Source organism: Ciconia boyciana, chromosome 24 (genome assembly GCF_034638445.1).
Source record: "Ciconia boyciana chromosome 24, ASM3463844v1, whole genome shotgun sequence".
NCBI classification, from domain to species: Eukaryota; Metazoa; Chordata; class Aves; order Ciconiiformes; family Ciconiidae; genus Ciconia; species Ciconia boyciana.
Genome location: NC_132957.1, coordinates 6,265,435 through 6,330,283, shown reverse-complemented (window position 1 = coordinate 6,330,283; position 64,849 = coordinate 6,265,435). Strand labels below are relative to the sequence as shown.

General features: G+C 63.1%; 6 protein-coding genes across 42 annotated transcripts in view; 2 read left to right on the top strand and 4 right to left on the bottom strand.

Annotated features, from left to right (window-relative positions):
- The window catches only part of TLE5 (TLE family member 5, transcriptional modulator), an 8,969-nt gene extending 8,209 nt beyond the window's left edge, over positions 1–760 (top strand). The window contains exon 7 of one of the 2 annotated variants that reach the window (XM_072845208.1): positions 527–760. In XM_072845208.1, coding sequence (XP_072701309.1) covers positions 527–745 — 219 coding nt within the window. In that variant the 3' untranslated portion in view covers positions 746–760. Of the gene's footprint in view, positions 1–523 lie in introns of both variants that reach the window. The other variant, XM_072845209.1, reaches the window with a different exon arrangement.
- Positions 761–10,417: 9,657 nt separating this feature from the next.
- Positions 10,418–29,670, top strand: LOC140643445 (transducin-like enhancer protein 2). 20 transcript variants are annotated; one of them, XR_012039580.1, is made up of 22 exons: positions 10,445–10,858; positions 10,952–11,049; positions 11,775–11,838; positions 13,252–13,296; positions 15,320–15,382; positions 15,615–15,689; positions 16,166–16,358; positions 18,632–18,648; positions 22,167–22,268; positions 22,584–22,628; positions 23,956–24,096; positions 24,197–24,328; positions 25,211–25,352; positions 26,542–26,759; positions 27,162–27,238; positions 27,584–27,833; positions 28,014–28,261; positions 28,391–28,538; positions 28,619–28,818; positions 28,955–29,031; positions 29,112–29,207; positions 29,331–29,349. XR_012039580.1 is itself a non-coding variant. In XM_072845193.1 (22 exons), exons 1-22 carry the CDS (start codon positions 10,835–10,837, stop codon positions 29,550–29,552), a joined length of 2,628 nt encoding a protein of 875 aa, XP_072701294.1. In that variant the 5' UTR covers positions 10,447–10,834; the 3' UTR covers positions 29,553–29,666. The 20 variants fall into 20 exon arrangements, 17 of the variants coding, with proteins under 17 accessions (XP_072701291.1, XP_072701292.1, XP_072701307.1 ...); XM_072845193.1 differs by having other exon boundaries at positions 10,447–10,858; positions 28,619–28,769; positions 29,331–29,666; XM_072845199.1 differs by having other exon boundaries at positions 10,447–10,858; positions 28,619–28,769; positions 29,112–29,200; positions 29,331–29,543.
- A 1,211-nt stretch (positions 29,671–30,881) lies between these two features.
- On the bottom strand, positions 30,882–44,534 carry LOC140643589 (transducin-like enhancer protein 1). Of its 8 annotated transcripts, none has more exons than XM_072845588.1 (22): positions 44,423–44,528; positions 43,787–43,910; positions 42,966–43,114; positions 42,594–42,673; positions 42,203–42,266; positions 41,665–41,709; positions 38,268–38,330; positions 37,981–38,055; positions 37,118–37,313; positions 36,629–36,645; positions 36,129–36,233; positions 35,934–35,978; positions 35,500–35,655; positions 35,058–35,187; positions 34,768–34,952; positions 34,617–34,693; positions 34,076–34,325; positions 32,630–32,877; positions 32,234–32,381; positions 32,003–32,153; positions 31,532–31,608; positions 30,882–31,283 (listed from the first exon to the last, which is right to left on the bottom strand). In XM_072845588.1, exons 5-22 carry the CDS (start codon positions 42,203–42,205, stop codon positions 31,176–31,178), a joined length of 2,079 nt encoding a protein of 692 aa, XP_072701689.1. In that variant the 5' UTR covers positions 42,206–42,266; positions 42,594–42,673; positions 42,966–43,114; positions 43,787–43,910; positions 44,423–44,528; the 3' UTR covers positions 30,882–31,175. The 8 variants fall into 8 exon arrangements, with proteins under 8 accessions (XP_072701689.1, XP_072701691.1, XP_072701686.1 ...); XM_072845590.1 differs by having other exon boundaries at positions 42,594–42,670; XM_072845585.1 differs by lacking the exon at positions 42,594–42,673 and having other exon boundaries at positions 44,423–44,534.
- A 1,926-nt stretch (positions 44,535–46,460) lies between these two features.
- On the bottom strand, positions 46,461–49,646 carry LOC140643725 (uncharacterized). Its single transcript, XM_072845889.1, has 2 exons — positions 48,252–49,646; positions 46,461–46,686 (listed from the first exon to the last, which is right to left on the bottom strand). Exons 1-2 carry the CDS (start codon positions 49,644–49,646, stop codon positions 46,606–46,608), a joined length of 1,476 nt encoding a protein of 491 aa, XP_072701990.1. The 3' UTR covers positions 46,461–46,605.
- A 3,041-nt stretch (positions 49,647–52,687) lies between these two features.
- Positions 52,688–57,744, bottom strand: PLPP2 (phospholipid phosphatase 2). Of its 3 annotated transcripts, none has more exons than XM_072845667.1 (6): positions 57,564–57,744; positions 55,135–55,286; positions 54,508–54,785; positions 54,249–54,306; positions 53,935–54,111; positions 52,688–53,830 (listed from the first exon to the last, which is right to left on the bottom strand). In XM_072845667.1, the coding sequence occupies exons 1-6, from the start codon at positions 57,613–57,615 to the stop codon at positions 53,693–53,695; spliced, it is 855 nt and encodes a 284-aa protein (XP_072701768.1). In that variant the 5' UTR covers positions 57,616–57,744; the 3' UTR covers positions 52,688–53,692. The 3 variants fall into 3 exon arrangements, with proteins under 3 accessions (XP_072701768.1, XP_072701769.1, XP_072701767.1); XM_072845668.1 differs by having other exon boundaries at positions 57,568–57,701; XM_072845666.1 differs by lacking the exon at positions 57,564–57,744 and adding an exon at positions 55,564–55,688.
- Positions 57,745–61,754: 4,010 nt separating this feature from the next.
- Positions 61,755–64,849, bottom strand: part of MIER2 (MIER family member 2) — a 17,425-nt gene continuing 14,330 nt past the window's right edge. For all 8 annotated transcript variants that reach the window (XM_072845480.1, XM_072845482.1, XM_072845481.1 and 5 more), the window contains one exon: positions 61,755–64,645. In XM_072845480.1, coding sequence (XP_072701581.1) covers positions 64,170–64,645 — 476 coding nt within the window. In that variant the 3' untranslated portion in view covers positions 61,755–64,169. The remainder of the gene's footprint in view (positions 64,646–64,849) is intronic.

The following is a 64,849-nucleotide window of genomic DNA, read 5'->3' as shown; positions in this document are numbered from 1 at the left end:
CCGCACGCTGGGAGCAGGCTGTTCCATGTGCAGTGCTGCAGCCCTGCTGGGATGAGGCTGGTTTTGTCCAGACTTCTTATGACACGGGCATGGGCTTGCAGGGGAGCATGGATTCCTGCTCTGTCCCAGCAGGGTGCAAGGAGAGGAGCTTTGGTTTTGAGCGGGAACCACGGCAGGTCCTTGACATGAAAACACCATCTGTTCTTGGTCAAGGTCGGGAAGGCTTTAACTGCATCCGTGGAGCATGCCAGAGTCTGAGGCCAGATGTCCTGTGGGCTAGGGGCTGTGTGTCATGCTGAGGACACGCTGTTGAGTCTTCTCTTGAGGCTTTCACAGCCCGAGGACTCTAGAATCCCTCCCACCCTGAGGCTGCGGTGCTCTCCAGGACCCTGAGGTCCCTGGTTTAAGCTTGGCTGCTGGCACAGTCTGTCTGGGCAGCCCAGGCTCTTGGGTTGGGGTCCAAGTGCACTCAAAATGACAATATCCCTTTCTTGTCTTCCTGTCTGTCCATCATTCTCTACAGCAGCAGCTTCAAGCTCACCAGCTGTCACAGCTTCAAGCCCTCGCTCTGCCTCTGACTCCACTCCCTGTGGGCCTCCAGCCCCCGTCCCTCCCTGCTGTCAGTGCCGGCACCGGGCTCCTCTCACTCTCGGCCTTGGGCTCCCAGGCTCACCTCTCCAAGGAGGACAAGAACGGCCATGATGGGGATGCCCACCAAGATGATGATGGGGAGAAATCGGATTAGAGTGAATGGGGGGCGGGGGGGAGGGGGCTGTCTGGGGGGTGGGGGGGCGGGTTAATGCAAGATGCAGTATCTCTCTCTAGTTGCTGCGCAGCAGAATTGCGGGGGCTTGTGTTTGGTGGCAGCTTGCCAGGCCTGTTCCCATGGGCAGCAGTGCCTGGGGGATGTCCCCACTGCCATCCCAGTGGATGGGCTGCTCCGCAGCAATGCAAGCGCCATAGCAGTAACCGTGTGGCCGATTGTGCTCTCCCTGTGCCCAGCCTGGTGTCCCAGTCCCCACTTCCTCTCTGTTGCAGAGCTGAGCCAGAGCCTGGCTTGGGCTGCTCTGGGGCTACTTGCCCCCCAGCTGTCCCAGCTCCTTGGTGCCATGTGGCTCCCCTCCGCCCGCCGCTCCACCCTTGGTATTTAAAGATGTCCCTTGATCCTAACGGTTTCTGCACAACTCCCTGCTGGGATCCCTGCCCTGAAACCATCTCCTCCCTCCCCAAGCGCTCTTGACCTCGTCGCATCGCCCTGGCCCCGTGGCCCGCTCCTCCCCATGCCCCTCCTGCACTAATACCAGGCCGCACCTTGCTGTTCTGCATGTATCTGTTCTTAACCAGTCCCACGGCACCGTGGCAGTACGACGATGTGCTCCAGCCACTGGGCTTTCTCCTCGGCTGCTCCTTGGCCTTGGGCTGGAGGGGGAGCCTCCACCACCCGCTCCCCTTCGGCATAGCACCCGGCTTTGGGGGGCTCGGGCAGCTGGGCAGAGGGGCAGGCAGACCGAGAGCCTTTCCTGGTCCTCCCCCTCCCTGTGCCCCCGCCCCCATGTAGAGGATACAGCAGCTTTCTCTGTTCTTATCTCCGTGCGCTAGCGTGTCTTCTAAAAAAAAAAAAAAAACAAAAAACAAAAATGGAACAAAAAAAGAATAAAATTAAATAATAATCTGGTGTTTGTATATAGTCCTTTAGAAAGATCTTGTTTTGCTTTTTGTGTTTAATCACTTGACCTATAATAAGAGGAACTGAAAATGCTGTATCAAGGACGTACAAGCTGTGCCTTTCAAATAAAGAAATAAGAAGGTTGGTTAAAACTGTGACTTGCTGCCTGCTTTCTTGCCACCTTTGGGATGACTTTAAAATACTTCTCTCTTTCTCCTGTGCCCCCAGACAGGGGAATCAGTAGGGGAGAACAGGTAGCTTTGCTGGCTAACCTTGGACTCTGCCTCAGTTTCCCCACATGCTGTCACAGCTCCCAGGGGGCTGTGGGAGGTGTCTGGAAGAGCTGCCCGCCCTCCTCCAGGTGAGCGTGTCCCAGACCAGTCCCTGCCTTACCTGGTGCAATGTGCTGCCCTTCCTGGGGGGACCCCCTCTCTCTGGAGGTTCCTCTGTGAGCCGGGAGGAGGGGGGTTATTGTTGATGCTCCTGGTCCTGGCTTCTCTCCTGCTCTTGTCTCCACAGCTGCCGGTGGAATGAGGACTGTCTCTGCTGCCTGCATCCCACTCCGGGACACTATCCCTCCCACAGGCAGCCTTGTGGGCTGTGTACCCCTGCCAGAGTGGTGGCTGGAGTCTGCTGGAGCCAGGGCAAGGAGGATACCCAGGCAAAGCCAAAACAAACGGCAGAGCAAGGTGAAAGCAGGTGGTGGTGAAAGGGACCTGGGAGCTCTCTGGCTGAAAAGGAAGGAGGGCTGGAGCGAAGTGCTACTGAGGGCTCTCGGCTCTGCTGGAGCAGGAGCGGCGTGGTTTGGTAACGTGTGGGAATGGCCCTGTGGGCTGCCGCAGGTCTGCTCTGCGCATGCATAATTCATTTTTCCTGTGGGTGCAGAGGATAAGTTGCTTCTGTGGCACTTGGCCCCTCTGGAAAATCTGGCCTGTGTTGCCCTGGGGCTGAGATTGCTGTAATGGAATTGGCTTTCAATAATTAGAGCTGTCCTCTGGCTTCAGAGCCTGCTCTGCCCTGATAACTTCTTCCCCTCTGTGTCTCCCAGGCCAGCTGGAGTATGAAAATTTCCTTCCCTTGGGAAAGAAGCTGGGCAGGGGTGTCTCGGTGCCCCCGGCTGCCCACCGAGGCCGGAGGCCTGTGGCGGTGCAGATAGGGACCCTGGCAAAAGCTGGAAGGGGAGCAGTGGCCACTGTGCCACTGTCCTGCTGGCGCTGGGCAAAGATCAGGCCAAATGCCCGAGGGTGGGATTTGATGGGATTTGCTGAACCAGGTCTGCCTCCAGAGTGGTGGTGCTTCAGGCTGGGGCCGTGTCTGCTGTGGGGGGTCCAGGGTGGGAGAGGCTGGAGGAAAAGTGCTGCATGAACGCCTGCTGGGGCTGCAGCTCTGCCTGGCCCCTTCCCTGGTGCTGCTTCTGGCGGGTTTCTTCTGATGCAGACCAACCTGCTGCAAGGAGGGGATGGAGGGACTGGCGTGCAGCTCGGTCCCATGTCCCACTGTCCTGGGAGCGCTGGCCAGGCCTGGCTCAGCCATGCCGTGTCCTCAGATGGGTTACAGAGCCTGTGGGCAGCATGAGGGCTTGACAATGCTCCCGTTACCTGCCTGTGATGCCTCACCAGCGTGGACCAGGGGATGGCTGGTTCCCAGCACAGGCATGCGAGGGACTGGGCAGGTCTGCGGAGGAGCACAGCTCCGGTGGTGGTGCCTGAATGCTGGCTGCTGGCTGGGACTCTGCAGGGCTGCCTGGGGGTCACAGCCCTGTCCCCTGCCAAACCAGGCGCCCTGTGCAGGGCCCGATGCCCCTGACGCAGCCGTCACCACTGGCTGCTCAGCTGCTGCAAGGCAGATCTAGAGCGCAGAGCCCATGGCGAGAGCAGAGCTGCTGCTGCGTGGCAGGGGCTGGCCTGACCTCAGCGCCCTTGGGGGGCCAGAGCACCGGGGGGACCGGTCCAATACCTGCCCCCCCACACACCACACAGTCAGGAGCCGGCTGAAACGCTACCGATAGCTGCAGTTTGACCCCGTGGTCTTGCAGCTGCTCCGAGGCCCTCGCTGACGCTGAGCGAGCAGGTTTCTGATGTGAAAGGCCAACACAGCTTCGGGCCAGGGGCTGCTGCGATGTGACAGTTGCTAAAACCATCTCTGCTCTGTAAGTGCTGCTGAAAACCCCCCTGGGAGCATGCTGGCTGTGGGGAGGGCTGGAGCTTTTAGAGCGCTTTCACCTCGAGGTCACTGGTTCAAACTCAGCCTGGGGGTAGGGAGCACCGTAAGTGAATGTTATTCCTGATGGATGTGCAAGGGAGGAGGATTTAGGAGAAATGGGTCTGGGGTGTTTTCAGGCTGGCGATTTCAGAGGAACAGACGTCCCTGTTGTTAGAGCTAATTAGCAGCCTCAGTTCAGTGGGCAAGGGGTCGAACAAACCATGAGGCTGCTGGCTGAGCATCCTCAGCTGCCAGCAGGCTGGGGCCGGGGAGCCGCTCCTGCCTGGGCTGTGGATATCTCCTTGCTCCCTGCAGGAGACTAATGCACTGTAAAGTATAAAGACAGAGCTTTTGGGCTCTCCAAATCCCCTGCACCTCCCAGCAGCTGCTGAGCTGCTCCACTCCTGCTTCCCCCGGTGACCCATTCCTGAAGCATCGCACCCAAAGCATTTCTCTGGGTGGTGGCAGGCACCCTGCTATCCCATCCCACGGACAAGCAGTGCTGCAGTTCCCCATGCTTCCAGCCTGGCTCTGTTTGGAACCGCCAGATTTGCTTCTGGATCTCCAAAGGGAGTAATTTCATAGAGCGCCTTACCAGATTTGGGCTGAAATCTAACCGCATATCAAAATCTGCAAATCTAACCCATACCAGCAGCAAAAAAAGGGTTAAAAACACATCCCTCATGACTCTCCCAGTAGCTGCAGTCTTGAGGAAACAGCTTCTCTCCTTCCAAACAGGCTGCTCTGCCTTGTCACCTCTCTCATGGCTGGAGCCATGAGCCCCTCTCCTGCCCTGGCAGAAGAGGCTCAATGCTTGTCGGAAGCTGGTGATGAGGGGCTCCAAAGCTCTGCTGATCAGGGATGGTTTAAGACTGGCTCCTGGCAGAGAAACCCCTTCTTCCTGTGTGCAAGAGGTGGTGATACAAGAGTGGAAGAGGGACACAGGCAGACAGGCTGAGAACCAGCTCTCCTGGCACCGGGATCCTTGGAAAAGCTCAGCAAAGCCCTGGCTCATTAAGAGGGGATAGAGAGCAACCTAGTGAACACCCCCCGTCCCACTGTCCAAAGAGCTTTCAGCTGCAGCAGATGGAGAGCTGGCCAAGTCCGGAGGGCGGGGGCAGGACCCCCTCTGTCAGCACCCCATGCCCTGACCACAGAGCAGCACAGCGTTTAGCCTCGGTTTGACAGCAATTTCTGCTTGCAGCTGCCAGGATCTTGGCAAAACTCTGCTGTCTCACAGCTCTTCCCCTTCCACCTGCCTGTTACTGGAGGGGTCATAAACCAGCATCTTTCCTCCTCAATGAGGTAAGCAGGTGCCAGTTTTTCAGTGGCGAAGGAGGTTTCCACACCTGTTTGACTCTCGGTCCATCCCCTTCAGCTTTTTCCCATCGGACAGATCCCTGTTGTCTCTGTGGCAGCAGCGGGAATCGCCTCCACCACATCCCCCTCCTGCTCCCACCCTCCTCATTTTTCAGCGCAGCTTTGCTTGAAACAATGGCACAGCCTGCAAGCCAGGAATGCTTTGCAGCGTGGTGGAGCAGGGCCTCCTTCCCAATTCATCACTAATGCAGGAACGCCAAGCCCTTCCTGGCTGCAGTGAGCACAAGATAAAAGCTAAAAGAGGCATCAATAATTAAAAACCACTCAAAGCCAGTAAGTGCAAACAGGAGCCAACATACAGATCGAAGGCAGCGCCAGAGACGAGAGTCTGTCAGCTGCTGGGTTGGTCTAAGGGCTCCCACATCTCTCTTGCGGGCGTCCCCCCCAGTCCGCAGCCCTGTGGTGACAAGGTGTCCCTGGCACAGTGGGAGCACAGCAGTGCAGGGGCTGCGGGTGGGAGCGCATTGGCTCTGCAACGTGCTGGGGGGGGCCCTGCCCAGGCATGGCAGGAGAGACGCCCCCCAGCTCCCGCATGTGATTTGCCTTGCAGATGCTCTGGGGACACATGGCTTTAAAGAGCCGGTGACAGCACTGGGGTCCTGGGGATGGGGACCTGTGGTTTGGTCCCAGGAGCATGGCTGGAGAACCTCGATTTCTAGTGCAGCTTTGGCTCAGCTCTTGTGGACTTGCTGCCAGTCCCTTCCCTCAGTTTCCCTTCTCATCTCATGTTCGTTCCAGGACAGACTCCAGCCAGGATAAGGCCCCTGTTTCTGCCAGCTGCTGGTATAAATGCCCAGGGAAATTCACGTTGTCTGAGGGTGCCAGGAACTCAGCTCTGCTGAGTTCAAGGCTCCTCATTCAAGTACACAAGTGAGAAGCTGAAAAACAGGATGGTTTAGAAACGTCATGGTCATCCTTGCTCCCTGCTTCCATAGGCCAGGCAAACTGGTTGATTGAGTTCTGGCAGGGAAAATCCGAGTCTTCGAAATCTGGTGACCCCGGTTCTGCCCCCCCTGCCCCATAACAGCCCTATTGACCCAAAAACCCTGTGTGCAAACCCACCACCACCTGGCTGCCAAAAAGCCGACCCAGGGCTGAGCTTGCCCGTGCACTTAAATGCAACAGGCCCTGAACCCACATGGACCCGAAGAGGCAGGTGCAGGGAAGCAGTCTGCAAAGAATGGGGCATCCCCAGCTGCCATGAGGAGACTGAGGCAGTGCTGGGTCCCAGCTGTGCCCTCCTCTCTCTTCCCATCCCCAGCAGCCTCCTGCCAGGCCAGCAAATAAACCTGCAAAACTGGACACACAGCGGCTTTGCGCTATGAGAGCAGCCCCCTCGGATGCAAGATGGTTGTATGTGGCTCTTCACCACCGACCTGCCCGGTGCTCGTGTCAGGAAGGCATGGAGCAAAGCAGAGCTGAGCAGAGCAGGCGGGAGAAGGGGCACCCAGGAGCGTTTCAGACCAGAAGCTGGAGGAGAGCCTGTGCATGCAGGCTTCAGCTGCCCCAAGAGCAGCAAGCCCTGGTCGCCCATAGGCACCTCTGAGAAACGCAATGGTCTCTGCCCTTGACAGTCCGCTCTGGAGATGTGATGGGTATGGGAGGCTGCGCAACGGGGGCGCGTGGGGAGAGAAATTACTCGACCCACGGCACAGAGCTGGGACAGAGCTGGGGCTGCCCTTCCTGGAGAGGGCAGGAGGCTGCGTGTTCCCATGCCCCAGGCTGGCGTTTGGGGAGGGAGCTGAAAGGTAAAAAAAAAAATCATCGGGGTAATTCCAGACGCAGCAACCTGTTTTGCTTGGATCTGGGTTCAAATGGCAAACGCAGCTCCCAAGTGTCCCGAAGCCTGGGCTTGTTTGGTTTCTCTGCTGGTTATAAACAGAACTGCTGTTTACAGCCCTCGCCTCTCAATCCTGGCATGGATTTCAAACGCCCTCGTCCTTTGGGGCCCTTCCAAGCACTGCTGCTACCAGGCACAAGTGCGTGGCTGCTGCGGGAAGCGGCTGGGCCCCCGGCTGAGCGTCCTGCAGTGGGCGGCAGCAGCCAGGACTCAGCCCGGCTTTGCTGGCTGGTCTCAGCCACGTCCTCTGCCCTGCGCCTCATGTCCCTACACCCGGAGGGAGGAGTGGGACCAGCTCCCTCTGCTGCTGCATCCAGAGGCCTGTGGGTGCAAAGGGTTAACCGCGGTTGTTTTCTTCCCAGTCCAAGCACATGCTGAAGCAAATTAATCTCTGGGTTACAGGCAGTCCTGCTCCAGGGCCCATGTCAATCATTAATGGAGGGTGATGAAGACGCGCGTGACATCCATCATTCCGGAGCTGCCTGTTTCAGGTTTACCTGTGTCACTCTCCAAGACAGGAGAGCAGAGAAACTGCCTAAGGAAAACCGGTAATTTTTGGTAAGGAGTTTTGAAAAATGCTGCAAAACATCTCAGTCTCTCCTTCCCTTGAAACAGCATCTGAAATGTTTCCAGCTTTTGAAAAAACACTTTCCTTAAACAAACCAAAAAAACCCCTCCCCCAAATGAGGCAAACCAAAAATAAATTCTCTAAAGCTTTACATTTGGATTAAAATATGTATATTCATATGTGTAGATATGATATACACACACATATACATGCATATAGGAAAGGAAGGCATTTTTTCACAGGCTGTGCGGCCAAGGTGGTGGGCTAGCGGCTGTCCCTGCCTGCGGCGCTGGGTCTGCCCCGTGAACGCCTGTGGCCAGGGAAGGCAAGGAGGAAGGCGCAGAGGCTGGACAGGGGCTGGCTGCTCGCTCGGGACCGTTTGGGGCTGGAGGGGCCCGAGCCCAGCCAGCCTGTCCACTGCCATGGGAAGGCCCCCAGTCCCTGCCGGGGCACTGTGGGGAGGGGGCAGTGGCAGCAGGCAGCCCTGGGATGGCACGGGGCAGGGACAGGAGGGAGAGCCTCTGGTGCCCACCACCTTGCCCCTGCCCTGGCTGCTGCCATCATGCAGCGAGTAAATAACACAATTAATAAAAGATTAGGATGAAATGTGAGGCATTAAATATTTAACTTGTGCCTGCCTGTGCAGTGCCCAGGTACAGCTGGTCCCTGCAATATTTAATGGTTGCTCCCCACTCTCCCTTTACCACTCGCAAACGTGGCGACTTCACGGCAGGCTGCGGCAGGAGGGTCCTGGGGGCCGGGGAAGGGCCCTCGGTGGGGCGGGAGGGGCTCTTGGGACACGGCGCTTGGCCGCAGATCGCGGGGCTGGGGCAGGCCGGCAGAGCTGCCCGGCTGGGCTGGGGGCCTGCGCCCCGGCCGGGGCTCGGGCCGGCGGGGGAAGGGACAGGGGCCCGCGGCTTGGAGCGGGGTCCGGATCGCGGCCTCGGCCCCGCGGCAGGAGGTGCCTCGGACCCGGGGGTCGCGATGCTGGCGAGGGGCTGGGGCGGCCCCCGCTCCCCCGGGGCCGGGGCCGGGGCCGGGACCGCCTCCCTGCTCCGGGCAGAGCCTGCGGGCAGGCCTCCCCTCCGCGGCGGGGGCGGCGGCCCTCCCGCCCCGGGGGCACCGAGCCCAGCGCTCTGCTTCCAGCGGAGGGGCCGCTCCCCCCGGGCGGGGGCTGCTGCGCAGGGCGGGATCGTCCCCGGCTCGGCCGATCCCGGCTTAATGGCACAGCGACGCTCGAGAATCGCGCGGCGGGGCTCGCACCGGCGGCGGGTGCGGAGCTGCTGCTGCCGGCCCGGCCCGGCCCGGCCCGGCCGCCGCAGCCGCTTTCCGGGAGCCACCAGGAACCTCCCGCGGCAGAGCCGAGGTCGGGGGTTCCCTTTCTCCCCGCGGCGCCGGGGTTTCCCCCGCTCTCCCTCCCGGAGTCCGCAGGGAGGCTGAGCCCGGCGGCTGTGGCGGCTCCGGGCCCGTTCGGGCCGCGGCCGCCCCGCCCCACCGCCCCACGTTACTTTGAGTGGCAGCCGGCGGCCGCCGCAAGGTCTTGTGGGCCGCGCAGTCCGCCCGCCCGGGCCGCCCGCTGCGGAAGCCCTAGCCGCCCGGCGGCTCTGGGCCGAGCCCGCCGAGAGGGACCGGCCCCGCCTCCGTGGGCCCCCGGCTCGCAGCGGGCGGGGCGGGCCCGCCCCGGGCGACCGGTGCCGCGCAGGGCGCAGCGAACGGCGAACTACGACTCCCAGCGTGCCCTGCGGCGCCTCAGCTGGGGTTCCTGCGGCTCGCTCGCTTCTCATTGGCCTTCCTGGCAGGTGGCGTCACGAACCCATGTGGGAACGGGGCAGGGCGATTGGCTGACGCTTCCGCAGCGGCAGCCAATGGCAGGCGCGGCCACCGCCGCTGCGGGCCGTGGGGCTGCTTAAGGTGGAGCGGGGTCACCGCGGCTGCTGCGCGCGGGGGGAGCGCGTGCCTGGCGGGACCCGATCCCGCCTGGCCTCTCCCCACACCGGCGGGGCAGCGTGGTCCGCCTGGCCGTCCGGTGCTCCCGGCCGCCCCGGACAGCCGGGGGGCCGGTCCCGGGGGGCCCCCCCAGCGTTGCGCTCTCTGCAGTCCCGCGCCCAGTCCCCGCTGGGCGAGCACGGCCACAGCCTTGGTGGCCCGGCCCGGTGGTGAGCCGGCGCACCGGGCGTCCGCAGCCCCTGGGGTTCCCGGCTCGGTCGGGCTCTGTCAGGCTGCTTTCGTTTGTGCTTTCGGTGCCTCCGCGCTGCCCCGCCGGCGGGCCGGTGCTGTGTCTGCCTGGAGGGGGGGGCGGAAACGGCGGCTGCGGCCGGCTGCGCGCCCGGGGATGGGGATGCTCCGGGGAATGAGGGAGCTCCCGGCCTCGGGGGCTGTCGGCGCAGCTACGCTCCCGACTCTGTCCGGCTCCGCGGCACGGCCCCGCGGGGACGTGCGGGAGGGAGGGGGGTCCCAGGGCGAGGGAGGAGCCCGGGGAGGCGAGCGGGGCTCCGGCGGGTCCGGAGGGCTGGGGCAGCGGTGTGGGCGGACGCCTCCCGGGTGGTTCCACTCGGGCCCGGAGCAGTGGCTCCAGGGCTGGCCCCTCCCCGGGACCCCCTCGGTCTCCGGCATCGTCATGGGAGCGTGGGGTCGGAGCGGCCGGCCTGGGCCGCCGCGGGCACGGGGCCGGCAGGGCGGGAGACTCCGGTGCTGCCCGGGCGGGCGGCGGAGCCGCTCCCTCCCGCCGTCCGGAGCCCCGTGGGCCCCCGCGTCCTGCGGAGACGCGCCACCTTAAGCGGGCGCCGGCGGACGGGGCGCTCGGGGCCGGCGGGGCCGGGCGGCAGCTCCGCCAGCCGGAGAGCGCCGGGTCCCGCCGGCGCCTCCCGCTCCCGCCTCCTCCGTGCCCCCGCCCCCGGCCCCCATGGGGGGCGAGCGGAGACCCCGCGGCCGGCGGGCCGCCCCCCCTGCCCGCCCGCCCGACGGCAGCCGGCTTCGCCCCGCCTGAGCCGCTCCGCGCCCCCGCCGACCCCCCCGCCTCCGCGCGGACCTCGCGGCCCGGCCGCCCTCCTGCTGCCGGCGTCGAGGCGAGGGACCCCCGGAGCCCGGCGGGGGGAGCTCCCCCGCCAGGGGCGGAGAGACGGGCGGGGAGCAGGGGCTGGGGAGCCGGGGGGCCGGGGCGGGGGCCCGGGCCCTCAGGATGTTCCCGCAGGGACGGCACCCGGTAAGTACCAGGGCGGGCGGGGGCCCGGCGGGCCGGCCTGGGCGAGGGCCGTGCGGCGGAGCCACAGCCACCAGCCGGGCCGTCACTCCCCAGACCCCCCTCCAGCCCGGGCAGCCCTTCAAGTTCTCGGTCCTGGAAATCTGCGACCGCATCAAGGAGGAATTTCAGTTCCTGCAGGCGCAGTACCACAGGTGAGGGGCGGGCGGAGCGGGGCTGCAGGGTCGGGAAAGGAGGCGCGGGCGGGGGACCCCTGTTTTAGATGGGGGCATAGGGTGGGAGGTGGGGAGACGAGGTGGCTTAGGGGACAGGAGGTGGCCGGGGGTCGGGCAGGGCTGCAGGCAGAGGCGGGCGACCAGAGAAGGGGCATACCGGAGACTTGGGGGCATGGGGAGAGGGGAGTCCAGACACGGGGGAGGATGGAGCACAGACCAGGGGGTGAATTGGGGCAGGAGGAGATGGAGACAGGAGTCCTGGTGAAAGGAGTGCTTGGGGAAGAACGGCAGAGGGGTCTAGGCTGAGGGGTAGCATGAAGCCGTGAATTGGGGTTCCAGGTCTTGAGTGGGGGTCCCAAGGGGGGAACCACCCATGGTTTGTTTCCTCTGGTTGAGCTGGGTGTGGGGTGATGTGGAGGGGATGCAGCGGTGCTGCGGGAGCAGAGCACCCGGTGGATGCGATAGACCATCCGGGGGGGGGGAGTGGGGACTGCATAGGCAGCACAGCCACAGGGGTTCAGGTCCCCCAGGGATGGCAACACCGGTTAGGGGTGGGCGTGTGACACCCCCATGGCCCCATGAGGCTGTCGGGGGAGGCAGGAGATGTGCCGAGCTTGCCGAGGTCACGGGGTGGAAAGTGGGAACTGGGGGGACAGGGCAGGAGATGTGGGTCCGTGAATGAAAACCGTAGATCCTCTTTGCAGCCTCAAGCTGGAATGTGAGAAGCTGGTGAGCGAGAAGACTGAGATGCAGAGACATTATGTCATGGTGAGCTACCCTGCCCTGTCCCCTGTGTCTCCCCCAAAGCATCCCTGGCTGCCACCCTCTGGTGAGGTCCCGGGCTCTGGGGCTCCACTCGGCTGCTCAGCCAAATGGGCCAGCGGCCTCCCCGAGCCACCCCTGCCAGGGGGTTGCCCGGCCTGGGCCTGGCCTGGGTGGTGGGGCTGGAGGATGTGTGAGTTAGGAAGGAGTTAATCGTTATTCCTAGCAACGGCTGGCTCTTCTGCTGATGTCTGCTGCCACTCCGTGCTGCTTGAGCCCAGGAATCGTGCCATAGGTTTTGTCTCTTTTATTTTCTTCTTTTTCCTTTTTCTGTTTGGCCTTTTAAGAGCTCTCTCCCCCTCCTTCCTGTCTCTCTCCCAAGGGGGGGGTGTCTTGGAAGTGGTTCCCCAAGGCTAGTGTTCTGGGTGGAAGGGGAAGCTGCCTTTAGAAGGAGCAGGGCAGGACCCCTCCGCGGTTGCCAGTGTGTGGTTAATAGCCCCTGACACTGACCCACGCCAGGCACCAGACAGAGACAGGCCTTCTGCCAGTAGCCCTGGCAGGAGGGGGGGCAGCTGCTGGAAGGAAGGGGAGGCGATGGGAACTGCAGAGCTGGAGCAGCATTCCCTCTCCTTCAGCCTCTGACATTACCGGCCCCTCTAGGGAAAGGGGGAACTCAAATTATGCCATCCAAAGGGCAAACAGACCTAAACTTGGGCAACCCCCATCCCCTGGGTGATGCCAGTCCCCTCCATGAGGCCAGGGGTGTACTAGGCTTTATTGGCATCGCAGGGCATGTTCCTGTCACCCACTAGCTGGGATCTCTTCCCACATCCCGGAGGCTTGGGATTCCCAGAGGTGGGCTGCCACCTTTGAAATGGGCTTTGCTGGAGGAAGGCAGGTCTTCTGGTTCCCCCCCTTCTTGCCGTCCTCAGGGGCGAGGGGAGGGGGTCTGCTGCTGTCACCACTGCCAGAGTCACTAGTGAAAGGTGTAACCTGATGTTATCTTTGCCTTTGCGCAGATATGCCCACCTGTGTGACTACATGGGCAGCTGCATCAGGGAGCGGATCTGTGTTAGGAGTGGGAAGGGATGGGCCAGGACAGGAGGGGATGTGGGGGGCAACAGGGCTGCCTTACACCAGCTTAAACTCATGCAGAAACTGCAGTGTAATCATCACAGGTGTTAAACAGTCTGCACTGTGGCTGCTCCCTACCTTGTCCCAGGCTCGTGGCAGGGGTCTGGGCCCATGGCGTGCTGGCCAGCTGTTTCTCGTGGGCTGGGGGGAGCAGGGACTCCCAGCAGCAGCAGTGGAGTTTGGCTGGGGGGAGCAGGGGTGGGCTGGCTGCCGAGTCCCTGGCTGGTGACAGGCCGGTTGCTCTGGGCAGCTCCTAACCAGGCTGTGTTGTGATTTTGCTCTCAGTACTATGAGATGTCCTACGGGCTGAACATTGAAATGCACAAGCAGGTAAGTGAGGTGGGGTCCGGGCCAGCAGCAGGGGATGGTGGGGAAGAGGCCAAGGATGGAGACTTTGTTGGAAAATTATCTCGCTCGTCCCCGTGTAGCTGTAACGGAGAGGGAGACGTAGCAACGGCACTGTGCGAGGGGCTGGTCTGCAAAGGGGTTCAGCAGTTGTCAGGATGTATACTACTGAGTTCTGGTAGGTGCCTTGGGACAGGGCCTCCTCCCTGCCATCCCAAAGCACCTCTCAGAGCCTGGCTGTGAGCCCTGCGCATGTACCTCCCCGCAGCGGTTCCCTGGGGCCCGGGACGCAGGAGGGAGGAGGGAACGTGGAGGAAACAGCAGGAGCTGGAGCCCAGAGGCAAATGGATTGTCTTTCTTTTCTTTTCTCTTTTTTTAAATCCCCTTTTCCTCTCCTGAAGCCAGAGGAGTGTTTTCACCCTTCCCTGGTTCCCCTTTTGTTCCAGCGTTAATTTGCTTTCCCTCTTCAGATTTATCAATCTAGTCATCGCGGGCTCTCTGCCAGGGAAATTAGTTTGGACCAATGCCTGACAAAGTGGCAAGTCAACTGCCATATTCCTCCAGCTGGCTCAGCCCCTCCGAGTTTGCTCCTTTTGTTAGCAGGGAGAGTCGTAGAGCCTGCGAGCACGTTCCTGCCATCCCCACGTGCTCCGAGCTCCGGTGGGACTGGGACCCAGGGGTGGGACTGAGACCCAGGGGTGGCCCAAGCCACGCAGGCTGACAGAGGTGATGGCCGAGTGGTTGGGGAGCAGGAGCCCTGGCCCACCGGGGTCCAGCTCCTGGCTCTGCACGGGCAGGAGAGGTCCAGAGGAGCGGGGTGGTCTCCGGCTCCTGGGGTCCTGCGTGGGTGTCAGGGCAGTGGCTGACGCAGCAGCCGGGACCTGCAGGTGACCAGGGGCTGGTGGGCGCGGGGCGTGCTCCCCGGGGTGCAGGCAGCCTTTGAGCGCAGCAGGTAAACGTTCCCTTTGTTCTTTGCCGGTTTTGCTCGTGGTTTGACCTCTCTGCAATGCTGTCAGGGATTGTCAGAAACCTGAGACGAGAAAACACTTCAGAGCAGCCAATTCCTCAGCCAGTGCCAGAGTGGATTTGCAGCGGGGGGGGGGGTGGGGGGGAATCAAGTTTTCCCCCAGAGGCACTGGTTTTGTTTTGGAGAGACTGGGCAGGAAGCCACAGCCCCTTCCCTTGGGAAATGCCGCTTACCCCAGTGGGGACATGGCCAGGCTGTGGGTCTGTCTGTAACCGCAGGCTGGGGAGAGGACGTGCCAGGTCCTTTGCATTTCCTCGTTGCCCCTTGCTGGCTAGGGGAGAGGTACGGGGGTTCTCTGTGCCTCCGCTCGCCTCTGGAAGGAGCGGGAGAGCTGCCGGTGCAGGGCTGGGAGCGGGAGCCCCTTCTCTGGCCGGGGTGGGGAGGGCAGAGCAGATGCCTTGCAGGGCTTTGCTGGCGCGATGCAGAGAGGGCTGAATTTGTTTGTGTGAATTTTGCATCCCCCTTGCTCTCCCCCTGGGTTCAAGTCCGATGTTCAGGGAGAGAGAAAGCAGCATGCCGATGGCCCGCTGCCAGCGCTTGTGGCTCGGCTCTCCTCCTTCCCTGCCAGCCTGCCCGCTGGCTGCGAGAGTGGCAGCCCACAAAGCCAAGATGGGTTTGGGCTGAGGAAAGCCAGCTGGGCTGTGAAAGGACTGACAGTTCGGAGCTCGGCTTGGCCTGGATCCACAGAGGGGTTTAGGAGTTGGGTTCCCTCCCGTGTGCCTGAGGGAACCTGACAGCCTGGGAGGGTCCCACAGCCCTGGGCAGAGTCCTCCCTTGGCAGCAGCTTGGGAAATCCCAGCAGGGACGCAGAGGCAGCAGGAGGATTTACGCTGGGCGGGTGTGGGTGGGGAGAGTTTCTCTCCTCCGCAGGGGCTGTGTGCGTCTGCAGGATGCTTGGCTGCTCCCCTCTCTGCTGGAGGGGACAGGACGGGGCTCAGAGGCCTCCCGTCCGTCCGTGGTGATACCTGCTTTCTCTTTCAGGCAGAGATTGTCAAGAGACTGAGTGCCATCTGTGCCCAGATTATACCCTTTCTGACGCAGGAGGTAAGGGGGGAGGCAGGGGATGTGCACCGGACTGCTCGGGCTTCTCTCGAGGCCCTTGGGAAGGGACGAACCTGAGTCCAGCCTGAACAATGGGAGGTCTGCAGGGGGGAAACCTGGGCTGGAGGGACAGGAGAGGGGGCTGCACAGCCCCAGGGCAGCTGGGATGATGCTGGGCCGTGTGGTCCCTCTGGCCAGGAGCACGGCGTGACCTCCCTGTGCTCTTCCTTCCCAGCACCAGCAGCAGGTCCTGCAGGCTGTGGAGCGGGCCAAGCAGGTGACCATGGGGGAACTGAACAGCATCGTCGGGGTGAGTCCCGCTGCCCGGCCGTGGGCAAAAGGCTCTTTCTTGGTCGGGGGTTCAGACCGCGCTGTGATGGGGGAAGCCACGGTCTTTACTACTTTGATAAGCCCAGGACTGGTCCCCTGCGGTGAGAGGGTTTGCCACTGTGTCCTGAAGGCGGTGGATGGCCTCTGGGATCCTCCCTGGCCCCCGCCGCCCTGAGCAGGGCAGGGCAGGGCAGAGCCGTGGCTTGGGCTCGTCTGCCATGTGTCAGGATCACATCTGCAGCGGGGAGGTACTCGAGGTGCCCTGGGTGGAAGGGGCAGGCTATGTGACCTGGACTGTGCAGCCTCGACAGCTCTGCTCCCCTCCTTGTCCTCGCGTTGTGTCTCATCCCATTGCGCTTTGCATCGCAGTTCATGCAGGAAGCTGAAGGGTGCCGGGCACGGCTGGCTGCGGCTGTCTCCTCCCGGATCGAGGATCATTTGCTCTTTCTCTTTCAGCAGCAGCAGCTTCAGCACCTCTCCCACCACACATCCCCCATCCCGCTGACACCCCACCCCTCCAGCATGCAGCCTTCTAGCCTGAGCGGGGTCAGCAGCACCTCGGGGCTCCTGGCCCTCTCGGGGGCATTGATGGCACAGTCTCAGCTGGCTGCCAAGGAGGACAGAGTGGCCCAGGATGGGGAGAACAGAGGTAAGGGGAAGAAGCACAGCTGGATAATCCTTCAAAGGCTGGCTGAGTCAGTGCTGGGCAGACATCCCAGAGGTGCATGGGCAGTGCTGGGATGGATCCTGCTGCCTGCTCTGCCTGTTTCCCAGGCCTCCTCAATGCCTGGCAGCTGCTCCCTGGGGCCAGGGGGAGCGGCAAGCACTGCAAATGACAGATCCAGCTAATTAAATATCTGCAGCCCCAGGGAGGTTGGCTCTATTTCTGACCAGGGGAACGGCTGCCGTGCAGTGTTGGTGTGCGGCAGTGGCCAGGGGTGGCTGCGTGTGCACCCCAGACGCTGGGCAGCAGGGCTCTGGGCACGCGTGTGTGCACACATGGGTCTTCCTGCTCCCCTGGGTATTTCCACTGCATGAGGGTCCCCCCTCCACGAGGCAGCTGGGAGGGCGTGAGATCCCTGCCACAGAGAAACCCTCTATTTACACCAAGGTTTACACCAGGTAAAGATCTGATGCCCAAAGCCGAGACTCTAAGGGAAAATACTATTGCAAGCCCCTGGTAGAAATTGTGGGAGCCACAGGTCTGTGGCAAGGACTTTAGAAAGCAGAGCCTTATCGCATGTGTGGTGCCTTGTAAATAGCAGTAATTCCTCATCCTTATGGGTGCCTCCTCCTATCAGGATCACAAAGTGCTTTACAAACATCATCAATATTTAATCATCGTTAAATCAGTGCTGTGAATGCTACTGGCAGGCCTGGGCCAAATTAATAACACCACCCAGCTTTGCTGGTGGCTTGTTGCTATTGAAGTGCTGGCCGAAGGAGAAGCTGCTCTGAGCTCAAGTTGCCTTCTGCAGAGAGCAGGCATCAGGTGTTTTTGCTGACAGGAAGACTGAGGCACGGGCAGAGGGCTCTGGGCAGCAGGGCAGCTCTACGGGCTAGAGACAGGCAGTAAAATTCAGCACCCGTAGTGATGCTTCTCTGTAAACTCCTCTGGGGAAGGTTCTGGCTGCTCCCGATGTCCCCGATTCAGGGCCTGGAAATGCTCCTGGGACAGGACCCAACGGTCACAGCAAAACTGGGCAGTGGAGGGGTTTGTTGCATTTTCCTAATGATCCGGTTTTGCTTGTAAGATTTCAAGGTGGTGAAAATAGCAGCAGGAAACTGTCTGTGTCTGCTTTGTGCCCCTGTACGCAGGTGTCTGTGGTTTTAATTCTGTCAGTGTTTCTTTAAGGATGGCCTTCCCCGAAGGAGAAAAGCAAACTCCAGAGAGAGGATAAAAGCAGGCTGTGCTGTGCCTGCCTTAACCCTTAGAGACCCAGGCAGCCTGTGCTTCCAGCAGCAGCTCCTGCCATGCACAGCCCAGAGCTGCTCCTTGGCAGGGGCATCCAGCCATGGCAGAGGGTGCAAAGACACCCAGAATAATTCCTTTTAAAAAAAAAAAAAGTGAAATGCTACATATGGCTTGCCTTAATCCCTGGTGCTCTGCCACAGTTAGCCAGAGCTGGTGTGGATCAAGCTGAGCCAGGGCCGAAGTGCTGGTGGCAGGCACCCAGTTCCTCTGCCTCCCCTTTCCCTGGCTTCTTGCTGACCATAGCCTTGGAGCAGCCACCCACATGGAGAGTCCCTCATCTCCTGATACCCGCCTGCCTCCTTTTGCCAGCAGAGACTGGGATGAGCTTGTTCTCTCCAAATGCTGATGCAATAATTAGGAGTGAAAATCAACCAGGAAGGGTTGCTAGACCCCAGCCTATAACCCCATGCTTAGGTTTGTAGCAAATGCCTGGCACTTCTTCCCTGAGCCCAGGGAGGTGGCCCTGTTTTGCTGTGCATGTAAAAAAGCCTTGGAGGGCTTCCAAGCAGGGCTTTTTTTTTAGCATGGCTTCTTAAGGAAATAGGATGGGTGTAATTCAGGAGGTCTCAGCTGGCCAGCCCCTCCTGGCAGCCTTGGACCCATCACCACGTCCAGGGAAGAGATTCCAAAGCTGGAGTGAATTTCTTGAAAGTAGGTGGGTGGATAGAGCGATTCCCCCTGCTTCCCTGAGGAAGACTGATGTGCTCACCTCCTATTAGATATCAGAGAATCCACACTGTAGATGGGCAAAGTGGGAAATGGGGTGTGATTTTTTTTCAGCCCATGTCCCACTGTCTCCTCCTGCATTGCCCTGCAGTGCCCCCCTCTCCTCCCTGCCCGGGCACCTGGGGCACGGCCTTCGCGTTAACAGCCTCTTCCTCTCTTCCCCTCTGCCTCGCCGACACGGACCTGCCCGGTCGCTCTCCTTGCTGCTGCCTGGGCTCCAGAGCGCACCCCGAGCCGGGTAAGTCGTACTGGCACGCCTGGCTCTGGCTGGGCCGGTGGCCTCAGCTGGCCTCAGTGTGTGGGCCAGTAGACAGGCTTTCCCTTCACAGGGCTCTGCTCAGCAGCCTGCCAGCCCCCAGCGTCCCTTCGAGCATCTCCAGCATGTTCCAGGCGGGAGTCAGAGCTGGCTGCCGGCTCCTGGGAAGGGCTGTGGGTGCTGGGGGAGCCCGGCTGCGGGGAGGGCACCCCGGGGCAGTGGTGGGCTTGACTTTGGGGCAGCCTGGTGCTCGGAGCTGGGGCTGGCAGTGCGGGCAGGCGCAGGGGCTGTGTCTTCTGCAGGCGCTGCAGCCGGCTCCCTTGGCAAGCACTCACAGTAGGATTTGCAGGAATGTTTTGTTTCCTGACCTTTTCAAAGAAAACAGCCTAGAGGTAGCCGAGTTGTCCTCTGTCCGTGGCTCCAGCACAAGAGGAGGCAGCGGCGGGGACTGGGGTTTCGTTTGCACGTGTGGCCTGGTTGGGGTTGCAGGGCTCCTTGGGGAGGGGAGGCAAGGCAAGGCAGCTCTGTGGGCAGAGCAGGTCCATGCTGTTCCCTTGTACGCCACGGCCCAGGCCCCCTGCTCTCCTCCTGCTGTAGGCACCGGGTCTCCCATTCATTCTTCCTGATGTGTGGGCTCCTTTCCTCCCCCTCCCTCCCCAGCTTGGTGAATAAGGGCAGGGGACATCTCCCCCTGCCACTGTGAGTCACCTTTCAAGGCTGTCTGTGTTTGTATGCAAGGTGACTAGGGTGACAGGCTCCCAGGGCTGGCCTTCCCCTGGGTACTGAGTTTGCAAGGGCTCAGCATGGCAAGAAGGTAAAGGCAAGCAATGAAGCTGGGGGTAGGTGAGGAGACGGACTTGGGGCAGCGCTGCCCTCTCCTGCAGGCAGTGCAGGGGTCCTCATGAGGCTGGGCCAGGTCTTTGTATTTGAGGAATTTTGGGGTCATCCCTATTTCTCAGTGGAGCTGATTTCCCCAAGGCGTAGAAAGAGCTTCCTTCTAGGCCAGCCTAATGAAGGGGGCCCTGACCCACATCCAGCTGTGCATTCCCACCCTTGTTTATCCAGGGAAAAGCGTCCAGCCCTTCTTGCTGTTGCCCCTGAGCTGGGCCCAGCACTTCTGTCCTGGCTCCTGGGGCAGCCCAGTCCCTCTGGGGAACAGCACTGCACATGTAAACCCAGCTTGATCCCCAGGGGTGTGAATGCACAGGCTCCAGACCTGCTCTTGCACCTGAGCTGGCATCTGCTCCACTGACACATGCATGGCGGAGGCAGCACTGAAATGCAGTCGTGTCTAGGGTTGAATGGAGCCACGTCTGAACTCCACGGTGCTGCAGGCTGGCGAGTAAATCCAGCTGCAGTGTGGAGGGTGGGAGCAGACGAGTGGTGAATATGTGTGTGTAGGGGAGTCCAGGAGAACATCTGAGTGGAGGATGTAAGACAAAGGGGCTCTGCTTACTGTAGCCCCTCTTCCCTTTGCTTTGCTTGCTTGGATGGGCTGTGTTTGCATCAGGGTTTTGTAGCTGAAGGTTCTGGGCCACCTCAATTCAGAGTCTTTGCTGATGCAAGGATCTAAACGTCAAGGGCTGCTCCTGAAATAACCAGCTCTGTCCTTTTCAAGGGGTTTCCAGTTTAGGAAACAGGCTAATCAGGTCTCCTTACCTAACTAAGCCCAGTGCTGCCAGCCCCTCTGCAACCCTTGGCTGCCCCCTCCCTTTTAAGATACCCCCCAGCCTGTCATGAGTCCCAGGTCTGTGACTCCCTTCCCAGGCTCCATGGCTGCAGTAAGCCAGAGCTCCAGCTCCTGGTACAGGCAGGGGAAGGAAGGGTTAACGAGCCCCTCCATTGGGGAGCAATTGGCATTGATCTTCATAGGCTTGCAGTCAGGTGGGAGAGGAGGAGGGAGAGACAGTCGGTCGCTGTGTTGTGCAGGATGGATCACCCCTGTGATCCCATATATACCCGGGTGCCTCCTCCAGAGATCACCCAGGGGACAGAGAGCATTCTTTCTGCTCCGTGGTTGTATGTGTGGAGGCTCTTAATCCTACTGTGCTGGAAACAATCAACCGTGTGGGAGCCCTGGGACAGGGCATTTTCTCCCTGACCCCCAGCATGAACAGCTCTGCAGAGCAGTCCTGGGAAGGTTGGGGAGCCATGCCCCAGAAACTGCCCCAGCCCAAGCACCCCGGCTGCTCTGGGAGGGAGGGCAGCCTCTCCGGTAACCAGTGCCAGCCTGGTGTTCCTCTGGTTTGCAAGAGAGCCAGGGGGCTGTGGGTGGGCAGGCACCACTTGATTGCATTACCATCCTGCAGCAGCGAGTGGGGGGAGCGGGAGGGGATTTGAGACACCCCTGCAGCAGCTGGCAGCATCTCGGGGAAAGGGTGATGGTCCTGCTCGGCCCCATCCTGCTTCCCAGCCTGCCGGCTCCCGCAGCGGCAGGGTTAAGGTGAAGTAAACATGTCTCCAATGGGGATTTTCCACTCTGCCATGCCTTGTTATCTTCCGAAGGGGTGGATCTGCTCTCCAGCCACACTGGGGATGCTGCCTCGCTCAGCTCCTGGCTTCACGCAGCCCTGCGTGCCAGTGGCTGGGCCAGGGCATGGCTGTGACTCCTCGTCCTCCCCCGTCCCTGTCACTACGGGGCTCGTCTGCTGGCTGGGGCTGTTGCCCCCCTGCCCCATTGCCCACCCCTCTGCTCTGGCAAGGAAGGGGAGCCTGTGGCTTTGGGGTTTTGGTCAGGGCTTTGTTGTCTCCCTCTTCCTCCTGCCTGCCAGCCAGGGAGATGTGCTGCTTGGGTGGAGGCAGTGATGGGCTGATGGACCCGACCGGCTGTGCTCTCCCTGGGGAGGGGCTGAGGCGTGGGGCCTGGCCAGATTTGAGAGGCGAGGGGTGGGCAGGGGAAGGGTTTAGGGCAGCTCACTCCGGAGTCATTTTGGGGCCAAGCTGGAAAAGGGAGGTGATGGCGTGTTGGGGCTGCACGTGGGTGAGTCTCTGAGTGGCCTAAAAATGCATCTGCCTTCTGCCCATGCCAGGAGACTGTGGGCCGGCAACCCCCAGGGATGGTCCCCCTCCTGCTTCCCTTCCCTCTGCCCCATCAGAGCTGAATGGATGAATTTGGGCTAGAACTCAGGGGTCTGGAAGCATCTTCCCCAGCCTTGCTTAAAGCTCCGTACTAAACCCCATCTTTGCCCCCAGGTACATTTGGATCTTAGAGGACTCTTGGCCAAGGGTACATGGGATGCCACAGGTATCTGCACAGAGGGGGAGAGTAGTGCTTCCCCCTTTGGCCCTGACAACTGCTTGGTGGGGGAAGGGGACCCCTGTCCCCCCGACCGGCTGTGCCACAGGTTGCACAGGTAGCTGGCTGGATGCTGGGCACCAGCTGGGCGCAGTCAGCAGCAGTGGGAGGTCTCTTCCAGAGAGGAAACGCGGCTGGCAGGGCTTTGCGAGCTACCTGCTCTCCCGCCGGCTCACACTCCTTCCTCTCCCCCTCTCTGGCTCAGAGCGTTTCTGCTTCCCCTCCTGAGAGCCTGCAGGATGAGGAGCGGACAGGAGGCACGGGGCTGAAGCGGAAGCGGGAGGAGAAGGACCTGCCTGGGCATTATGTGAGTGCACCAAAGAGCGTGGTTGTGGGAGATGGGCCCGGGCCCTGGAGGTGTCCAGGGAGCTCTGTGCCTGCCCTGGGTGCAGAGGGCTGTAATCCTGCAAAAAGAAGCTTACAAAATGAAGGGCCCCGGGGAGGCCCCTCAGCCAGAGGGTTGAGTTGCTGCCTGCAGGGCATGGTGTCGGTCCACGAGAAGTGATGTGCAGGAGAAAATGGGGTCTCTCTGCTGGCTGGGGTCCTGTGGGGCAGAGCCCAGAGCTTGGTCCAGTCTCTCCTGCTCCTGACTGAGCCTTTGCGGGTTTCTTCCCCCTTGCAGGATAGCGATGGAGACAAGAGCGACTACAACCTTGTGGTGGATGAGGTAAGCCCACACCCTTAAGGGCATGCTGAAGCCTCGCAGGGTATCTAGCTCAAGCTGTAGTCGTCGGGTTTAGGACTCTGGTTCCCGAGCTTTGGGGTTCGTTAGGCTCTGGGTCATTGCTGCTGGGCAGGAGTGGCCAGCCAGGACACGTGCCAGCCCTGCCCTGGTGTGTTCGTGCTAGCCAAGGCTGATTCCGATTCGTGGTGCTCCAGGTTGAAGGTTGTGCCAGCCAGGGCTCAGCTTTGCCAGCCATAGAGTTGGCTCTGCTTCACAATCCCATTTCAACCCCTCTCCTGTAGCATCCCATATGGGAAGGCTGATAAGCTGGGATGAGAGCCCCAGGGAGCTGGGCTTGCTGCTGGCAGCTCATGCACGTGGAGGTGGCAGGAGCAGGCAGGCGTGCAGTGCTGCCTTTGGCAGGAGAGCTCGCAGTGCACCCCCGACCCAGCCTGGCCCCGCCAGCCCCGTCCGGGCGGTCACATACAGTGCCTGGCCTTAGAGCAGTCTTGACTTTAACACACGGACCCTGCGTCCGTGTCTCAGTGCAGGGGGTGCACTGAATTTCAGCCTCTTGCAACCAAACTGCCAGATGCTTCTGGTACAGCCTTCCCTGACCACCAAGGCAGGTACAGCAGTACTTCATCCCAGCCCCAGCTATTCTTGGCAGAGATTATGTTTTCGGGGACATCCCTTTTCTTCCCCTGGAAGACTGGGGGAGGGACAACACACGTGAATTATTTTTTTTTTTTGTCCTCTTGCCACTTCCCAAGAAAATACAAGCCCTGAAAGGAACGTCAGCAGGGATTTCTGCAGAAAACGACACTTATAAATACTGCTCATCGGTATAATTATGGTGATAAAAATCACAGCCCTAAGTGAATGGTTATAGGAGTAAAAGAGCTGATGGGTGGCCTTGGCTCTGAAATGCTGTCGAGGGGCTGCCAAGAGGCCCTTTCTCAGTTCCTTGGGTGTGCTTGTTGCCGTCCCTCCTTGTGAAGGCATCCATGGCCACCAGTGTCCTCTGAGTCTGCTGTTGCCTCTAATTTTGTTGAAAGAGAAAAATCAAGGAGGTTTCTGGTCCAGGGGACTGTGGAGCAGAGCTGAGGCCTCTAAGCAGAAGCTCCTCATTAATGCCGCTCAGGCAGACGCGGGACAGCGAGCGGCTGGGCAAGCAGCTCGCCCGGCAGGCAGGGGGGAGCAGACGGAGCCTTGATGGTCCCTGCTGGGCTCTGGGCCTGGGGGCGGCTCTCTGGGGCCCCTGTCATGCCTGCCCTCCTGCGCGGAGGGACTGGGTTTCCCGCTCCCCAGAGACCTCTTCTTCCCTCAGGACCCCCCCTCGGAGCCTGGCAGCCCTGGCCATGCACCCAGCAGCCGGCTCCCGCCAGCCCGCCGGGAGATGCCCGAGAGCCCTGCCTCCATCGCCTCTAGCCGAAGCACGACGCCCCTCAAGCCGAAGGACCAGAGTCTGGTAGGGAGGCGCATGGGCAGCCTGGGCCGTGGGTGGGCCGTGGATGGGCAGCGGGGCCGGAGACTTGGCCCCGAATTTCTCTGTGGCCCATCTTCTGCAGCCTGAAGGCAGGCAAGGAGATGCCAGTGCTGAGTGTTTGGTACCCACCGCTGGACGCCCCAGCACTGGGAGCAGAGGCCCGTGCCCTCAGAGGGAAGCTGATCATCTGCTAGGCAGAGGCCTGGCTCTGCAGGTATTTTCCATCCGGCTGCCTGCAAGATTACACAGAGCTGCTCATAGCAATCGATTTTTCTTTGGGGTTTTTTCCCTTCCTCCTTGCCAAGCACCAGCCCAATGCTCAGATTGAAACATCAGCATGCGGGAAGGGGGAGGGACGTTTACGCTACTCCTCGGCCCTCCCAGCCACCGCAGGGACCGAAGTGATGCATCCCTGCCATCCCGGGGTCAGGAGCCGGCTGGGGGCCATGGGGAGCAGCGAGCGGTGGCTCCCCAGCACAATCGGATTAGAGCAGACAAAGCGCCCTGAGCAATCTGCCAGCGCAGCGCGTAGCTTTTCTCTGTTATTAATTTTTTTTTTCCTTTGCTGGTGTCAACAAAATCCCCAGGCAGAAAGAGAGGAAGAAAAAAGAAAGGAATGAAATAGCTGTGGGGATCGAAGAGGCCGGTTCGTCCCAGGCATCCTCCTAGTCCTGCTCTGCACAGGCTGGGGACAGGGGTGCCCCCTGCACAAGAGGGATTTCACACGAGGGAGCAGCAAATCTCTGTGTAACAGCCCCGCGGGGCCTTGTGCCAGTGGCAGGGTGCTGCAGGGGTGCAGGATTGTGGCAGTTTGGGGTGATGTGGGGCTTGCATTGGGCGTTTGCACTCGGGGAGGGGAGCGGAGACACGGGGCTCCTTCCACACCACGGGAAGGGCACAGGGCGCAAAGGAGGAAAGGAGCGGGGTTCAGGCGCAGGGCAGCTGAGTCCCGATCCAGCTCTGTCCGGGAGCGGTGCCTCTTGGTGCCCCCTCCCCTCCTGGGTGGTTCGAGGCTGTTGGCAGGCCTGTGGTGCTGGGCATTGCTCTCCTGGGCAGCGGTCCCGCCGCTGAGGCTGCTCTTCCCTCTGCCATGCAGACCGACCCTCCAGCCAGCACTCCCACCTCCAAGCCCTCCGCTTCATCGCCGCCCCGCGACTCCCTCACACCCGGACCCGGGCCCAGCTCAGCCGCCTTGCTCCGGCAGCCCCCTGCCAAGGCACCTGCCACTGATACCATCAGTGAGTGTTGGGGGATGGCGGGGGGGTGTCGTGCTCTGCTGCGGATGGTGCTGTGGGGCTGGGGTGAGGGGAGGCAGGATGCTCTCTCCTGTCAGCAGAGCTGGGGCAGCTGTTTTGCTCCGCATAATCAAACACGTCGACCATGGCCAATGTGTGCACCTATGCGCAATTACCACCTACCCGACTGCCAACGCTTTCCTGGTGGGCTCAGACCCACTGGAGGTGGTGTGTCAATGTGCGGAGCTCTTTGCTATGGGTGTTTGGGGGAGGCAGGTGTTTTGTCTGGAGATTGCAATTTTTATTTGACAGGTTGTCATTTTGCTGTTGCTATGTGAAGCCACATGCTTCAGGGCTTGGCAGGAGGGGTGGCCAAGTGCTGCCACCAGCACACGGGGATGCAGGAGGCCAGGACATGGCCGGTCTCCCTGGGCAGCTGAGGATGTCCACAGGGGTGAGGATCTGCATGTGCTGGGTCCTGCAGAGACTCTGGGCAAGATCCAGCTGACCCAGGAGTCCCTGTCAATGGCTGCCACCTTCTTCTGAAAGCACAGGGGAGGGGGGGTGAGCACTCAGTAGTGGCCCCTGTGGTGGCTGATGGTGAGCTTGGTCATGTCCCCTTTTCCTGCCTCGGTTTCCTTGAAGACATTTAGGGAAGCCTTGGGAAGAGGTCTCTGGAATAGCTTGGCCACTGTCTAGCCAAAGGGACCAGAAGGTGATGGGAAGAGGACAGCTAGCCCAAGGGAGAAACAGAGCCAGGACTGGAGACATTAAACCCTTGTCTGGCTAGAAAATTACAGCAGTTTAGCAAAAATTGAATTGGAATCGATTTCAATAAACCGTCGAAACCCTGGAGGTAGAGCCACTTAGTCATCAACTGCAAGTAATTTGGCCTGGCCAAGACTGAAAAGGCCTTGGCAGCAGAGATGAGGGTTGCTGTGGGTTAGCAGCTGGTCCGTGGTGCATCCTTTGGAGGGATGGAGCCATTTGATCTCCCGTGCTGGATCTGCATCCCAGATCCCTGACTGATGGGACTCAGGGGCTGCGCCTCTCCTTTGGTGTTTGGCTCCCAATCCATAACCTGCCTGCCCTCCTCCTGAGCCGCTGGTTCGTGCCAGGCTTGGCTGGGCTGGGTGCAGAGGTGATGCTGCCTCTTGCTGCCTGGCTTCTGCCAGATGCCCTTTTCCCTTAGGTGATGCTCGCTCACACGCATTGGCCAGGGCCAATGAGTGGGTCTCTCCTCGTGCAGCTCTCCGCAGCCCGCTGAGCATGTCCAGCCCCTACACATCCTCCTTTGGGATGGTGCCTCATGCCGCCCTCAACGGGGAGCTCCCAGCCCCCAGCATGTACATGGGCATCCACCTCTCGCCGCAGGTCAGCAGCGCCGTGGTGTACGGCCGGTCCCCAATGGTAAGTTGCTGAGGGACAGGCCCAATCTGCCAGCTCGTGTTGGCCCTGCCGCCTGTCCCCTGCTGCATGCACTGTCCCTGACATGCAGTATCTGCACTGCTGCAGTGAGCTCAAGCCGGGGGGGCTGCAGCCATAGGAGGGGCTCCCTTCTGGAGGTTTGGGTTGTGGGGCCAGTGGAGGCTGCAGAGCTCTCAGAGAAGCCCCCACTGGTGTGTAGCTGTGTCTTTGGGAGCCCATTTTGGCCTTTGTCACTTGCATGTGGAGGAAGCAGCAAGCAGGGACCTTGTGCAGAGCTGCGCTGGCCCCATCCCAGGGCATGCGGGGAAAGGCATGAGCCCAGCCATCGTGTCCCCTCCTGGGGGTTTGTCACTTTGCTCATCATGTGCCCTTTGCTTTGTGCAGGTGGCTTTTGAGTCGCACCCTCACCTGAGGGCTTCCACCATCTCATCTTCACTCTCCACCATCCCTGGAGGGAAACCGTAAGTGTAGCGGCACGCAGGGGCTGCGGGGGGTGGGGGTGCACAGCAAGGGGCCGAGCTGGGCGGCATGGGGTGAGTGTGGGGGGGAAGCGTCCTTCCCCACGGCTCATTTCTACACCCAGCAGGTGTAGAGCACGGCAGGGCCTGGCTGGAGTTTCTCTCCACTTCTGAGTCCAAGGTTGTCATTTCATTCCAGGCAGCTGGTAGTAACAAGGAGCTGGTTAATTGTATCCCTCATTAGCCAGAGTGCACCGGACACCTTCCACCTGGCTGTTGGGAGAGGTCGGTTCCTGCACTCAGGCATCACGCAGGGATTGTTCAGTCCTCTCTTCTGCTCCCTTCCAGCGCCTACTCCTTCCACGTCAGCGCTGACGGGCAGATGCAGCCGGTGCCTTTCCCACCCGATGCCCTCATCGGCTCCGGCATCCCCCGCCACGCTCGGCAGCTCCACACACTGACCCACGGCGAGGTGGTTTGTGCTGTCACCATCAGCAGCTCCACACAGCACGTCTACACTGGGGGCAAGGGCTGTGTGAAGGTGTGGGACGTGGGGCAGCCGGGCACCAAGACAGCTGTGGCTCAGCTGGACTGCTTGGTAAGGAGGAGGAACAGAAAGGTATTTTGTGGGGGCCAGGAAGAGGAATGTGGCCCTTTTGCAATGGAGGGGGACAGAGGGTCCTTTCATGTCTGTGATGAGAAAAGGAGATCCATCTCCTGTCCCCTGCACTGATCAGCTCCTTCTTCACTTGCCCCGTTTGCTGAAATCCCAATTCAGAACCACGACAACTACATCCGCTCCTGCAAGCTGCTCCCCGATGGCCGGAGCCTGATTGTGGGGGGGGAGGCCAGCACCCTCTCCATCTGGGACCTGGCAGCCCCCACACCCCGCATCAAGGCCGAGCTCACCTCCTCTGCTCCCGCCTGCTATGCCCTGGCCATCAGCCCCGATGCCAAAGTCTGCTTCTCCTGCTGCAGTGATGGCAACATTGTGGTGTGGGACCTGCAGAACCAGACCATGGTCAGGTGAGCCCAGGGCAGGTGGCTGGTGGCACAGGGCAGGAACAGGAGGAGGCGGCGGAGAGATGCCGGCTCTTAGGGAGCTGGCAGCCCTGATGGCCGTGCCCTTGCCCTCTCTGTCCCCCTCTTTCCCAGGCAGTTTCAAGGCCACACGGATGGTGCCAGCTGCATCGACATCTCTAACTACGGCACCAAGCTGTGGACAGGGGGGCTGGACAACACGGTGCGGTGCTGGGACCTGCGGGAGGGGCGTCAGCTGCAGCAGCACGACTTCAGCTCCCAGGTAGGAGCTGGGACGGGCTGGGAGCACCACGGGGCCGCTGGGCCCTGCCAGGCCACTGCCTGACCCTGTCTTTCCCCCAGATCTTCTCCCTGGGGTACTGCCCGACGGGAGAGTGGCTGGCGGTGGGCATGGAGAGCAGCAACGTGGAGATCCTGCACGTGACCAAACCCGAGAAATACCAGCTGCACCTCCATGAGAGCTGCGTCCTCTCCCTCAAATTCGCCTCGTGTGGTAGGCGAGCGCTGTGTTTTCTGCTTGGGCTGTGTCGACTTGGAATAGGGTGTGGCTCCATGCAGCCCCAGACGGGTTCTTTTGGTCGTGTGTGTGTCATCCCTGTCCCGTCCCCCCCCATCCCCCCCCGGCTCGCTCCCCTCAATGGAGTCCCAGACACTGACCCACTTTGTCTCCTGCCCCAGGGAAGTGGTTCGTGAGCACGGGGAAGGACAACCTGCTGAACGCCTGGCGGACGCCCTACGGAGCCAGCATCTTCCAGGTGCGGGGGAGGCATTTGGACGGCGGGGGTCCAAATGCCGCCAGTGCTGCCCTCACCCCCCCCACCTCTCTCACGTTCAGTCTAAAGAGTCCTCGTCGGTGCTGAGCTGTGACATCTCCCTCAACGACAAATTCATCGTTACCGGCTCTGGTGACAAGAAGGCCACAGTGTACGAGGTGGTGTACTGAGGCCCTGTCTGTCACCATCCCTCGTCCAGGCTCACCAGGCTTGGCGGTGGCCTCCCGTGCTGGGCCAGCCCTCCTGCAGCCCTGTTCTCCCTCTTCCTCCTCTCCTTTCAGCCACCACATCAAGGCGAGCGCACCAGCCCTGCTCCCCCACCCCGGTTCCTGCCCGACATCGCAGAGGTGAAGGGGAGAGCTGGAGGTGAGCGCTCATTGGGGCCAGGCGTCCCCCCACGCTGGGCAGCAGCCAGGGGCTGGTCTGGGCGCCCTAGGGCCTGTCTGTCTGTCAGGGTGGAGGCAGGGGGAGCTGGAGGGCAAGATGAGGCCAAGAGTGACTGAGATAGTGTTGCTCCTGAAATACTGCTACTGATTTAATGGCACCCATTTTCTGCTGCAGAAACAGCTGTAAATTATCAGTAAAGAATTGTATTTAACTGTGTTTTCAATCCCTTACTAATAAAAAGGAACAAAAGAGTGGCTGGCTCTGGTGGCGGGCTGGGGCCTGATCTCACTGGTGGCCAGCCCTCGAGCCCCTGAAACGGCGCCTGTAGCTCTGCCCACGGAGCGGGGGGCTCAGCCCCCTCCCACGGTGGCAGCCGGGGTGCGGGGCCCCGCACCAGGGGAGACAGAAGCAGGAGATGCTCCCGTCCCACCCCCTCGTGGGTGCAGACCAAGGGTCCCCTCAGCTGGGGCTTCCCCAGCCGGCACCACCCAGCTGGGCTCGGTCCCGGGCAAGGGCAAGGGCTGGGCCATGAAATGCAGCCGAGGGTCCAGGAGAGGCCCCTGCACTCCCTTGGCCGCAGCACTGGAGAAGCCTTTCCTACCGTGTCGAGCTGCTCCTGCCCTGGCTGCCCGCCCGCCGCAGCAGCCCCGGCTCCGGGCTGGATCCATGAGCTGCGCCTCGGGGCCGGGCTTGGGGCAGGAGCACATCACGGCCCCTGGGCCACAGCCGGCAGCACCCCGCTTCCCTGCCAGCCCTCGCCGTGGCTGCTGCTGGCGGGCTGCGCTCCAAGGCTCTTGGCAACAGCCCTGCTTCCCCCACGGCAGCTCTGGCGGGAAGCCAGACCGATAAGCCAGCGCCGACTGCTCACATCTCATTTCCCTCACAAACCGCTTCCTCCAGCGCTGGCCTCTCCCCCACACCCTGCAGAGACAGAGGCTGCTCCAGGGATGGCACCACACAGCAGCCACCACCGCACATCCTTCCCCTCGCGGTCAGCAGTGCTCCACCGCGCACAGGACGAACGCAGGGCTGAGCGGAGGGAGCACAGGCAGCGCCGTGCTGCTGCCAGGCCCCGCAGCCCTGCCCGATGCAGGAAAGGGAACGGAGCGGAAAGCTGCGGTGGCCGCAGGCAAGGGGGCTACTGCTCCTGCTCCCCTGGTCTCACCCGTCTGCACCTGGCTCCATCCCACCACAGAACACCGAGGCTGCTGCCCAGGACAAGGCCCAGGTGTGCTTTTTTGTTGGTTTTTATTATTAAATACACCCTAGGAGGCACAGAGGGGGATGAGGACAGAGCCCATCCAGCCTTAGCAAAAAAAACAAACCAAACCAAACCAAAAAAACCACAACAAACAGTTAAAAAGAAAAAACAACCAAAAAACCCCCAAACAAAAATGCTAACAATGCCAGACACACACACCCCACCCCACCCCCACCTCCCCCACTCCAGATTTAGAAACAAACCAACAAATAAAGAACAAAACAAGGAGAAAGTAAGTCCCCAGGAAATTCACTGCAAGCAGCAGCCGCCACCTCCCCGCCCAGTGTGACGCCTGGCTGTGGTCCCAGGGCCACCTCCACCCCTCGCCGCTCTCTTCTGGCTCAGATGCCCCAGCCACGGGCTGCACATTCTTTGGGAAGGCAGCAGCAGGGCAGGTAGAGTCCACCCATCTGTCCACGTGGACGTCTGCCTGTCCACATGGCATGGGCCCTCGCCGCAGTTGGCACCTCTCTCACTCTCAGTAAATGACCTCGTAAACCGTAGCTTTCTTGTCCCCTGAGCCAGTCACGATGAACTGGTCATCCGTGGAGACATCGCAGCTAAGGACTGAGGAGGTTTCCTTCGACTGGAGAGAGGGGGGCAGAGGGGTAAGAGCAAGAAGCAGCCCCAGAGCAAGGTCCCGGTCACACCCCTTGGGACTTGGGGCCCCAAGTTGGGCCTGGGGAGGCTGCAGGGACAAGTTTGTTTATGGGGCTTATTATTGCTAAGAGACATTTACAGCTGGGTTGTACTGGGCAGTCCCAGCTCTGGGCAACCTCACCCAGAGGAACATCTCCCTGCAACCTGACCCCAACGGCTGCTCACGCCCCACACCTGGAAGATGCTGGCTCCATAGGGCGTCCGCCAGGCGTTCAGCAGGTTGTCCTTCCCCGTGCTCACGAACCACTTCCCTGTGGGAGGGACGGGAGGGACAGAAGGGACGAAGAGTATTGTGTCACCAAACCAGGCCCAGCCACTGGACTCCCGCAGCAAATCATGCCCAGGTTGTGTAGTACAAGGCGGGGACTGGGAGGCCACGTCTCTGCCACTCGTTAGCCAAGGGGCTGTTTTAAGGAACACAAAGGGGAGTCCTGGGACAACAGAGCTGAGGCTGCAGCCACAGGTGCTGCTCCAGGAGGGACAGGCACCCCTTCTCTGAGATACACCATTGGCATCCACACAGGACCGGGCTGGCTACCCAAGCCGGTGCTTGTGCCAGCGCAATAAGCCCTGGGACACGCAGCCAGGAGAGGAGACTGCATCCACGAGCCTCCAGAGGCAGGGGACCAGGACAGGCGTGCCTACCACAGGAAGCGAATTTGAGGGAGAGGACACAGCTCTCATGGAGGTGCAGCTGGTACTTGTCCGGTTTGGTCACGTGCAGGATCTCCACGTTGCTGCTCTCCATGCCCACCGCCAGCCACTCTCCCGTCGGGCAGTACCCCAGGGAGAAGATCTGTGGGAAAGACAGGGTCAGGCAGTGGCCTGGCAGGGCCCAGCGGCCCCGTGGTGCTCCCAGCCCGTCCCAGCTCCTACCTGGGAGCTGAAGTCGTGCTGCTGCAGCTGACGCCCCTCCCGCAGGTCCCAGCACCGCACCGTGTTGTCCAGCCCCCCTGTCCACAGCTTGGTGCCGTCATTAGAGATGTCGATGCAGCTGGCACCATCCGTGTGGCCTTGAAACTGCCTGGGAAAGAGGGGGACAGAGAGGGCAAGGGCACGGCCATCAAGGCTGCCAGCACCTGCAGCACAGGGCATGGGCCGGTGCAGCACCCAGCAGTGATGAGTGGGAGGTCCCTGCTGCAAGGACAGGGACTGTCCCATGGCCAGGGTTAGACCACAGGGAGGGGTGGGGATGCCCTGGAGGGGACCGAGCGGTTCCTGGCCCCAGGAGCCCCGAGCAGCCCTGCCCACCTCCCTCTGCCCCGGGCTCACCTGACCAGGGTCTGGTTCTGCAGGTCCCACACCACAATGTTGCCATCACTGCAGCAGGAGAAGCAGACTTTGGCATCGGGGCTGATGGCCAGGGCGTAGCAGGCGGGAGCAGAGGAGGTGAGCTCGGCCTTGATGCGGGGTGTGGGGGCTGCCAGGTCCCAGATGGAGAGGGTGCTGGCCTCCCCCCCCACAATCAGGCTCCGGCCATCGGGGAGCAGCTTGCAGGAGCGGATGTAGTTGTCACGGTTCTGGGGTTCAGGAGGGAAGACCCCATTAACCCCTTCCCCTCCAGCCCTTCTGCACCCATCCCAGACTGCCTGGTCACCCCGGGGCCAGCAGCTCAGCCCAAGGGCAGGAGCAACAGCAGCAGGGCAGATCCACAGCCACCCTCCCAGGACAGCAGGGCAGGGGCAGCTCTGCAGCCCACCCCATCCCATGCCCAGAGCAGTTGCCCTGGCCAGCCACCACAGGAGCCCCTCAGTTTGTTACTGCACTATGAACGGCCTCGGGGACACCCTCGCCCCACCGTGTCCCTGGCAGCAGCTGCCCAACAGACATGTCCGGTCCTGGAGGGGACGAGGGGCAGCCAGGGAGGCAGCTCCAACAAGGCTACAACAGCCCACAGCTCTGAGCACTAAAACACCATTTTCCCCTGCTACTGAATTTCTGATGCAGCTTGAAATTATCATGACTCAGTCATTTCCTTGTTTATGCATCTGTATCTTCAAGGTCAGCACCATCCAGGAATAATATTTGTCAGGCTGCCCAGGCCCCAAGGCCAGCAAGTCGAGGGGAGGACTTGGGTTTGGGCTGTTCAAAGCAGGCACAGGGACTCCGATGCCAGCAGCCCATTTAAAAAAAAAAACAACCCTCAAAGAACACAGGTTAAAAATACTCTCAGGTGACGGCTGTGCCTCCGCTTGGCTCTGGTGAATTGCTGTGGTCTGACAGTCCATTTCATTTACTTTTAAAAGAAATAGAAGTTCTCCCTCCAGCCAGACTCACACAAGCAAAAGCAGAAATAAGGACAGAGCTGAATCCAAGTGATGCTTCAGCCCATGCGGTTCTGGCCCATAGGAAGTACCTGGCCGGGGGGTTGACACTGGCAAAGGCTTGTCTGAGGGCAGGCGCTGTCAGACAAAGCAGTGCCAATGGGGGGGGCTGGTGGGGTAAAAGTCCCCCAACGGGGCTCAGAACAGATGGGGCAGCACAGGGGAGCACGCTGGCAGCACGGAGAGCCACCATCCCTCCCCAGCAGCACCACACCACCCCCACTTAGAAACGCACACAGAGACGCTCCTCAGTGCACGTCATCGCTTTCAGATGCCCCCTGCACCCGAGGTCCCCGATGGGGACCCCAGACCCCATCTTCACCACAGCGTGATGACACAGTGCAGGGAAACAGGGAAACAAGCCATGCCAGAGCAGTGGCGTGCCCCTCCTTACCAAGCAGTCCAGCTGAGCCACGGCTGTCTTGGTGCCCGGCTGCCCCACATCCCACACCTTCACACAGCCCTTGCCCCCAGTGTAGACGTGTCGTGTGGAGTTGCTGATGGTGACAGCGCAGACCACCTCGCCGTGGGTCAGTGTGTGGAGCTGCCGAGCGTGGCGGGGGATGCCGGAGCCGATGAGGGCATCGGGTGGGAAAGGCACCGGCTGCATCTGCCCGTCAGCACTGACGTGGAAGGAGTAGGCACTGGAAGAGGACAGATCAGTGAGAACCATCCGAGGATCCCACGTGGAGAGCGGCCGGCACTGCATCGGACCCAGCGTGCCCGACACAGGCAGCACAGTTTGGAGTCGCAGCCATGAGCAGAGCGGTGCCCGGCGAAGCCTGGCCAGGCACGCGACAGCCTGCCGCTGCTCCGAATGGGTGCCCCCCGCCAAGGCTGTGCTCCTCATCCCTGCCGGCCCTGGCCCGCCCGCGCCTCCCAGCTTAAGCCCTGCAGAACACCTCATCCCCTGCCCCCAGCGCAGCCCCACTTACGGTTTCCCCGAAGTTCCCACTTGCACGCCAGCCGCCAGCCCTGGGATGCGCATGTGGGGGTGCGGGTCGTAGCCCACCTGGAGGGGACAGCGGGTGAGAGCAGCTCAGGCCCCACAGCCCCCACGGCCCCGCAGGGAAGAGGCTCACGCACCAGGGGGGAGCGCCCGTAGCTCCCGGCTCCCACGGCGGCGGCAGCCCCGTTCAGCTGCGGGGACATGAGGTGGAGGCTGGCGTAGGCACCGGTCCCGGCCATGTCCCCATTAACTGCAGGGTGGGCCATGCCGAAGGCAGCCGAGTAGGGGCTCTGCACTCCCAGTGGGTTCCTCAGGCCCAGGGCTGCCAGGGGAGAGGTGGCATGAGGGGACGGGGCCCAGGGTCCGTCCTCACAGGGGCTGGTGGGACCAGAGCCGCCCGCCCGGGCCCCGGTGAGGCCAAGCTCACCCAGCGGGTCCACAGGGGCCTTGGCAGCAGTGGGGCGAAACTGCTGGGCACTGCTGGAGCCCGGGGCCACGGCGTCGCCCTGGGAGGTGGGGGTGCTGGACTTCAGGCTGGGCGTCCCTGCCTTCTCCACCTGCCAGGAACAGAGGGGGGAGATCTGACAGCCACACTCCTGCCCTGCCGGGGCATCTCCTCAGGTTTCCCCCAGTGAGCTGGCCCCTGTTCCTCACCCCTGACGGCAGCCCAGCCCAGCCCAGCCGGATGGGACACAAGCGGGGATCTAATGGAGCAGAAGCCCTCCCTGTCCCCCAGCACTGCCTTCGCCCCCTGGGTTTGGAGACAGGCAGACCTGTGTCCAGCAGCTCTGCCAGCCAAGCCTGGGCAGCGGGGATGCGAGCACAACCCCCGAGCAAAGCGCCCCGGCTGCCCCACGCAGCACACATACCATGGGCGCATCCTTGCTCCGAGACGGGGACGTGCTGCTCGAGGAGGCCATGGAGGTCGGGCTGAGCGGTACGGCCTCCTTCCTCCCCAGTGGGGCCTTCTCCACCCCGTTCTCCCGGGATGAGTAGGAGTGGACGCTGTGCGGGGAAGAGGGGTCCTGGGGGGGGAGGGAAATCAGCAGGCAGCAGAGCAGGCAGGAGCGCGGGGATGTCCCGGGCCACGGTGAGCTGGTGGCTCGAGGGAGGGCGAGGGTGGGAGGTTCCAGGGGCTCATCGCTGCCATCAGCGAGGGCCGGTGAGCATGACTCGGGGGTCCCACCGCCACCTCCCCGTGCTGCCCACCTCCACCTGTAACAGCCTGTTAGCCCCTCGCTCGGGCAGAGGGACAGTCAGCACACACCGATCCCAGCCCCCTCCCAGCCCCCAGCACACTGACCTCATCCACCACCAAGTTGTCTTCACTTTTGTCCGCATCGCTGCCCTGAAACGCAGAGGACAGCTGGAGCCAAAGGGGCTGAGGCCGCCCTCGCTCCCGCCTGAGAAGTGCCGGAGGTGCGAGCAGCTCCGCTCACCGCCCTGCAAGAGGGGACAGGGATGCCCCAAGCCCCCCAGCCACCTTCCCCGTGCTCACGTAGTCCGTAACAAAGTCCTTCTCTTCCACCTTCCTCTTCTTGCTGCTGCTCAGGTACTCGGAGATGGCTCGTGCCCGCTCCCCGTTGGGCAGCGCCAGGGAGCTCTGGGGTGGGGGGACGCAGCGTTAGGGGCTGCGAGCCGCTGCGCCCAGCTCCCAGGACAGGCAGCACCAACATGGGGCTGCGGCCGGCTCCTGGGGCACGGAGGGCCCCAGCGCAGCCTCCCGTGCTGCCAGCTCAGGCTTCGGCTCCTGCCAAAGGAGCGAGGAGGGGGACGCTGCTCGGGGGGATGGCATGGTTTGCCCACATGACGTGGGGAAGGGGTCCCCACAGGGAGAGCGCCCACCCGCTCTCACCCGCACGGCTGGGCCGGCAGTGGGGCCTCAGCCGGGGAGCAGGACCCGAGGACCTGTCCCCCATGCAGCTGCCCGCTCCCGGGGTCTGGCCGGAGCCTGCGCAGCCAGAGGGAAACGGTGCAAGAGAACGAAAAGGCACTTACGGGGCCGGGGTCTCGCTCTGTCGCCGTGGCAACGCGGAGCAGCAGGAGAAGGAGGGAAGGAGGGACACGCTGTGCCACTGCTGAGAGCCCCCCAGGAAAGCCGCCCACTCCTCCCACAGGTGCCAGGGCACTCACGGCAGGGCCGGGCCAGCGCCACAGCAGCAGGGTGGTCCCGGGCCCCCGCAGGGGTGACACCTCCCCAGCCCACCCCACTGCCCTCCCAGGAGGTGCTGCTCGGTGGGGGACGTTCCCCACCCAAACCCCTCCCAGCCGGGAAGCCGCCCGCTCCGCCAGCCTGGTCGGGAGCCCTGAGGCACCAACAAGCTGCCCCCCACCCAGCCCTGGCCCCCACCCCAGGGCAGTGCCCAAGCGGGAAGGGCACGGAAGGCAGAGGCAGCCCTGGGGCCCAGCACCACCCCGTTCCCAGGCTTGCCTGCTGCCAGGAGGGTCACGGCAGACCCGCCCCGGCTCCTGTCTCCCCACACTCACCCCTGGGCTCCATGTCGTGGACTCCTCGGTCATCCTTGGCGAGGAGCTGGGCCTGGGCTCCCAGCGCCCCCGAGAGCGCCAGCAGCCCCGAGGCGCTGCCGATGCCTGCGAGGCCGGTGGGCTGCATCCCGGAGGGGTGCGGGGTCAGCGGGATGGGGGGAGCGTGGTGCGAGAGGTGCTGGGTCTGGAGCTGGTGCTGGAGAGGAGCAGGAGAGAGCAGAGCCAAAGGGCCGTGTCAGGACAGGCACCAGGCAGGGAGGGGGAAGAGGCTGCTCCTCCCCACTGGCAGCCCTGGGTCAGCCAGGGGACGGGGCGCGGGGGCAGGAGGGGCAGGGCACGCTCCCAAGGTGTCCCCATCCAAGCTGCGGGGGCCACCACGTCCTTCCCACCGCCTCTTCCCACCCTGTGACAGGAGCTACTGGGACAGATGGGGGATCCTACGCGTATCCATATGGATGGGGGACCCTAACCATATCCATACCACCATACCGCTGCGGTCTTTAGGGAATAACCGAGGTGTGGGGATGATGGCGACCTCCCCCTCCACCCAGGCCACAGGGCATCAGGACACGGCAACACACACCAGCCATCAGCCCCCCACCCTGCTTTGACATGGCTGCAGCAGCATCTCCTCCACCCCGAGTACTGCTGGCAGCCCCCCGAACCAGCCTGCCTTGCCCCCCTCCGCCCCTCCCCGACTCAGCCACAGGTGGGAGAAGGCAATGGGGGCAGGGGGCTGCAGCCGACCCCCGCGTGCTCGGGGCAGGACGAGTCTCCAGCCCAGGGAGGCACCGTTGCCTGCGGGAGCCCAGCACCCCCGGCCGGGGGGGCGGCGGGAAGGGGTGGGCAGAGGGTTGACGTACCCCGATTGCCGCGTTCAGGTCGGTCATAGTCACCTGCTTCGCACGCTCCACGGCCTGGACCACCTGCTGCTGGTGCTGCGGGGAGAGAAGAGCACGTCAGCACCGGGCGATGCCCCCGCCGACTCCTGTGGCGAGCAGGGCTGCGGCAGCCTCATTTCTTCAGGGGATGGGGCAAAGCCAGCCCCCCTGCCCGGCCTAAAGCGCAGGGCCTGGGTCCCCAAGCAGGAACGCTCCCTGTGCCCCAAAGGAGCTCTGCATGGCTGGTCAGGGCCCGAGGGCTCACCCACCTCCTGAGACAGGAACGGGATGAGCTGGGCGCAGATCACATTGAGCCGCTTTGCGATCTCCGTCTGGCAGCAAAAGAAAGGCAGTGCCCATCAGGGCAAGGGGCAGAGCTGCCCCCACGCCACAGGAGACCCCTCCTGCCAAGGGCGCTCCCCAGGCAGGCAGACACCCCCTCCCCATCACCACCCACGCAGCCACAGGGGGCTGGTGCTTGGCCCCAAGAGCTGCTGCTCGGCACCAAGGAGCAGAAACACCCCATGGGAGGACCAGGAAAGCTCTCCTTCCTAACGCCCCCCCCTCCAAAAACATGAGCTCAGCATCCTCCACCCCCACCCTCAGAGACCTGGGATGGCTTCTGCCTCCTCCCTGCCAGGGACACGGAGCCCCATGGCCCATGCCACCGAGGGCCACCCCCAAGCAAGCCCCCAGCCCCACGGGTCAGGGCCCCGGCCCCAGCAGGCTCCCCTCTGCACAGCCTCCTGCCGGCACCACGACCGCTAATTGCCGCTCTCCGGGCCCGCAGGAAGCCCTGGAGAGGTGCTCTCCTTACAGCTGCTGTTTTTCTGCAACACTTGAGTGCCACAGGCAATCAGGAGCGCCGAGCGCGGGAGCAGCGCGGGGAGGGAGAGTGGCAGCATGCCGTGCCATGCCGTGCTCCCGTCGCACCCCACAGCCAGGGCAGGGCCCCTGCCAGCCCCACGCTGCGTATCCTGGGCTGGGGGGCGAGCACAGACAGTAAGCTATCCCAGGTCCCACAGACACATCCATGGGGAGAACCCCCAGGGGCTGCAGGGTCAGGCCCCTGCCCCAAGCACCAGTAGGTGACAGCGGGAGAGCAGACACGGCTTGAGACAACAGCAGAGATGCCCACACTGCTCCTCATCCCCAGAGCCGGGGATCCCACCCCACCTCAGCAGTGGAGAGGGGGCAGAGATCAGCAGCTGTCCCTAAACCCAGGCATCCTCCGCTCCTGGACAGGCGGGGGATGCCCTGGGCATGGGGCTCCAGGTAAGGTGCTGTCCCAAGCTCCAGGGACCTCCCTGCCCACACCGGTGGGGAGGATGAAAGCATTACGGAGCCAGCACGGAGCTGAACCCAGACCCTCTTGTCAGCCCCAGGAGAAGACCAGAGGCTGAAGGGCCCCAACAGCCAGGGACGGAGCTGACCCCTGGATCTCCCCGCCAGGACCTCGGGCACGTCTCCCGTGCCCGGCTGGCACAGGTGCCGCAGTGCCAGGGCAAGGGGCCACAGCGCTGTCCAGCCGGTGTGGGGACACAGACCCAGGGACACTCCGTGCCGCCCTCCCGAGCAGCCACCAACCCGTTCTTGCCAGACCCACAGAGAGCAGAAAAAATCTGGCACCCGCCCTCGCTTCCCCTTCCGAGGGAGGAAAAAAAAAAAAGAGAAAGAAAAGAAAGAAGTGGGGGGAGCAAGGAGATTTGGCAGCCGGCAGTTCTGGGAAGGATTTAGCTGTCTCCCGGGGCCGGCAGTGATGGATTCTCTTCCCTAATGCACTGATGGGCAGCAGCTCCTTGGGGAGAGCTGCCTCCAATTCACTCGCACTCGTTAATGTGCAATTTACTGGCACTTTAACGCTCTCAGCATGAAAAATGATCGTGCTGTTTGCAGCCCCCCCAGCCACCAGCACCGTCACCTCCCCTCTGGCTTGCTGTGAGCAAGTCCAAGGCCAGGCAGATTCAGGGAGGTGGTTTTATAAAAAGCTACAGGCCCCTTCCATGCCAAAAACAAAACAACAATAAAAAATTAACGTCTCCTGCTCGTTCCTGTCTTGAGCCTCCCCTGCCGAGCCTGTGGCTGCCTGGAGAGCTGCACCACCACAGCCAACCCCCCGGCCCCATCTCCCTCCAAACAAACCCAGGGCAAAACCACCCCGTGCCTCGGCCCTTGCCAGGGCCAGCGCTGCAGGAGCCGGGCGCCCAGGGAGCCTCTGGGGGATGCCGGGTGGGTGCAGCGGGGAGGGAGGCAGCACCGCACCAAGGCGCTACCCTGCCTTCGCCAGCAGCGACGGGGCAAGTGCTTCCTCAGGGGTCCTGGGGCAGCCAAGAGTGCTCAGGACCCCTGCCCATGCCTATGCGCAGTACCGGATTTGGGGGAAGTGGAGGAGAGACGGTGACCCGATCTCCCCGCAGCGGCGATAACCCGCGGCTCCCGCGCAGGCGGTTCCCATTTTTCACACAATGGCCGCTGGCTGTCAGAGCAGACTTACGGGCCCTTGTTAAAAGTGCAGACAGCTCGCTGGCAGGCAGCCAGCAGCACCTGGGACTGGCAGAAAACACAAGCCTGCGAGGGCCGGGGGAGAACCGGCAGCCAGATGAGAGGAGGATGCAGCCCTCCAGGGAGGGGGCACCGGGCCGGGCGGACCCTCGGCATTGCCCCTCGCAAGGGCGGCTTCACACCTCCTTGTCGGCCAGCTTTGCACGGCAGGGATGGCAGCACAGGGCAGGGCACGCCGCAGGAAATGACGAGAGTGGCAGAAACACCCACCCGGCGGGCGCAAAGCTGGCAAGAGTGGCCATCAGCCTGCCCTGTGCTGGGGGCCGGCACCCCCGCACCCCCGCCCAAGCCGGCTCCCGCGCAACAGTTGGCGGAGGCGGTGGCAGGGCGCAGGGCGGGAAGGAAGGAGGCCACGGCTACAGCGGGCCTCGCCAGGCTCCTCCACAGCCTCTTTAAAAATAGATGAGAAGAAACCTTCTGTCTCAGAGCAGCTGGTGACCTGGAGCGCGGCGCAGCGGGAGGAAAGGACGGATGGGGAGGCAGCGAGGGGGGATGTGCAGCCCGGAGCCCTCAGGGAGCCCACCCTGCACCCACGCCCCAGCCCTCTCCTCCCCACCTCAGGATGCTCCTCGGCCCCGGCCCCCAGGCGAGCTGTCCCCAGGGACCACTGGCACTGGACAGTTGCAAAGACAGCAAGCCAGAGTTCGTCACCCTGCCGTGACGCTGCAGCACCCCTTGCCCCGTGGGAGCCGGTCTCCTCCACGATGGTCCCCAAGCAGCCGCTCACACCTGGCACGAGCAGCCGTGCAAGCACAAGTCCTCCACTGCCGCTCTCTCCCCGCTGCAACAAGCGCATCACAACCCAGCCGGGAACACGCTCCCTGAACCCAGCGAGCAAATGGCAGCTCACACCGGAGCACACATGCGTGTGCAGAGAGCTGAGGAGACAGGCCAAGGCTGGGATGCAGAGTGGGGCAGAGCTCCCAAAGCGCAGAGAAGGGAACATGTTCCCCGCAAGCACAGCCTTCCCTGGACTACAGCAGGGAGCGACCTCCCACACTTCCCATGGGAAGGGACGACCCTGAAGGGCCCGGATGGCGAGGCAGGGACAGGGGAGCAGGGACAGGGGAGCCGGGACAATGCTCCCGTCCCACCCAGACTCACCTGTTTGTGCATCTCAATGTTCAGGCCATAAGACATCTCGTAGTACTGCAAGGGAGAGAAGGCAGCATCAGCATGGCTGGGGAACCCAGGGGTACTTGCAACCAGAAAGTCCTCTCTGGCGCTGGTGTGCAGGGTGAGCCTGGCCACAAACGCCTGCGCTGTGGCCAGGTCAGGAGAACACGGTCCCCAGCTCCTCGCCTGGGAGCAGAGGTCTCTCCGGCACACGGCCGCAGCCTGCAGAATGGACACAGTCCTCCCAGGGCTCCCGCTTGCTGCCCACGGGAGAGGAGACAACCCGGACAGGAGCAGCTTTGCCACCACCCCACCACCACAAGCTGCAGCAGCAAGCCCTGCTCAAACACCATGGCTCGTTTCAGGGGAAAAACAGACAATAACAGCCACAGGAACCAGATCTCAGGGCCTGGCCACACAACCCAAATGCAAGGGAAAGCCAAAGCACCCCAGGGCTGTGTGTCTTTTGATGGTTCAGAGGAGACACCCCTCACCGCCCTCCTCCTTTCAGGTGGAGCTCACTAACCATGACATAATGACGCTGGATTTCTGTTTTTTCTGTTGCCAGCTTTTCACATTCTAACTTCAAGCTGTAAAAATAAAGAGAAGAAAGAGAGAGGGAGGAAGAGAGAGGGAGAGACCCCCTGTTCCCCCCACAGACAAGATCTCCCGGGCTGGACAGAGCACAAGCCCTCCCAGCGCACCACGTGCGTCAGCCTCCTGCTCTCAGATTCAATCCCATCTCCCAGCACAAGCCAAGAAAACCACCTGAAAGAAGGTGGGAAGGGGCTGATAAAGAAGAGATGGACAGCAAAGGGATCCAGGCGTCAGGGAGCAATCTGCACAGAGTTTTAACCCCCTCCCCAGCATCTGCTTCCCAAATGGAGCGAGCTGCAAAGCCGAGCTGCATTTCAAACCTTGCTCTGCCCAGCACCGTGCGGGGAAGGGGAGGTGATCCTGGCCAGCAGCAGGGGGGATCAGAGGGACTCCAGGTCTGCTAAGTGACGGCTCCAGCTCAGCCCAGAAGCCGGGCCCTGGAAGCCAGCACCCTCATCCTGGGGCTTTTGGCAGGAGGAGGGCGAGTTTCCCCCTCCAACAGTGCCGTTTCAGGCTCCCAAGGTGGTGCTTGGCACAGCCATCCTCCAGATGGACCGGTGCCTGCAGCAGCATGGGACGGCACTTCCCGCCAGCCTGCACTGATGCCCAGCGCCGAGGGGGAGCCCACCTCTCACCAGCGCCAGTTAAGTGCCCAGCACCTTGCTGGCACGCGAGTTCTGGCAGCTTCTCACCTGTGGTATTGGTTCTGCAGGAACTGGAATTCCTCCTTGATGCGGTCCAAGGTCTCTGGGTAAGTCAGCTTGAGGGACTGGGGGGTGCTGGGGATGGCACTGGCAGCGACAGCGGCTCCTGAGGCAGCAGAGGGTGCCTGGAGATGGGCCTAGGCAGAGGAGGGGACCCCCGGGTCACTGCCACTGGCCCAGCGAGCCCCACTAGTCCCCTGGGGGTTTCCTGCGCCCAGGGAAGAGGCTACGAGCACATCTGTGAGAGTGGCAAAGGAGGAGGCGGCAGAAGGAGTTATTGCAGAGGAAACTGGTCACAGCCAGGCACCGAGGGCAATCGTTCTCCACCTTTTCAGCATCGGTTCAGCCACTCAGCCAGAAGAAAAGGATTAACAACCACGGGTGGCACAGAGCGTGCAGCCTGTGCAGGCAGAACATGCAACCCCCCAGCCCTCCGGCCCAGCCCCGGCAGCAGGGGTCCATCCTCGCCCGCGTGCCACGCGGCAGAGCTTCCCACCCGCTCGCCACCAGTCCCACGGTCACACCCTGACTGCGCTCCAGCTTCCAGCATGTCTTAAACCCCAAATCCCTGCAGCTCTGAGGCTCAGCATCGGTTTGGGGAGAGCCTCAACAGCACTCCTGAGCGCGTTACATGCCGTCGGCACAACTTTCCAGGCCAAGGCCAAAACCGCCCCCCCGCCGCGGGGCGAGGCAGACGGAGAGCTCGGTTTGGGGGCGCAGGCCCTGCCATGGGCCAGGCCAGCACGGCTGCCACAGCACCACGTGCTTGCCCGTGGCCCACAGGGGACGAGGCCGAGCCGTGGGCTCACCGGGGGCCGGTTCTGCGGGAACATCTTTGGCACCGGACAGGCCCGGGATCCAGCTCGCTGCTCCGGGCCCTGATGCAGGCTCAGGACGGGGGCCTGGGGACGCTTCCCAGCTCCGGATCAGGCCCTGGGAGAGAGACGGGGAGTCACGGCCCCGGCCGGGGCGCGAGGCCCCGCGGGAGCCACAGCGGAGCAAGGCAGAGCCCCGGGGCACCGGCCCCGCCCGCAGCTCCCCCGCGGCCGCCGAGACCCGGCAGCCCCACACCGCGCGCCCCGGCCCAGCCGCTCCGCATCCCCGCGGGGACCGGGGGGCCCCGGGGCTCCTTCCAGGCACTGAGGGACCCGCCTGCCGCAGGACCCCCGCCGGCTGCCCGCCCCCAGCGCGGGCTCCACCGCCCCCGGCCCCGCCGCTGGCACGGCCCGGGCCCGGGCCCGCGCCCCCCGCGCCGCGCAGACAATGGCCCCGCCGCCGCCCGCAGCAGGTACGGCCGCGGGGAGGGACCGGCCTCGCCACCGCCCCAGCCCCGACCGGGGCCAGACCCCGCCCGGCGGGAGTCCCAGAGCGGGCCGGGACCGGCGCGGCGGAGACGGAACCGAACCGAACCGAACCGGCGCGGGACGGGACGGGACGGGACTCACCGCGCTGCTGGCCCCGGCCCCGGTCCCGGCCCCGGCCCCGGGCGCGCGCCCCTGCGGCGGGCCGGGCCGAGCCGAGCCCGAGCCGAGCCGAGCCGAGCCGAGCCGAGCCGAGCCGAGCCGCACCGGGCCGGCGCCCCCTCCGTCCCCGCCCCGCCCGGCCGGGCCCGGCGCCCCCGCCCCGCCCGCCGCGGCAGCCGCTCTGCGGAGCGCGATCAATGAACGAGCGCCAGCGCCAGCTCCACGTGGGGCCTGGCCCGTGCGGGCGAGCGCCCCGGCCGCCAGCCAATGGGAGCGCCGCGGGAGCGGCCCGCCCCCACGTGGGGCGCGCGGACCTGCCTTCCCATTGGCCAGCCGGCCCGGCCGCCGCGGAAGGTGTCAATCTGGGGAGGCCGAGCAGCCGAAGGAGAGGCGGCGCGGGCGGGCAGCGGGGATTAACCCGTGCGGTGCCGAGCGGTGGGGGGGGGGCACCGGGCGGGCGGCCACGGGGGGGGGCTGTCCCCAGGCCGCCCCGGCCCCGCTGCCGGCGCGCGGGACTCCTGGCCGGCGGGGCACGGCCCCTTCCCAGCCCCGCGGCGGGACCCCTCCCGGCACCGCAGCTTCGCCCCCAAAACGGAGCCGCGAGGTTTGCACCGAAGACCCCGCGCCACCCGCCCTGCCAGCACCCCTTCCCGGGCAGGCAGCCCCCCGGGTTTTGGGCTTTTTTCCAATAAACGCTAAACACAAGAAGTCGTTGCCCCCCCTTTTTTTTTTTTAATCAAGAAAAGAAACGAAACCCGAAATCCTCTTCTGGGGACGCAGGTCTCGGCTCACCGAGAATTCCCTGCACCATGTGACGGTGGGGAGCGGCAGCACCCCTCTGCCCCGACAGCTCAGGGCGCTGGCCTGGGAAGGGCTCCTGGGCCCGGCCCTCTCCCGCAGCCCCGAGGGCCCCGCTCCCCGTGAGGGACCCCCACGCATCCTCCCCGCCCGCCAGCAAAGGGGTCTGGCACCCGCCCGGCCCAGATGTGGGTCTGCCAGCACCCCGGCCCCCAGCTCCCTGCCAGCGCCCGTCCTGCCAGGCAGCTTTCCCAGTGCCGGCAGCCCTGCGGGATGCTGCTCGGGGAGGCATTGGGAAAATTCTCGCCCTTGGGAAAACTCAAGCATGGGCAGATACTTGAGCTGGGGAAAGGGACCCCCACGTTGCCAGCCCACTCGCCCTACACCAACCCCAGTGCCCCCACCCTCCTCCCCAGAGCCCCCTGTGTTTCTGGCCAGCGGGCCGGGGTCCATACAACCCACTGGGTTTTTCTTGCGGGTTTTCTGGTGTTTTTCTCCTTTCAGGGAGATCGTTTGTTGTTCGACATTTTCTGCTGCCTGCAGGTCAATCCGGGCTTACACAGAGCAGGAAATAAAACATTTGAAGAGCAGCAGCTGCGAGGGGTCAGCCTCTCCTGTTTAACCTTAATCCAGGACCAGGACCAGCCCCTTTCCTCCCCACCACAGCTCTGTCCTCTTGGTCCCATCACCGCTCAGGAAGGCAGCGACGCCATCGGCCCATGGGACAGACCCATCCTCACACCAGAGCACACAGACACAAGCTTTCCAGGATGATCAAAGTGACTCCTCTGAGCAGAAAGCAAAGCAAACCCAGACACTTCCCCAGCCCCTTTTCCTTTGCCCAGACTGTGTTTGTCCAGAGAGACATCAGCTCCGGACATCCAGAAGGGAAACTCCCTCCTGCTGAGTTAAAATTTGCTGTTAAATGCACCGCTTAAATTACCTGAGTGTGGCATCTGCACAGCCTTCCTGCACCCAAGGGTGACCGTGTTTAAGGGCCCACATCTGCAGATTGCCTAGAGCGGGAACAGCACAAGGCTCTGCATTTACAACAGGAGACGAAAAATCCAACAGAAAGCAAATTATCCCAAAATGTATGCACAGAGACACAGCCGCACACGTAAACACATGCATGCACAAGTCAGGAAACAAACGGGGTGATGGGGAGGAAAAGCAACAACCAAAATGTCCAAGTTTGATCTGATTTTCACGTTTGGTTTATTTTGCAGCCATTTTGCATCTCCAGGACACCCCTGTGATCCCAGACTCCCTCCGGCTGAGATGGGGCCAGGGAGGTGGGTTTGCACTCGCCTTTGCTGCTGCTCCCTATCACCATCGCAGCAGAGCACGGCCGCCCACGCCGGTTCCTAACACGCTGCAGGGCAGTGCTGGCAGGGTACGCGGGGAACGAGAGCCTGTCCTCGGGGATGACAACTCACCTCCAGGCTCTGGTAGAAAAGAACAATAATAATAACCTCAACAAAACCACTGAAATAGAGCATGACTGCGCAAAGGCCACCCTGCACGTGCCTGGAGGGCTCGGGAGTCCCGGCAGCGATGGGCTATGCTGTGCCCTCAGGCTGTGAGCAGGGTTTCCCAGCCATGGGCCAGGTCCTGCTGGTTTTACAGGGCCAGGGATCCCCCCCAGCTCCCCCGTGGGAAGCCCAGCCCGTTTTGCCCCGTCTGTCCCCCAGCAGTCCCAGCATTTTCTGAGAGCAGCTGCGGTCTCAGATGGGAGATCTCCCATTACTCCAGCTCTGCTAAGGGGAGCCAGGGAGGGAGACCCCCCCCCCCCGGAGCTGGAAAGGGCTGGGGATGCCCCCACCCTCGCTGCACCCACTCTTGGCCCTGCACCAACGACCTGTGGGGTTTGTGCTCTGTGGAGGGAGGGGGGCTGGGGCTGGGGAGGGAGAGGGCAGAAGAGCGGTCTCCCAGCCCTTATTATATTTTAAAATGTAATAACAGCACGGTGTCTATTTTCGTAGACGGAACAGATCATTTCTGGAAGAGGGCCATGAATCTCAAAGGGAGGGGAAATAATTTGGCCAAGGTCATGTTAAGGCAGCAAGAGTGTAAAAGGGAAAAATATTAAAATAACAAAAAAAAAGCAGTTGAGAGCTGGACTGACGCACCATCTTAGGGGCAGCCCTAAGACCCCTCCCCAGCCTGGGAACCCCGTCCCCTCTGCCCTGCCGCTTCCCAGCATCACCCCATGGGGCTGAGATGGGCGTGAGGGGCTGGCTGGGCGAGAGAGGCCAAAGGAGCAGAAGAGAACAGAGACCCCAACGAGTGGCCCCCGGCAGGACCCTGGTGTCCTCTCTCTCAGGGGCCCCTTCTTGCAGCCCCCTCGAGTCCCTCTCCCCTGGCTGCAGCAGACCCCGCATGCTGTGCCATGCTTGGGGAGCCCTCAGGCATGCCAGGGCGTGGGACCGGGAACAGGCTCATGCCCCTGCATGCCAGGGGGGACAGTGTGCTCGAGGCAGCGCTGGGCTGTCACAGGGAGAACTGGGCTCCCCCCAGGCTGCACCGTTCCCCAACGCGAGGGCACGATGGCAGCAGAGCTGAGCAAACGCCATTGCAGCACTGATGAGGAAGGCAGCGAAGCGGCTGGCAGATCCCCCTGCCCTGCTGCTGCGGTCTCTCTTGTCCTTGCCCGCTCCCAGCCGGGCAGCAGCAGCCCCTCTATCCCATCCCAGGCCCGGGTGCCGGGGCTCTGACAGCACCATCCATCACCGCCGGCTGCCCGTGCCGTCCATCCCGGGCGGAGGCAGAGCAGGCAGGGGAGAGGCGCAGGCTTGGCAAGGCCTGACCTGCTTGCCCCATGTGGGCCATTTCCTGTCCAGCAGCCAGCTCTCACGCAGCAGCTCCAGGAGGCAGAGACATGCTGGCAGCAGGGTGATCCCTGCCATAACGGAGAGGGACCTGCAGCCCCCGGTGGCCTCACAGTGCAGCTCCGGTTTGGTGGGAACCTCACGGTAGGAGCGAGAAAGGAAAGGGCCCCAGGAATACCCACCTCATCCACCGTCGCGTGGGTCAGGCCTTCCCCTGAACAAGAGCCAGGGCCGGTGGGGAAAGGCCAGCCATCCTGCGGCAGGGCTGGCGCTCGGCAGCCCCATGCCTGGCAGCGCCACGTCTCTGCACGGCTCCTGGCAAGCGGTGGAAAACAAACTGCTGCTCGTACCCTCTGGCTGCTTCTCCAGGCTTGGCTGCCAGCTCCTCCATGCCAGAGCGGCTCTAGCAGGGCCGGGGTTACGCGGCGGGGAAGGCTCCCGGTGGTGCCTGCTGCCCCAGCCGCTTGCTCTGCCGAGGGGCATCCCCAGCCAGCTCCAACCCCTGTGCCAGAGCCAAAAGCAGGATGACCCTGCACGCTCCAGCGGGACGGGGCACGGGCTTGGGACAGGCTCTTGCCCGGCTGCTCTAATGAGAAAGAGGCATCATTTCCCAAGGTCCCAAGGCCTTCCCCTCCTCGTTTCCTCCTTTTGCTATTTAATTTCTTCTCTAGCCCCCTCCTTCCCCTCCTCAGTGAGATCAAAGGAGTCTGTGGCACCGGGCACGTTTCATAGGAATCGTCGATTAAAGGGTGTGGGGGGAGGCGGCACTGATGGCATCGGAGGAGAGAGGAGGAGGAGGAGGAGGAGGAGGAGGAGGAGGAGGAGGAGAAGGAGAAGGAGAAGGAGAAGGAGAAGGAGAAGGAGAAGGAGAAGGAGAAGGAGAAGGAGAAGGAGAAGGAGGAGAGGCTGGAGGGAGCACCTGGGCTCCGCGCAAGGTCCCGGCAGAACGGCCTCCCCAGCCCCGCGCCAGCGGAGCGCCCGGGAGAGGAGCCGGCTCCGCGGGCAGCGGCGGCTCCGGGGGCCCCGGGGGCGGCGGCCGGGGCTGCGGAAGGGCCGCGGCTGCGGAAGGGCCGCGGCTGCCGGGGCGGCCCCGCGCGTCCCGGCCCCTCTCCAGCGGCGCCGCGGCTCCGTCGGGCTCCTGCTGCCCTCTGCCGCCGGCCGCCGCGCCCCGGCGCCGAGCACGGCTGCGGCACCCAGCGCCTGCCCGGCCGGGGCCGCCGCGCCCGGCGTGGCCGCCGCCTCCGCTCCGCGGGGCCCCGTCTGGCAGCTCTGACCCACGCGTCCCCTGGCGAGGGGGTCCCCAGCTCTGGCCCCCTGGCGCGGGCTGAGGCCGCGGGCACGGGCCGCGCGGGGAGCCCAGCCCGGGCACCAGCCCCTCGCTCGTACGCGGCCCCCTCCAGGGGCCAGGGCCTGGGGGTCCTGGCCCCAACACCCCAGCTTTGCTCTCGCCACGCTGAGAAGAAGCGGCCCACGCGACGTGGCAGCCTCCCCCTGCGCCGCTTCCTCACGGGCTGCGCTCGGGCAGGGAGCTGCAAACGTCCCCACCCGAAGGTGCAACCTGCTCCACCCGTGGGCATCGGTCCCCCTCCCTGCACGTCCCTGATCAGGGGCCACCTCACACCCCCCAGCCACAGGCTCATCTGGTGGCAGCCTCCTCCCGTGGCTGCCGGCCAGGGAAGGGGATGTTTAGGGGATGAGTAACATCCTTCCTGGCAAGGCCTCTGCCCGCTCCTGGAAGCGTGCTGCGGGCACCGGGAAGCTCAGCCCCTTCGCCTGCCTCTTGCCCCAATCAGCTGGGGAAAGAAGCCAAGAGCAGGAAGAAACCTGGGGATGGGGCCAGGGCAAATGAACCCAGACGAAGCCCGTTGAATCGGCAGGAGGAGTCCCAGGTGCCAGGGAGAGAGGAGGGAGGATGCTGCGTGGCAAGGCAGGAGGCAGCCAGGAGGCACAGGTTGGGGGAGGCAGCCCAGGGCCCCCTCTGGAGCAGGGCTGGAAGCCAGAGCCTGGCTGAGCACTGCCAGAAGCAGCTTATTTTGGAAAGGAGGCATCTTGGCTGAGCGCTTGGTGCGTGGAGCTGCTGACGCTGGGGAACAGGACGGCTCTCAGAGAGCAGGTCCCAGCCATGCCTTGCAGGCCAACGCTGCTTGGCTTCAGCCTGCAGCTGAATCTGCCCCAGCACAACCAGGACTGGATCCCTAACTCCTGAGTCACCCACTGCAAAGGGGTTTGGACACCCCAGTCACAAGCCGGCACAATGCCCAGGGCCACAACTCACCCTGAATGCGTGAGGAGCTGCCTGGGATCCTCCAAGGAGGATGCACAGAGCTCTTGCCAGCCCTGACCCACAGGGCTTGGTACAACCTCAAGCCTTGAATGAGGAAAGCGAGGCACACAAGCTGGTGGGGGTCACCTTACCCCACCACTAGACCCTGCTTCCCCACCCTCAGCTCCCAAGAGCAGTACCAGCCCTGCTCTGCCAGCAGCGCAGTGAGCCTGGCCCAGACCCTCCCGGTGCTCAGACCAGGGGACTCAAGGCAGACCCTTCGCAGACAGCAGGGTCCGGCCCAGAGCTGGACCAGCACTGGCAGCATGCCACAGCGTTCAGACCAGGGCTAGCGAAGGTGGGAGAGGTTGCAGACTTTGCAGCAGAAACTGGACCTGCTTCGCCTTCCCCAGTGCCCTACTGGCGTCCACGGGGACAAGGAGCTGGCACACAGGCAGCTCCCTGCCAGCATCCCCTGTCCTTCCAGACAGGGGCCGGAGAGCACACACGGGGCAGGGGCTGGCTGCAGCTCACAGCCACTCGCTGTGTCCAGGCACGGCTTGGGAGCTCCCTCCAACTACAGGTTACTCATGGCTTGGCATGCCATGAATTTGGTCGGGTCTCAGCCCCTTTCCCGCACTGGGGCACGTCTGTGAAGAGGCAGGCAGCCTTGTCTGCCTGGGGAAGGAGCAGCCGAGCTCCCCGCTGCACACCAGGCTGCCCTGCCCTTTGGAGCTGCACACTGCAGCATTGTGGCCCAGCTGGTTTTTCCAGAGATGCATCCAAGGGGCAAAATCAGATCTCAAGGGAAGGGAGCAGGCACGTTCCTGGCTGCACAGAGGAGCTGTCGAGGCAATGCCAGGAACTGGGGCAGCTGCTGGGCACCGCAGCCCAGACAGAGGAAAACTGAGCAGACAAGTGCTTGAACCTGGGCTGTGCCTCGCTGCCCCCCAACTCCAGGAGCTGCTGCTCCTTTACAGACCTTTGTGTGCAAACCCTGCAGCAGAGACACCCTGCCCTGGCACTTCCCACCAGCTTTGTTTTACACCATTGGATATTAAAAAACCAGCCCAGAGGGCTGGGACAGGGGGAAGGACCCCGCTGGGGGACCAGAGAAGGGCTTGCGGGAGGAAAACTCTCAAAGGAAAACAGAAAAGCAGCATGTAGTGAGGGAGTTCCCTCCGCACAGGGAAGGTATTTTTGGTCAGGGCTTGTCTAGACTGGAGTAACCCACACTGCGTAAGCACATCACCACCACGCAGCAAGCCCAGGGCGTGCAGGGTGCCTGCTGTTCCCAGCCAGGACAGACCGGGCTGCACTGACCGAGGGCAGAAAAGATGCTCTGGAGGCAGAGCCGACCCCAGGAATGGCCATCCCAACCCCCGAGGGACTGGGGTGACCCCAGGTGCTCCTAGGCCCTGTCCCCCAGGCCTTGGTACCCTGCAGAGCCCAGGATGTGCCCAGGTGGAGGAAGTTTACAGTGCCTGGGACTCTGGGGGTCCGTCCAGGGTTCCCTGTGCCACATCGGCAGCTCTGCCGACCTCTGGCAAGCCGTGGGCAGGGCCCAAGTGGCCCCAAGCACTGTGGGCAGAGCTGGGATGCCCCATCTGGACCCAGATCCCAGAACTGGGCAGGACTGTTGCTGACACCGTGGAGCAGACACGGCCCCGACTGACCCTTGAGCCTGGTCCAGCCTGGCGCTCCCCAGCAGGGCGGAAGGCCCCGTGCCCCCCCAGTTCCCCAGCCTGGGGCCGCTGCCTGTCCCTACCGCAGCCCTTCCCGCAGCAGGAGGGACATGGGCCGGCCGTGCCAAGGCTCCCTCACCGCCCTGCCGTCCCTCGGCTCCGGCTGCTGAAGCAGCCAAGGGAGCTGCAGGCACAAAACGTCACTTTTTCCAAGAGCTTCTCCCCGCCTTCCCTTCCCCCTTGCAGAGGCCGGCTGCGGTGCCAGGGAGCATGGGAGGCTCCCGGGGTCAGGGTGAAGGCAGCACCGGGACAGGACCCAGCCAGGACCCTGCGCTGGCCGTGGCTCTTCTTGTCTCTCGAAGGCGGTACTTCACAGGCAGTGCAGGCGAGGAGCGCCTGGCCAGCCCCATCTCTGCTGGGGCTCCCTCCCATGGGAGGATGCTGCTCCCATCGGCCCCTCGCTGTCCCATCGGCCCTGGTCGAGCCCAGCTTTCCTGGCACAACTGGGAGAGGGACTCAGCAGCCCTGACAGCCTCCCCCCAGCAAGCCTCCCTGCTAGCAAGGGGCTTCAGACCCCTTTCCCTTGGAAAAGGAAACCCTAAACGCTTAAGCCAAGCCACTCCAAGGCCAGGAGCATCCATGGAGTAAGAGAACAGGCCTGACACAGACATTTTTTAAGGATGATCTAATTTAAAAAACACATTTTTATAAAAACACATCATAATGAAAATGCATGTAGTTTAAAAAGAGGCCCACAGTGCTCCAGTGCTGGAGGCAGCTGCGCATTGGCAATGGGACTGCTCCGTGGCCCGTTCCCCACCTTCCCAGGGCGTTCGGAGCCCTGTATCCAGCTCCACGTCCCGATTTATTTTCCTTTACCACAGAAAGCTTCTCCCCCTACCCCCACCCCCCCTAAAGCATCAGTTGAAGCTGCAGGAGAGACAATGGCTCGAGCATCCCCCTCGCCCCAAGCCAGGCGCGAAGCAGGCAGGGTGCAAGAAGCCCTCGCTTCCAGCACTGCAGCATCAGGCACCGCTGGAGAAAAGCCTGCCCGTGCAGCCTTCGCTCACACCAGCTGCTGGCAGCCAGGACTGCTTTTAAATGTAATCAGGGAACAGAAAAGAGCTCTGGATTGCTTTAATCCTTTCCAAAAAAGTATTGCTAGCCCAGCAGCTGTCCTCCTCCCCCTGTGCTTGTGAGGATTTGTACTCATAAGGCTGGATAATTTGACAGGGATAACACACACTCAGCACAGGCCACCTCGGACTTCCCAATGAGTTTGTTCTTTGCTCGGTGTGGTTTGCCAGCCCAATAAATCCACCCCCATGTGCCACCCTCCCCTCCCTCCCTTCATCCAGAGGGCTGGGACAGCAGCCTTGAGTGTGACTCAGATGCACAGGGGACCGAGAACCTCCCTTTCCCATGGGCAGGGCGCTGGGATCGCCGGGCACCGGCTAGCACAGAGGCACCGCAGGCACGGGGAGCCAGGAGCTGCAGCACTGCGGGAGCGGGGATGGGCAGGGCCGTCCCACAGGTACCTGCAGCAGTGAGAGGCACCAGAGCCATGGAGCCAATGGTTAATACAGAGCCAGCATCCCCGTCCCCCGTGCCAGGAGCAGCGCGGAGTGCGGCGAGGGGCAGGTCTGCAGTCCGGCGTGCATGGCCCACACACAGCTCACGGGGCGCCCCGGTAGCTGTAGTGATTGCGGTCGGGGTCGGTCATGGTGAGCGGCAGGCTGGGCTTGCGCTCCGGGTCCTTCTCGTTGTGCTGCTGTGGGGGACGGTGCTTGAAGAAGTCAGAGACATAGCGGACCTGGAAAAGACCGACGGGAAAGAAGGTTTGCGGACCCCTCCGGCAGGCTGAGCTGCAGCCAGTGGCAACCCGGCAGAGCATCAGGTCACGCAGGGGACACTCACGATGAGAACGGCAATGAGAGCTCCTTGAAGCAGCCCCACCAGCACATCGCTCCAGTGGTGCTTGTAGTCGGACACCCTGGTGTAGCCCACATAGATGGCGAAGGCGATGAGGAAGAACTGGATGGTGGGGCGCAGCAGCCGGGCCCACTTCCCCACCAGCCGGGCTTGCACATAGAGCTGGGCAGGGAAGGGAGGAGCAATCACCCAGTGCAGGGAGCACCAACCAGCCTGAAGACAGGGTGCTTGGAGCACCGGCCCGCTTGGGGGAACGGGACTCACGGAGGCTCGTCGCCTTCCCGCAGCATGGCACTTACCGCCAGGAACATCATGCAGTACATCCCAAAGGAAGAGTGCCCAGAATAGAAGGACAGTCTGTGGGGCGAAAGCGATGGGTCAGGCCACAAGATTGAGCTCCCAGTGCCCAGCTGGCCCCCCGCAAGCCCCCCACCCGCTCTGCGGGCTCTGCCCTGCAGCAGGAGAGCATTGATACCTGTCTGGGGCTGCCACCAGACCACAGGAGCCCGGCATGGCTGGGTGGGTGGAGGGGACATGTCCTGTGGCCCCATGGCTCACCTGGACTCGGTGACATTCCTGCTGTCCCCCTGGCAGACATTCTCCAGCTGCACATAGATGGAGCAGTTCACCTTGGACCAGTCGGGATTGCAGACAGCCAGAAAGTTTGGCCGGAGACGGCCGATCATGTACTTGGCCAGGTCGGTCAGGGACTGGCTGATGGCCCCCCCAAAGAGGAAGGTCCCCACCACCTTGTAGAGGGCAGCCAGGTAGTTGTTGAACTCTGACTTGGAGTAGAGGCGCTCCGTGTAGACCAGGTACGCCTCCCCTGACGAGATCTGCAGAGACCAAGGGGTGAGGGGTGAGGGTCTTGGGGCTACCGAGCAGCTCCCCAGCACCAGGGGTAGGGGATGCTTTGGCTCTTGGGTCTGCAGCAAAGGAGCCCCCGGCGCCCGCCTGCCACAGGAGCTCACGGGGCCTCTCCCCCTCCCTGCAGGCAGCCAGCCGCGTGGGACATGGGTCTCACTGCCCCAGAGGGAGCTCCTGACCCCCAGCAGAGCAGGGCTCGACCCAAGGGTCCTGTTGCCCTGCTGGGGGTCTGGAGGTGGGCTGTGCTGGGACCCAGCTCCTGGATACAACATTCCAGGATGTCCCTGCCCTGGAGGGAAGGGGACGGTGCTTCCTTACAATGACAACAGTGCAGGTGATGGTGACCCCAGCCATGAGGCCATGGGTGATGGTGTCCGCCTTGTAGGGGTAGCGGATGGAGTCGTCGTTGCAGTAGAAGCCCCGCTTGTACGGGGAGTTCACCAGCGTCAGAATGACGAAGGGCAGAGACGCTGCAAGGCAGAGAGAAGGTGAGGACTGGGGATGCCCGCCTGCAGGCTCCACGCAGGCACCCAGCACCGCGCGATCTCTCCATCCCTCACCCCTGGGTCTCTGCTCCCTGCTGCCGGGGAGGGATCCCCTCTGGGGGTGCAGTCCCGAGCCACCCGCACCCAGGGCAGGAGCACTTGCACCCGCCAGCGCACCAGCCCCGCTGCTGATAGGGCCCTATCTGAGCTCGCAGCTGCCTGCAGCACCCAGATACCACACGAGACGGCCGCGACCAGGCACCTGCAGAGCCCCCACGGCTGCCCCACTCCTCCCCAAGCGCAGCAGTCACAGGGCCTGGTGCAGGAGACTGGGGCTGATCTTGTGCCCTCTCCTCACACTCCCCAGAATCTTTAGGCCTAGGAGGATGGAGCTCATTAGAATTAACGAGCACAGGCATCTTGCAAACCTGTTTTACAGCAGGGAAGAGCCCCCAGGCCCGAGATGGTCCCAGCAGGACCCTCACAGCGGCTCCAGGAGAGCCAGTGCCCGGAGATGCTGGTGGGTGACCCAGCCCAGGCACAGTCGGACCCCAGCGCACTTGGCTTCCCACCCTCGCCCTCCCACAGCCCTTGCTCCTGAGCTCCTGGCAAGGCTCTGGAGAGATGCTGCGACCGGCTGGATCAGTCCAGGCGAGGAGGCTTTTCCACCCAGCGTGCCCCAACCCTGGCCACGGACACCTTAGAGCGCGTCCCTGGATGGGATCCTCCCCGAGATCAAAAGGGGTTTCGGGGGTCTCTGCCCTGTGCAGCAGGCATGCCAAAGCCCCCGCTGAAAGGGGACCTCCGGCCCCTCCAGCCGCTCCGACCCTGCCCAGGATGCTCCCCGGGACCCGGAAAGCCCGGTCCTCCCTCGGCCCAGAGTCCACCTTAAGCCCGGCCTCCTCTCCCGGTTCCGCCTTTCCCGGCGGTTTCCGCCTCCCCTCGTTCCACCGTCTCCCGGGAACACGCACCTTTGTCCCTGCCCGCCCCCCCCCCTCCCCGGGGCGCAGCCGGGGGTCCCGCCCGGACCCGCGCTCACCAAGCGAGGGGGGCAAACGGTGACGGCATCGCAGCCGGCTGCTGCCCGGCCTCGCCCCGCCGCCCCCTGCTCCCCCCGGGCGGGGGCTGCAGCAGCCGAGAAGCGCTGCCAGGAGCCGGGAACAAGCCCCAGCTTCGCCCACCCCGCTCGGGCTGCGGGGAGCCGGCTGCCCGGCGCAGGGCTGTCTGCAGGCGCCTCTGTCTACACCTCAAACGTTAATTTGCAGCTCAAGTTAGACACCAATTTTCTTTCTGGATAATTTCATCCTCCAAAAAAGCTCCCCTAAAAATAAAAGACACCGGCACACGAGAGAGAAAAGCGACCCAAACAGAAACAGGAACCTGCCTCTCCCCACCGGTGCTTAGAGCCCAAGAAAGCAACTCCCGGCCCGAGAGGCTCAGGCTGAAATTACGACCTGGGCCTTTATTTTTAGTTCGTCGTAATTAGGTGCTTGCCAGCGTCACTTTTAGAAATGGGCGTTTGCCTGCACCGGGGGGGCGGGGAGGGGGGAGACTGCCGGGGTACGGGGAAGGGGCACCCCGAACCCAGCTGCCGGGGCTGCAGAGCCCCCCCGGCCCCGCTCCGGCCGCCCGCGGAGCGCAGGGCCCGGCCGGCGGGCAGGCGGCCAGCAGAAGGAAACCGAGCAGCGGCGCTGGGGCCGGGCGTCCCGAGCAGCGCGGCGGGGCCCCGCCCGCAGCCTCCCGGACCCGGACCGGCTCCGACCCCCGGCTCGCCGGCGGAGGCCGCCGGACCCGCCCCGGGCCCCCCCCCGCGCCGGGCACGTCCCCGGGGCGCTGCGGGCCCCCCCAAGGCGCCCGGGCAACGGGGCGGCCGCACGTCGGGACAGCAGCTCCACGGCGGGGCCCGGCAGCTCCGGGGCAGGAGCCGGCGCCCGCCCGGCCCCGCCGCCCCTCACCGAGCCGCCCCGCGGGCGGAGCGGCGCCGGCGAGGCCGGTGGGCTCCTCGCGGAGGCCCAGAGCCCCGGGAGAGGGGCCGGGCAGGTGCCTCCCGGGCTGCCCGCGGCCCGGCCCCGCAGCACCGGCAACGGGCTGGCCCGGACAGAGGGCGCGGGGGGACCCCGGCCCGCCGGTACCGCCCGCGGACCCGGCCCCGGCCCCGGCCCCGGCCCCGGCCCCAGCCCCAGCCCCACCGCGGGAGGTCGGGGACGCTCCGGAGCCGCCCGGGGCGCGGGCGCCGCGGCCGCGCCGGTACCGAGCCCTCACCGACCGCCAGGCAGAGCACGTCGAGCACCACGAAGACCTTCCTGCGCTCCATCCCGCTGCCGGTGGCGGCCCCGCGGCCCGGCCCCGCGGCTCACATGGCCCGGAACGGCGCGGGCCCGGCCGGGAGGTAAAGTCCGGGCGGACGGGACGGGACGGGACCAGGCGGGGCGGGGCGGGACGGGGCGGCTCCGGCAGCCGGTGCCCCCGCCCGCGGGCTGGGGCGGGGCGGGGCGGGCTGCGGGGCCCGGGCCGGGGCCGGGGCAGGTGTGGGGCGCGGCGGGGCCCGGGGACAGCGGTCCGGAGAGACGGGGCCCGGACCCCCCCGCCTCCCGCCGCCTCCCCGCGCCGGCGTCCTCGGCTCCGGCCTCCCCGTCCCGTCCCCCCGCTCCGCCTGGCCGGTCTCCCCGCCCCGGCTGGGCCGCCTCCCGTCGCTGCGGCAAGGGGAAGGGGGAGAAGGAAGGCAGCGAGGCCGCGCGTGGGAGCCGCGTGTGTCCCGCCAGCCTCGGGCTTCTTTCCTGAGGAAAAAAAGGGGAAAAAGAGAAAAACCCGAGAGTGGAAGAACGTGGCCACAGAAATGCGCTGGCTGCATCCGTGCGGTGCAGCGGCGATTTATGGCGGAGCAGAAAGGGGGCTGACTCAGTCGCGATGCCGGTTGTTGGGGGGCAGGAGGGTTCCCCGGGAGCCTTCGGACGCAGTGGAGAGGCCGGCGGGGAGCAGAGCAGCCGGATTTAAACACAGGATGAGGCGTGTGTTGGTTTTAAGCTGTGATTTAACCACTGAAACGTGGGGCGGTATTTTCCCGTGCCTCAGACATTGTCAGAGCAGGACAGGCTCCCGGTGCTGCCCGCTGGGGCTGGGGACATGCTGGGCCGGTGGCACTCAGAGTGGGGACGGGAGCAAAGGTTTGAGCATGGGTCCCTGCAGCAAGTCCCTGGCAGGAGCGGGGACGGCCACAGCCTGGCTGTTTGCTCCAGGCCTGACTCTTGGTCAGGAACGGAAGGAAACATAAATAATACAGAAACCACCCAAATGATAGCTACTGGGCTGGTTTATTTAAGTGCAGCGTGAGTGGCCTGTGGAGAATGTCAAGGCTGTTGTGGGAAGCCAGCAGAGCTAGAAACGCTCTCGGGCTGCGCTGCGATTTACGGAGAGTGGCATAATCACTTGCCAGCTTTCCTCTGCTCCGATCCAACCCGGTGCAACCTCCCTCCTGCCTGTCGGTGCCACGGGGCCCTGGCACAGCTGCCAGGGCAGGATGTGCCCCGCACGTGCTGCCTGCAGGCCCCTGAATCTTGGTGGCGGGCAGGTAAAGCCCCGAGGCAGGAGAGCTGAGGGCGTGCTGGAGGAGGGGAGGTCGGCCAGTGCCTGTGGGATGCCCAGGCTGTGTCGTGGAGGCAACGCGGGGTTTCATACAGTCTCTCCCACCACTGATAAATCTCCCCTCCTTGTCACAGCCCCCGGCAATCCTTGGCTGTGCTGAGCCACCCTCGTGGCTGGCATGGAAGTGCTCCGGGCTGGGCCATCGTGGGGGCACGGAAGATGTGGAAGTGTGGGGCTCAGCAAGGACAGGATAGTGCCCAGCAGGGTCATGCTGACCCGTGCCGTAGGTGTGTGGCTCCATGCTGGAGCAGGGCAGAGAGGAGCCAGATAAGGCAGCTGCTCCCCTGCCCACACAGCACGGCCTCGCAGAGCGGGTGCCACAGGCAGGACTTTGCCCCACACGGTGCCGTGGCTGTTGGATGGTGCCAGGGTGGCGGGAGCCACCCAGGAATGGCCCAGCCCGGCCGGGCTGGCTGCTCTCAGCTCGGCCCAGCACTCGGGGGGGTGTCACAGGGACAGAAAGCAGCCGCCTGCCTCGGCTCGGCCCCGCGCTGTTTGCTCAGCCTGCGCGGCGCTGGGCAAACGAAGGGCTCAGCCTCCCCCCTGCTCGGGACGAGGCCCCGGCCCGGAAGGGCCTCGCAGGGGCCTGTGGGGGCCAGCGACGCAGCCCTGGCTGCGGGGGGAGGTTCGTGGGGAGGCCTGGTGGCGTTTGGGCCCTGGTTGTTAGAGTTCCTCCAACTTCACTCGGGCTTTCCGTGGAGTCCCACGGGACGCCGGTCCCGGCCCCTCCCAGCCCCAGGGTGAAGCGCTGGGACCCCATCCCCGGGGGTCTGCTGATGCTCCGCTCCGGGGGGGAGCACCGGGACCCTTCTCCCCCCGCTGCCGGAGGGTTGCCCAGGTCTCTGCTGCCGCCCCCGCACGGAGGCTCACGGGAGGCGGACGGTGGCCTCCCACGGGCCTCCCCCCGGCCCGAGCCGGAGGAGCGGGGGCTGCCGGGGGCGGCCGAGCCCCCCTCCCCGGGTCGTTGCAGCCGAGCTCCCGGCCCTGCCGCCGCCCGCCGCGCCTTGGCGAAGCGAAGGTCCGGCACCCCGAGCGCCGGGACTCCCGGCGGGGCGGCGCGGGTCCCCCCCGGGGTGGGGGGGGGAAGCGGGTCCCCCGGCCGCGGAGCGGGTCCCCGGCGCGGGGCTGCGGCCCCCTCTGCCGTCGGAGCGCCGCGTCTGCAGCGGCCGCGCACCCGCCCGAGGCCGCGCCCGGAGCCGCCGCCGCCCTCGCCGGGGCCGCGCGTGGGGGCCGTGGGGCGGGCAGAGCCCGCGCGGCCCCGCCGGTCGCCGCCCGCCTCCCTGCGCCCCGGGAGCGGGGAGGAAACGCCCCGAGGGCAGCGGGGAGGCCGGAGCCTGCGGCGAGGCGCCGGTCCTGCCGGTCTTGCAGCCGCGGAAACGACACGCGGCGCAGGCAGGGCCGAAACGGGCGTTTCAAAGGACGCGACGGGACGAGGGGCCGCGATCCCGCCCGAGGGCTTCGAGCGCACCCCCCCCCTTCCCGTCGCTCCTCAGGGTCTCGAAGGGAGCGGGGAACCGCTCCCACCCCTCATGCCTTGGGCTGCGCCCGCCGTCGTACCCCGAGCTCTGCCGGAGGGGGCCGCAGCCCCCGCACAGCAGCGGGTAACCCCCTCCTCTTCCGAGGCCGGGCCGAGCCCCGGCCCTGCCCCGGGCCCCAGCGTTCGGCGGGTGCTGCCTTACGGCCCGGAGCTGCTCCCACCCGCGCCGCAGGGGTGGCAGCCGGGACGCTCTGCCTGCTCCCACCCGCGGCAGCACCGCGGCCTGGTGCTCTGCCGAGCGGGTGTCTGCCCTACCCGGCCGAGCTGCCAGGAGAAATGCAGAGCAGGGAAAGCTCCCGAAAGGAGGGGTGGGCTGCCCCTTTCCTGCTGGTGTTCCGGGTGGCGATTTCCAGCCTCCGTCCCACCCCAAGGCCCTGGGACAGAAGGCGAGAGAGAACAGGGAAGAGCTGGGGAACAGAATTTAAGGGGTTTCTGGCAAAACAGAGGGGCTTTGTGGTGAGGAACGAGCCTTCTTGTGGAAACATACAACGCAGTTGCAGCAGGAACGTTTCTCTCGCCTCCAGGATGTTATTTCTGGCTGAAGCCAGTGAGACATGGATGGACCCCCGCCTCCCACTGCCACGGGCTCTCTGAAGGCTGCCAGGATTTCAGAGAACTCGGGGCACCTGTAAGAGCAATGAACACCTCCCTCTCCTCCACGCACAGCGCCAGGAGGGAAAATTCAGCCAAGGAAGCCAGGCCTCCTCCCTGGTACTAGGCACGGGAAGGCAGGCAGGGCCAGGAACAGAGAGAGGAGGGACCCTGAGAACCATCCCCAGGCCCCCCGGGACAGGAGCCACAGGCAACCAGGGCAGCTCACCCACACTCCAGCCATGGGGACCTGCAGGCACAAGCCCTTCACTGATCCCGGTATGAAGATGCTCCTCACCCAGCAGAAGCAGCTGCGCTCAAGAGCGGGTCGAGTTCAGCTTCTGCACCAGGACCTTGGGGCTGTTGTGACAGCAATCGTAGCACCCAGGATGGGAGGACATGATCCCACAGGGCTCCAGGGTCATTACCTGGCCCGCCACCTCCCCCAGGACAGACCCGAGATCGGTGTTCAGATCGGTCTCTCTAAGGGGCCACGAACATCTGCTGCCAACAGCTTCCCGAGCGCTGTGCTGGGCATCCCGCCCCTGCCCACGGAGCACGCACTCAGCACAGGAGAGGATCAGACAGAAAAGGCAAGAACCCCTTTTCTCACTTCTGCCATCACGATGCACAGGACCGTGCCATCTCAGTCTCCAAAAACATGACAGGCTTCTGGCTCACTTTCAAATTAGGTTTTTAATTAAATAAATAACGTTGAGGGGTCTTCAAGGCAGTATCACTTCACAGTGTAGGGCTTGGGGGGGGGAAAGGGGGGAAAGAGTCCAGCATCGGGAGCGGCTCAAAGTGAATGTGCTTTGTAAGAAGGAAAAAGAAAACCCAACAAAAAACCAAAACCAAACCTCCTCCCCAAGTGACTCCCCCTCCCTGTCCCAGCCCTTTCTACCCCTCTCCCTTAAAGTTATGAGGAAAAAGCGCCGCACTCATGTTGAAAGACCCCATGCGAATCTGTAAACAACACTGAAGAACATAAATAAGAGACATTTTTGCCTCCCCCAGCCTCCCCTCTCCTTTCATTAGGGCTTGAAACAACCAAAGAAAAAATGCTTTCAGGAAAACTAAGAATGTTCTTGGCTGATGGAGAGGAGATGCCAAGGCCTGGCCCTCCCTGGGAGGGCTGCCCGTGCTCTCACCCTGCCTCCTCTTCTCCTTTCAGCCAAGGAGCTTCCACTCTCCCCCAGAAAAGGGGAATCACAGCCTGGGCAGTTCCACTATGGAGCGGGCACTCGTATTTGCTTTCTGTTTCCAGCAACTGGGAGCAGCCGGAGGGGAGGCCTCCGGTTACCACATCTGGTTGACAAAGCGACGCCTGGTCAAGGCAGCTGTGTGCATCTGGAGCTCAGCACCTCTCAGCAGAGCTGGCCGGGGACCGAAGCAAACTCCTGCTAATGCACGCGAAATGGGTCTGGGGCTTGGAAAATGAGAGACAAGGTCTGATTCTGTCATCCTGCGAAGCTGCCTGACGCTGTCTCTCTGCTCCCACTGCAGGGCTGAGCGCAGCTTCACAGGGCCGGGTAAAAGGAGGACCCGGGCTAATGGTTTTAGTCATCTTCCAAAGCCACTGGCAGCAGAACCAACTGCAGGATCACAGCCCAAAGGCCTCTACCAAAACAAGCAAAAAACTTCAACCCAAACCCCTTCCCAAATGCAGAAAATGGCTGGAGGAAGGGAAGATCTGCACCAGAGCCTTGCCCAGCAAGTCAGCAGACAGCATTCCCTGCGTGGAAAAAAGGGGAATGAGAACATGTGGATTTGAGCCAGCAGCAAACCCCAGACCTGGAACGCACTCGGGAAGCGAAGCAGCTCCGGACTCCAGCACACCCACAAACATGCCACTGTGGCTCTCTGCACAGCAGCTGGCCACCTCGCTGCCATGCGGGGCCACCCTCGTCACCTCCTCAAAACATTGCTAATGGCAGTGAAAACATACTTTCCTCTCAGAAAACAGAGAGCATTTTTGTGACGCAGCAAGGGGCAGGGCTGCCCAGGGACTGGCGTGCTCTCCTGCCTGGGACTCTGTGCTAGCACTGGTGTCCTAGACTTGGTGTTCTGGGAGCTAAGCAACCTCCTCCTCCCACAGCTGACAAATGGTTTGAACAAGCTGGGAAGTTACAGATGTTTTCATCTGCATTTTACCGTCTTGTACTGCAGCAGTCAGCAAGGATCAAGTCATCCACTGCCAGTAACAGAAGCGGCAGCATTGCACCACTCTGAGGCCAGGGTCGCTTTGTGGGTCTAGAAACTCCCTTTACTCCCAGTACAAGTTCTCCACGGCCCAGCACTGCAAGGGAAGGTGAGAAGGACTTAAGCGCACACAGTGCTACTGCACCACGCAGTATCCCTTTCCAAGACCTGAGGCTTCTGCCAAAGGGCTGGACCAGGCCACATCCCGCCTGCAGCTGCTGGTGGAGCGGGCAGGAAGACACACGCAGCTGCGAGAGGTCTGAAAACAGCAGTGTGCACGCCTGTCACGACTGACAGCTCAGGAGTGCAGGATAGCTGTTGGGAGGGGAATGGGGAGAATGACTTCTATTGCAACACACTATCTGTGGGTGAAGGGCCAAGACTCCTCATCTTCCTTTGGTGTCGCCATGCCCGTCTCTGCAGGCAAACTGCCCTGCAGCCCAGGTGGACTGTGCTCCCTGTGGATTTCCTAAGCTCTTGGACCTCTAGACTGCATCCCCCATCCCAGCCCCCAAAGTGCCAGGGATACATCCCTGTTCTCAAAGCAACTCTGCACTCAGACTGTCCCACCGGGGCCAAGGGACTTCTCCCCTGTCCCGAGGCAGGGACTCTCCGAACAGCCTGGCATTACCTGGGGTGACACACGGTCAACGAAACAGGGGGTGATGGACCTCCCCCCTCACTAAAGCCAGCCACCAGCTTTGCGTGATTGCGTCCAAATGCACTGGAGCAGAAAGGTGTTTGGTTTCACTGTAGCCTTGGATCAAGGAGGATGGAAAGATGGATTCTGACCAACAGCTCCAAACTGTCCCTACGGAACAGTGGAAGTTCCAGGATTTCACTCAGTCAGGTCAAAGTCCTTGCTGGGTCTGTGACAAGTTTGTGACTGGAGACTCTCACTGTGACAAAGGCTCTGACCGAGCCACAGGTGCTGGGCAAGCCTGATGAGCAGTCAGAAAACTATTTACATCTCCAATGCCAATGAGGCCAAAATCTGTGACCGATAAGGACACTTGCGCAGGGGCCACCACTGCCTCTGGGTCTCTGTCCAAATCCACAGGGCCAGCAATTAAAGGCAAACCCTCGTTAATGTCTGCAGGGAGAGTGAAGTCCATGGTTATCGTCTCACCAGAGCTCTGCAATGTCTCCTGCTTCTCTGCTAGTCCTGGTCCTGCTGGCGGCAAAGCATAGAGCCCCGATTCTGAGGGGTTGACAGTGTGTTGTGTGCAGGAAGCCAAGATGGTGCCTGAGGATGTCTCCTCCGTGGGGTCGAAGGAACAATTTGTCTCCGAAGGAGTACTGCACTCATAGCCCTGCCCCGATTCACTCACGCTGCCCAGGCTGCAGGCTGTGCTCTCCACGCTCAGGGGCTCTGCACACCACAAAAGAGGGAAATGTGGGAGATGGACAGACAGGGAGGAAGAAAGGGTGGGGGACAGCAAGGAAAAGAAAGCTAGAGTGAGTCTATAACATACAAAAAACCAGAATCCAGTTCAATCCCACCTAATCACAACAGTATTTGTTTGATGGCACAAATGTTTCTTTATTATAGCAGCCAAGATCCCTGCCAGCATGT

Excerpts from the sequence above, each read along its gene's own strand:
- LOC140643725 (XM_072845889.1), bottom strand. The coding sequence starts at position 49,646 with ATGCCCACGGGTGGAGCAGGTTGCACCTTCGGGTGGGGACGTTTGCAG. Across the intron at positions 46,687-48,251 it reads CCCACGCGACGGTGGATGAG|AGCCTGGAGGTGAGTTGTCA; the intron begins GTGGGTATTCCT and ends CTTTTCTACCAG.
- PLPP2 (XM_072845667.1), bottom strand. The coding sequence starts at position 57,615 with ATGGAGCGCAGGAAGGTCTTCGTGGTGCTCGACGTGCTCTGCCTGGCG. Across the intron at positions 54,112-54,248 it reads ACTGCATGATGTTCCTGGCG|CTCTATGTGCAAGCCCGGCT; the intron begins GTAAGTGCCATG and ends TTCCCTGCCCAG. Across the intron at positions 53,831-53,934 it reads CTCTCATTGCCGTTCTCATC|GTCCGCTATGTCTCTGACTT; the intron begins GTGAGTGTCCCC and ends GGTCTTTTCCAG.
- LOC140643589 (XM_072845585.1), bottom strand. The coding sequence starts at position 43,810 with ATGTTCCCGCAGAACCGGCCCCCG. Across the intron at positions 34,326-34,616 it reads GTGGGAACTTCGGGGAAACC|TGCCTACTCCTTCCACGTCA; the intron begins GTAAGTGGGGCT and ends GTCCTCTTCCAG. Across the intron at positions 32,154-32,233 it reads AGCACGACTTCAGCTCCCAG|ATCTTCTCCCTGGGGTACTG; the intron begins GTAGGAGCTGGG and ends TCTTTCCCACAG.
- LOC140643445 (XM_072845189.1), top strand. The coding sequence starts at position 10,835 with ATGTTCCCGCAGGGACGGCACCCG. Across the intron at positions 11,839-13,251 it reads TGCAGAGACATTATGTCATG|TACTATGAGATGTCCTACGG; the intron begins GTGAGCTACCCT and ends TTTTGCTCTCAG. Across the intron at positions 26,760-27,161 it reads TGTACGGCCGGTCCCCAATG|GTGGCTTTTGAGTCGCACCC; the intron begins GTAAGTTGCTGA and ends TGCTTTGTGCAG.